Source organism: Contarinia nasturtii, unplaced genomic scaffold, assembly GCF_009176525.2.
Source record: "Contarinia nasturtii isolate CC-2019 unplaced genomic scaffold, AAFC_CNas_1.1 Cnas_scaffold_1371, whole genome shotgun sequence".
NCBI classification, from domain to species: domain Eukaryota; kingdom Metazoa; phylum Arthropoda; class Insecta; order Diptera; family Cecidomyiidae; genus Contarinia; species Contarinia nasturtii.
Genome location: NW_022198708.1, coordinates 3,003,588 through 3,065,755, shown reverse-complemented (window position 1 = coordinate 3,065,755; position 62,168 = coordinate 3,003,588). Strand labels below are relative to the sequence as shown.

The 62,168-nt window shown below is 33.5% G+C and overlaps 3 protein-coding genes across 6 annotated transcripts; 1 reads left to right on the top strand and 2 right to left on the bottom strand.

Moving 5' to 3' along the window:
• Window positions 1–3,973: 3,973 nt before the first annotated feature.
• LOC116345604 (ankyrin repeat domain-containing protein 12) lies at window positions 3,974–17,129 on the top strand. Its single transcript, XM_031775061.1, is given in 22 exon segments — window positions 3,974–4,262; window positions 7,046–7,440; window positions 7,719–7,756; window positions 9,545–9,585; window positions 9,725–9,945; window positions 10,104–10,186; window positions 10,331–10,510; window positions 10,622–10,662; window positions 10,745–10,842; window positions 10,949–11,075; window positions 11,208–11,235; window positions 11,360–11,436; window positions 11,533–11,662; window positions 12,139–12,472; window positions 12,565–12,993; window positions 13,104–14,425; window positions 14,427–14,695; window positions 14,782–15,061; window positions 15,247–15,346; window positions 15,845–15,865; window positions 16,671–16,893; window positions 16,963–17,129. Coding segments are annotated over 21 exon segments (4,260 nt in total). The 5' UTR covers window positions 3,974–4,262; window positions 7,046–7,340; the 3' UTR covers window positions 17,081–17,129.
• A 1,133-nt stretch (window positions 17,130–18,262) lies between these two features.
• Window positions 18,263–42,208, bottom strand: LOC116345603 (synaptogenesis protein syg-2). The gene is made up of 19 exons (XM_031775060.1): window positions 40,474–42,208; window positions 26,650–26,873; window positions 25,662–26,238; window positions 25,402–25,534; window positions 24,693–24,848; window positions 24,616–24,623; window positions 24,471–24,524; window positions 23,557–23,874; window positions 23,300–23,398; window positions 22,819–22,895; window positions 22,378–22,513; window positions 21,970–22,118; window positions 21,587–21,725; window positions 21,307–21,455; window positions 21,003–21,150; window positions 20,605–20,869; window positions 20,388–20,497; window positions 20,039–20,243; window positions 18,263–19,602 (listed from the first exon to the last, which is right to left on the bottom strand). Exons 3-19 carry the CDS (start codon window positions 25,786–25,788, stop codon window positions 19,395–19,397), a joined length of 2,481 nt encoding a protein of 826 aa, XP_031630920.1. The 5' UTR covers window positions 25,789–26,238; window positions 26,650–26,873; window positions 40,474–42,208; the 3' UTR covers window positions 18,263–19,394.
• Window positions 42,209–48,746: 6,538 nt separating this feature from the next.
• Window positions 48,747–61,186, bottom strand: LOC116345750 (myb-like protein I). Of its 4 annotated transcripts, none has more exons than XM_031775402.1 (7): window positions 61,036–61,186; window positions 54,455–54,600; window positions 53,921–53,983; window positions 53,336–53,495; window positions 50,740–52,997; window positions 50,218–50,608; window positions 48,747–49,733 (listed from the first exon to the last, which is right to left on the bottom strand). In XM_031775402.1, exons 2-7 carry the CDS (start codon window positions 54,523–54,525, stop codon window positions 49,224–49,226), a joined length of 3,453 nt encoding a protein of 1,150 aa, XP_031631262.1. In that variant the 5' UTR covers window positions 54,526–54,600; window positions 61,036–61,186; the 3' UTR covers window positions 48,747–49,223. The 4 variants fall into 4 exon arrangements, with proteins under 4 accessions (XP_031631262.1, XP_031631265.1, XP_031631264.1 ...); XM_031775405.1 differs by lacking the exon at window positions 61,036–61,186 and adding an exon at window positions 60,839–60,934; XM_031775404.1 differs by lacking the exon at window positions 61,036–61,186 and adding an exon at window positions 55,946–56,033.
• Between the last annotated feature and the right edge of the window lie 982 nt (window positions 61,187–62,168).

The window sequence follows — 62,168 nt, the reverse complement described above, 5'->3', positions numbered from 1 at the left end:
GGTAGCGAAAATTTTGGTGAAAAATCTGGCGTAACTTCTGATTGATGGCCCGGGCCGGCCCGAATCAAAATGAAATGTTCTACAAAGTGTTTTATCATGTCGAGACGGACTCGAGAAACACGATAGGAGCAAAAAAAATTTGGTTGTTGTGTCGCAATTTTGAATAAAATCAAGTAGAAAAGTTTCAATGTACATGACCCCCTCCCCTCACCCCCTTCATTTTGACCGACCTATAAATCGGTCTATCTTGTAGAGGAAGATCCCCAGAACACATTGCAACCATAAAAGGATAAATATTCAAACTTACTCTTAATTTTATTTTGACCGATTTGGACACATATTCATTTTTGAGGAAAATCGACCCCCCCTCCACCCCCTGGGAAAAAATTCAAAAATCCGGCTGAGCCAAAATTCTTAGTTTTTCACCCTTAAAATATCCCCCAAAAGAGTTTTTCGAAATTACCACTCTATAAAAGTGAGCCACTTATATGAAACACCCTGTAGATGTGCCAAATCCGATATGTTAATACATTTTGTATTATGATAATATTTATTAGGATGCTATTAACTATTAACAACCAATCATACTACGCATATTAACATAAGTAGTAGTATTAGGATCGATGTTAATAGCGAGTAGTAGTATGTTTATTATCTATTAAGATGCCAAAGTTAATACGCGCCATTTGCAATTTTTCGTAAACAAACAATATTTTGACCGATTCAATTTTTATTACATTTTTTTCTTATTTGTAATTTTTATTGATTTTTTTAATTTTTTATGAATTTTATTGGAATTTATTATTTATTAGAAAATTATTTTCGATTTTTTAAGAAGAAATTTATTTTGTTTTTGTTCGGTAAACAACGATTTATACAAACTGTGGTTCGTACGTCACAGCTATGCTTAACATACAGAATTGACAAAATGCACCTTACGTCAAACGTAAAAAAGAGCGCGTTCAATACTTCATGTCATTAGAGAACCACTTGAAAAGAATAAAATCAATATACTATTATTATTTATTCATTTTTTCTTCTTAAAAAAAAACGAAAATAATTTTCTAATAAATAATAAATTCCAATAAAATTCATAAAAAATTAAAATATTCAATAAAAATTACAAATAAGAGAAAAATGTGATAAAAATTGAATCGGTCAAAATATTGTTTGTTTACGAAAAATTGCAAATGGCGCGTATTAACTTCGGCATCTTAATAGATAATAAACATACTACTACTCGCTATTAACATCGATCCTAATACTACTACTCATGTTAATATGCGTAGTATGATTGGTTGTTAATAGTTAATAAAGGATTTTTCGTATTTAGTAATAAGATATGTTAATATTTCTGTGTTAATAGGACATCTATACCTCTTTGTACCAAGCGTTCACAAATGTCAGCAATGATATGCGCATCAAATGATTCTTGCATTGCTAATGCCTTCGTTTTGCGTTTGGAGCACTTCGTGTGCTGACGAAGATACGAAGCACTATAGTGATGTGCTGTATCAATGCTGGCATTTGTGAACGCTTGCTTTGTACGTATGACTCACGATGCCTTCTTTAAGGAATCCACACATGACTGTCTGTATTAATGATTCAAAGTCCACTGCCTTTCATGCATTGTTCGTCCGTCCATCCAACATGTACGTCTGTATTTATTTTTTATATTCGAATCGCTGTCTACTCATCTATATCCATATCCATGAATTGTCCGTCCGTCCAACATATCAGTCCGTTTGAATTGTCCGTCCATCAAAAAAGTGTGGACGGACCAAAAATGTTGGACGTACGGACGGACATTTCGTCCGTTCGGGGACGTTTGAACGCCAGCCGAATTTTTATACTGAAAGAATACGAAATTCGTTTTGTTAAAAACAAGCGTCGAAATATCCTTATGTGTAAGGCCATCTGGTTGTAGTTCAGTGAAAAGCTACAAATGGATAAAATGAACTTTTCCAGCTTTTATAAAAGCATCGACAATACTGGAAAATAGCACAACTGAAAGTTCACTCAGTGTTGTAAGAAATGAGCTTAAATTGAAGCGAATTATCTTCCAAGCTTATATGTCTACTTGAAAAGCATTTCATATATGAAAAGTTCGTTAAATTTTCGCTTCATTGAAGAAAAAAAAACAGAATTCTAAAACGAAAACTTTTAGCTTTAGAGCTAAATATTTTGCACTTAAATGAAATGAATTTCTATGAATAAATTTTTAATTCCAAGTCAGACAGTATCATTGACACATAAAATTAAATCAACGAAAGTGCACTACACATCAAATGAATAAATTAAACGATTAATGCACCTTAATTAAGACATTACTGGCAACATGGAGTTCAAATTCAAAATTGACGTTTTTAAGACCGAAGACGAAAAATAAAAATAAAATATACGAAATGAATTGGTTGAGCGCCATAAATTATATACCAACTGTCCTTCGGCATGGACATTTGTAAATGTGAACTAGATTTCTTGCTGCGCCGTGCTCCGATTAGACTGGCGTGTATTTTATCAAAAGAAAAAAGGTAAAGAACATTTTTACCACTTGGACCTTGAGGAGTGAAATGTGTTTGCGCAATTGTTTAGGAATTGGTAAGAATTAGGAATTTGAAGCCACTCTAGCATTGGAATTCAATTCATTTCAATTTCAAAAGTATGCGGATAGGAAGTTTTCAAGTACGCATACATAATGAGGATTGAATCACTTTCACAAAAGGTAAATGGTGATACACAAGAAAGAAACTGATTGATTGCACATCTTGATCCATTGTTTGTTACCATTTTGATTTTCCTTCAACTTTTTATACCTCTGTCTTCTTCTTCTTCTGTAAAACAATCTTTTGGTATATGCATGATTTCGTGCTCGGACAGTATAATACAAATACATTGACTCGTTTATTTTCCATCAAACCTTGAGCGTGCTGGACGCTGTTTATAAATGAGGTTAGCCATTTTTTACATCGAAATCGCGTCAGTCTACTTTTGGATTTTTATGCAAGATTCTGATTTCAATAACAAATGACTATGAATTTTTGGCTGCATTGAATGTGAACAAAGAATGAAAATACGTATGTTGTTACTTTAGTAATTAAGGGTAACACCTGAAATGTCGTAGGCACTGATACTCGCAACGATTGAAGAAACGGCTATGAGATCACATGCGTCCACAAATAATTCACATTTAAACCGCTCAATTGAAACAATCTTATCGTGCAGAGAACACGAGAGAGAGAGAGAGAGAAATAGAAGGAAACCGAAAAAAGTGTGAGAAACGGCGTCTTCGTTGATAAAAAGTCGCACTTCTACTCACTTATTTTGTGATTGTATTACATGTGACGTAGCATATTTCGATTTGAATGGCAGCAATGGTATGTCCAGCCATACCCGAAGATTAACCGCTAAAGTCATTGGTCGCAATGCTTTGTTTGTGTGGTCGCGCACCGCTGTTTGCCTTTCGTTCATACACCTATCGTACATTCAATTAATTCCCTTACACGTTTCACACACAATTCATATATGTGTACACATTTTTGTGGCGCAGTCTCACTTCAAATACATTACTAACATGAATGATGATGAAACAAATGAGAACAGTAACGGCTGCAACAAATTGGAACTAAGTGAATTATTTTCGGTTCTTTTTTTCGATCGCCCGTGTATATTTTCCATATATTGTCTTCGCCTTCAAACACTGATTTCCCAGCAGTCATTCTTGGTTATGTGAATGTAAACATTTTTTTTTACATCCCTCTCGCTCTCTTACTTGCTTATTTTTTTATTTCCTCAGGTGCTTTTTGTTGAATTCAAAGCATGAACGCTCTCTCTTTCTCCGGCGGCCTGGTGCCCCAAGTCGAAATTAACGTCACGTATTAAAATATGATTAGAACAAACACTTGATTGTCAGTCAGTTTTCCTCGTGCAAAGGTGCAAGTTGGGAGTATTATTCTGGGGAAAACACGTAAATTTATAACATATTGAAACCTTAAGGTGTTAATTAACAAGAAAAGAAAAACGTGTCAACCGCACGTGATTTGGTTTTTATCATCTGCATATTTCTAAGTTTTCCCGTTTCTCGAACTTTGTTGAAATTTTCAATTTTTGATTCAAAGTTATGCATTGCGTTGTGGTGTTATTGTGATAAATCGAAAAACAACGTATTTTCTTGACTTTCGCCAGTGATCGCATGAGATGGTTTTTGTTTACCAAACATTGTCAATACGAGTGCGTGGATAAAAAATAAAACGGAATAAAAGGTGAACTGGTTTTATTATATTGTTGATTTATTGTTTTTAAGTTAAATGTCACATTTACAATTTTCAAACATTCGAACATAATAGTTTCACATATATAAATTATAAAAATAATCTCGCAGCAAAATTAAATTCACATAGTTTATATATGGAACCGCAAAGCGGTTGAATGTATCGTAAACGATCGAATCGAAGCAGTTTTCACATTAAACAGAAGAAATACGCAAATGTGCATGCATTTTACGAAAAGAAAGTATGGCACCAAAGTGTTTTCCAATCGGAATGGTACATCCGACCAAAACTCTAATTGGTTGTTTCTTTTATCGAAAATTCGTTAGACCAATGGCAGTTCTGCGATTGGAAAATTATGCCATCGTTTTGCAAGTCATTTCAATATTATACTGATTAGAGGTTGATTTTAATGAGACTCTTAAAAGAACTACATTACATGCGAGTTTACATTCAGTTCGCAAGAATAAAAATAATTAGAATTTTTTTTAGTAAAAACATTAAAATCGTTATACATGTCTCTACCAATTTCTAATATATTATATTCGTATGTATGGCATGTTTTTTTTCTCTACGCTGTTTGTTTAACTAGCTTCAGAATCAAAGTTTTAATAAAGAATACATGCATAGTCATGGCATTTTAGCAGCCACAAAAATAAAAAAATAAAATCGCCAATTACACAATTACAAAGCACCGAAAAAAACACACATATAAACTTTGAAATTTTATGTGTGCAGTTATGCATATTATCGTAAAACTTGCTTGCTGTGTGGTTGTTATCAAAGTTTCTTAATCAAAAATTTAGGCCGCATACTGTCTACTGTATTGTTATTCGATTGGCAAGCATAATGGAAATTCAATCGCATAATATCGATATTGTAAATTATGAAGAGAAAATTAGTTCACGCCACGGTTATATCGAATGAAATCGAAAGGTGTATGCATTGTGCAAACATATATGCTAAGTTCGATTTTACGCAGACACTCACGCAATTATTTGTTATCTATTTGCATGTCTTGCACACACATTGATTTATATTCGCCAAAAATCGAATGCACATTTTTCTCTCCCGTCCCAAGACAATACTAATACAACTTCAATATTTTTACTTATGTTAACAGCTTCTGAACAGGGGTTAGAGGGAGAACTGCCCCTGAAGAACGGAGTGCGAAATTACCCCGTTACAATTTTTTTTATAAATTATGTCGATTTAAAAGAGTTTTCGTACAAAAAATGGATCTAGATTTTGGAATTGCCAACCAACTCCCCTTGGATCTCTAACTTCAGAAGCTTATGTATTCGGTTGATTTGACACACAAGTGTGAAACTTCGGCAAGAAAAAATTGTTAGGAAAACTCATTGTTTTTTTCATGTTTTATTAAAAAACGAATGCAAATTTTATCGGTCGACAAATGACCAATTTATTTTGAGTTCAATGTGCAGACAAATACATTTTTTTCCACCTTAATTGAACTTTCTTACACGCAAAAGAATTGGCACACAGCTACTTATGAGTACAACCGGGCCGGTTTTAATTAATAAAATAACTCATGCACAAATAAACGGCAGCCGACAAGTTTCTTTTTCACTCAACGGGGTGGTATGCAAATCGTTTTCACAAATCCAATCAATTACATGTAATTGTGGAAAGGTCTACTATATTCATCGATCTAAAAATTGTTTCGACTTTCTACAGTGAATAAGAAAATCATGCCATACAATCTATTTATTGAAATCACATTTCGGCTCGTTAGAGATGGTTCTTTATGAATACTTTTCTTTGAGTAAAAAAAAACGTTCGAACAAAAAGCCCTATTCAAATCCATTCTTAAGGAGCATCAAATGTGTAAAGTGGATTTACCCTGATTTTTAATCCAGCTGTGTGAAAATACCTGAAAATGGAGTAACGCAACGGCAGGAAGTCTCATCGTATATAAACCAATTTTACTTTTATTGACTTTTCTAGTTTTTTTTTCCTTTCCTCTTTTATATGTAACTAAACTAGAATGCTTGACCATGTGCTACATTCTGACCGAGCACATAATTGCTATTTTATTTGTAGTTTCGACATGTGCCTTTTTTCATGCAAAATCCTGACAAAAACCCAACAATCGCACCGGGTCAACCGTTTCTCACGCAAAATTACTTTCTATTTATACCCATAAACATATGATTTCGAGCAAACGATATTATGGAAAAAAGCGTGCGCGTACACACAAATCTCTCGAGTGGTACTATTGAAAATAAAAAATAAAAAACGACGAGTATTTTTCGGAGATGCTTGCAGTTTTATTTTCTACCATCATTACGTATGTAAAAAATTTCACAGAAAATAACGTAAAAAAAAACAACAAATTTCTATTTCTGGCAAGACACATACCATTTCCATTCATAGCATAATGAACTAATTTGTTTCATGGTCACCACTAGTTTGTGATTTGTGGCAAACATAGTGGTCGAATTTATTGCTTATTCTGGTCATAAATTCCAAATTTTCTTTTAAACCTGTTCATATTTCTAAAATTCACACAAACACACATCCTGAATACGGTAAACCTTTTCTTCTATTTCATTTGAAAATCGAATTTAGATTGTAGCAGAAATTTTATGATTTTTATACAAATATGTGTGACTCAAAACATCTTTACATTTACAAGATCAATATTCTCTAGACTCCATTCTTTCGAAACACTATGATAAAATTGTAATTTTTAGTCAGTCTGCCTTATAAAAACAATGAAGTAAAATATTAAATGTTTTTTTCTTTTTTCACAGGAAATGTGAGATAGCTCGAGATTCTTACTCACTCTGTGTAAATATTCAGAAATTTGGAGCGTACGAAATGTGTTGATATTTCAATTTGAAAATTATTGAGATAGTTTTCTCTATTGGCACTTATGAATAGAAAAGTCGTTATCGGAATTGGGACATTGTTAGCACGATTGAATTTTTAAACGAGAAAAAGTGGTGAACGAAAGCAGCACCAAAAAAGAGAAGTTTTTGTGAATAATATCGTCATACACGCACATAATAGTTCCATAAAAGTGTTTTCCTGTTTATAAACGAAAAAATGGATTTAACCGATAAAAATTTTAGTCCAAAAAAATTGCCCGACCGTAAAAAACGTTTGGCCAAAGGATGCACTACGTTGATGTATTCATGTCAGCAAGGTGAATTACTTTTCTTGTTTCATTCCATTTTCATATTTCTTTTAGCTAAACATGTAACACACATTTCATTTTCAAGCGTTATTAATTTCGTCTAATCAACAACAGCGACGACGTTGATATGAAACCAAAACAAAAACAAAACAAAACAAAAAATTGCCGAGTCCTGTTGTTTGTCTATAGTTACCATGCGATAATGTTTAACCTTTCTCTATTTTTCATATGGATTTTAATCTATTGTCCAAATCTTTGTATAACGTCATCGGGCTCACTAATTCAAGGTAAATCAGATGATATCGTGACCGAGCTGCGGATCAAGGTAAGCAAAAACGAACAACAAACCTGCTCTATACCAATTGAGTTGTTAAAAAAATACATATAAATACACTACATTTTATGTACGAATTTATATATTTTTGTTTTTTCCATTCATTCTCGTCATAATTCCATGTAAATTCTTCTCTTTTTTTCCCATTCTCGTTTTTATACAACAAATAATATGACAATATTACCTTGACGGATTTCTTACGGTCACATAACTAGCAGTCTATGACTGGTAATTGTTGGTGCCGAACACACGAAACAAAAAGAGAAAAAAAAACGCAAAATATTGACTGGTCGGTTGATTCACGAATTGCAAAACTTCCATCCACTATATCGTGTTTTAGTTGACAGTGAATCCGATTGAAAGCGATTCGATTAAAACGGTCTGCTTTCAAGGTCGATATAAACATTTTCCATTTCGGCCATTTCCGCCATTTTCGATAATATGGGACGCTACTACAAACCCCAAACTAAAGTTCCTTGACCAAATAGTATTACCATACAAAAAAAAAATCCATTCATTTTATTATCAACGATTGAAAACAATAGAACACAAGAAGGGCCACTCCAAAAGTGAAACAAGAAACATGACGGACTAATTATCGCATTTATTATCATTTCGTGTTAAGTGTTTTCTTTCCCTTACAAAAAGTATGAGAGAGCAATTGATGATTGTTTGTTCGTTCAATGAACAACATTCAAAGAATAATGACCTCTTTTTTTAAATTGAATTAAATCTAAGGTAAAAAATAAAATCTTCGAAACAATAAATGATTTGTTGAACAAGAAAAGGCATCACACTTAAGTCCACTTCATACTTTAAACGAGAAAAAAAAAGATGAAACTCAAATTCAATTTATTTGTTTCAAAAATGAGATGGAAACATCTCCACATCAACAATTGTAAAAAATAACTGAAAAGAGACGGTCGAAAAGAAAGCAACGTTCATCACATTTTCACCAAATTCAAATACGTTTTTTTGTTTATTTTTACAATGAATGGCATTCAGTAGCGTAGCAACGAATGTATACCATTTATCAGTTGTGTGTTGTAGCAACACTACTCCTCTATGCGCCTCAATATAAGTATGCATTTTGTTTGAGAATTCCACTTTCAAATTTATGTTTTTATTCTTGTCAAAACTTTGTGCTTCATGTTACGTTGTAGATAGAGACCAATTTAGATGGTGATGTGCATCTTGTGTTCGAAATGGATTTTCTGTTGTCTTCGTAAATTGTACCGTTGACACCGTAAAATCAGGGAATGGAACATTCAAGAAATCCATTTTTGCTACACTCTGTTGCTACTAATGGGACATTTTTCGAATGCAACATTTCAAGCCTCCCATCAAATCGAATAAGAAGATTTATTTGTTTATTTGTTTTGAAAATACAACATAAATAAGATACAAGCAAACCATCCAAATGGAGGAAGGTTAACAACACATTGAAACCACAATGATTCACAATGGCAACTAATTAATCGATTTGTATGCGTTGTTTGACGTCTATCGATAGCGACGCTTTATAGTTCATATCAAACTCTCTTTCACAAACATACACAGCACAAACACACAACACACACGCTCGAATACATTTCAATTTTCACCATACACCATATATATCATTGATTTAAATCGATTCAATTCGATTATTTTCAATAAATTTGCAATTGATTGAAGAACTATTTATCGCATATTCAAAACAAAATTGTTTTAGTTTGTTAATCAAATATTTCATGTTTCCTATTCAATTAACATTATTCCGTTTGACAATATTTGTAGCCAAAGTCAACGTTATATCAACGTGACAGAAGTAACAAAAGGTATTTATTGACTTTATCATTTCGATTAAAATTCGTTTAACTCAATTGTACTTACAGTTCAGCTTCATAAATATATATCATGTGTATGTTTGATTCTAATTGAAAATGATTCTAATTGTAAATAATAATTAAATTGCAGTGCTCTTCACTATTGTTGCGGACAATTAGATCTCGTGGCGGCCGCAAGTATAACAACAGCGGCTCCAGATTTATTGGAGTCGGCTGATGAAGATGGCCTTACGCCATTGCATCTGGCGGTTATACAAGGGAACACAGCATTGGTAAATTTATTGATAGCGAACAAAGCAAATGTAAATGCTGTCGATAACGAAGGACATTCAGTTGTTCATTGGGCAAGTGGTAAGTGATTTTTTTTTAAAATAATTTATGGTAATAATAGCATATTATAGATTTTAAAATGTGCAAATATTTGTAATCGTTATCGTTTTGCATAAGTGAATCGAATGTGGTTTTTGTTTATTAATTTCGGCGACCAATGAATTATATTAAAATTTCAGTGTGCGGTGAAGTTGAAGCGTTGCGTGCATTGTTGGCAGCTGGAGCCGATATATCTATAACAGATTTGAATGGCGGATCGCCGGTAGAGTACAGTATAATATACACCACCAACCAAACAAAAACAGATAGAAAAATTCGATTTACAATAAATTTTTAAATAATGTCTCTTTTCATTTCCGTTCATTCCACCCTTTTTTTTGTTATTTTCGTTGTACATTATATACAGCTACATTATGCAGCACAAATGAGCAATGGTTCCGGTTACCAATCACAATCGGCCAACTTAGCATTAGACATTTTGGAAATATTTTTGCAACAACCAAATGTACAAGTTGATGTATGTGACCGAGATGGACGTCAACCTCTATTATGGGCTGCTTCAGCTGGTGCTGTCAAAGCTGTTTTGGTATGCTATTCACAACTAAAACAAAACCAACAACGAAAAAAAAAAATGATGTAATTTTGCTCTTTTTTTGCCCCATCTCTGATTGTATAAATGCGCCCAAATAATGCACAGATGCTGGTCAAAGCTGGTGCACGAGTCGAAAGCGCTGATAAGTATGCGAATGCAATTATTTAAACTTTTGTTGATCATTTTAATAAAATTCGAAAATAAATTAATAATTTTAATCGAAAATAGGGATGGACTGACCGCTATACACTGTGCCGCATCAAGAGGACACACCGAATGCATTAATGTTTTGACTAATTTATGCGGTGCACCGGTCGATTTAATTGGTAAATTATTAAACTTTATTGCAAATAATCGAACGTAATCATATTAAGTATACAAAGAAATTGATTTAAAATTGTTCGTTTTTTTTGTATTCTACCCGAATACCAGATACCAACGGTTGTACTGCCCTTCATTATTCTGTTACACTTGGGCATGCTGATGCGACGTATATGCTATTGGATTTAGGTGCTGACCCAAATCGACAGGATCGTAAAGGACGAACACCAGCCCATTGGTATGAATCATTTTAATTTTGTATTTCAAAAGAAATGATGTAATTTGGTTTTCCGTTTTTGTCTTCATTTTTGCTTTCCATGTGCATTTTATTTAAATTGTGTATTCCCATCTGCCATGGACAAACCCAAAGTGGGTGCGCCAAAGGCCAATTTGAAACCGTAAGTAAATTGAAAATGTACACAAATTAAAATTTTGATTTGAGAAAATGGACAGATGATAATATACATTGAACAATTGAACATTCAAATGGAAATTGTTTTCATTTTTTTTTTTAACAAACAGGTAAAATTGCTGCGCGATCGAAAGGCCAACCTGTGGCTACGTAACGCCAAAGGCGATTTACCATTGCATGAAGCGAGGTTTGTATTTTTGATACAGTTTTATTTACAAATATTATTTTAGATAATCATTCGAACATTATTTGTGAACATTTATCCCATGGTATTTGTTTTTAGCAATTCTGGTCGACGTGAACTAGTTCTTTGGTTATTGGATCAACGACCAAAACATGTAAACACAACAAGCAACGATGGTCGCACCATTTTACATATAGCAGCTAGCAATGATTATGCTGATATGTGCAAAGTACGTATAGAAAATATCGATGTCTCTCTTTTTTTTGTCTTCGTTGTGTTCTATTTCTTTCGCCTCTATCTCTCTTTTGTTTTACATCACATCTGGCACGTACTAGTATTCATACTGTGAACGAAACACATGTGCAACAACCAACAAAACCGAATGATCCATCTTTTTCGGTTTTTGAGCACAGCAGTTATCCTTTTGCATTCAAATATCGTATATCATTCGAAATATACATCTTAACATATGTAGAAATTCAACAGAGAACAGATATATGAGCTATGACTTTTGTTGTGGTTGTTATTGTTGTTGTTGTTTTCTTTTTTGTATGTGTGTTCTTCCTTCATTTTCGGTTTTCTTTTTGTGAATGATGATTTTTATTGCTTTGCCATTTCTCATTTGATGTTATGTTTAAATAATGTGAATATGTGAATTAAAACAGATACATTTATTTATTTGTGTGTTGGTTTTGTTTTACATAGATGTTAATCGACTTTGGCGCCGACATCAACAGCATCTATCGACTTCCAGGAAATGTCGTTCAAACTCCACTTGACTGTGCGCTGAACAAAGGTCATCGATCGACGGCTAAATTTTTACAACTTCATGGTGGTCTACCAGCGAATAAATTACGTTTATCGGGACGTAATCCAAACGCATTGAATGATCAGGAATTGGTTAAACCATTGCCATTAACATTTAGTGGAGATAAAAAGCAACGTTCATCGAATGCAAATGAACAAGCGAAAAAAACGCGTAACGTTTGGCTGTACGTTGACCATTCTGATACGGATGAAGATGGGGATATGAATGCGGGTATTATACAATATTTTTGTCGGCTATTTCACAATCACACAATTTTATGATTATGATTATTTGCTTTTATTTGAATTTTATTCCCCAACTAGATGCTGATGAAATGAAGCGTGAAGAAAAATATACGGAAGATGCAATGCCGGGAAAATCTCGTTCTCGAAAACCATGCGGTTGTCATTACCATTATCATCATCATTATAGGCACCGTTGTCGCTTTCGAAGCAACAGCTGCGAACGAATAGAAATCTTGCAGCGTGACAGTGGCCCAGACAATAACATTTGCCGGTCGAAAAGTAATGTGGAAATTTGTTTATATCATAAAAAGAAACCGAGAGGTCGACGTGATGCAACATCTACGGAAAATTCATCGAGCGAAGTGGAGAGCAGCGAACACTGCCATCGAAATTATCGACGCAAACGTGATAGTCATCGATCAAAGGAAAAATCAAAAGTTGCCTCTGGCAAAGAATCGGATGGAAAAGAAAAAATCACAACATTAACACAATTGAGCCCAGAGAAACGTATGCCATTTCACTTTATTCCAAAATTGCTTCCATATATTCAATGGTTCTAAAATGAAATTCGATTTTTTTTTGTCTTTTTATTCGATTTTTTTTTTCAACATTATTAGAAGAAATTGGAAAAAAGGATCATCGTCAACAAGCGTCAAAAGATGAAAAGAAAGTGGAAACTGAAAAGAAGGCAAAGTTCACATCGAATATTAATGTACAGCAACCAAGTGAATCATCTGCAAAAGTGAAATCTCCGGATAAAACTACGATGGTCGATAGTGCAAAAGCAGGAAGCGTTCCAGTTGAAGAATCAACAAAAAAATCGATAATTACTGTGGCTGATGTTCACACTCCATCTGAATCGCAAAATTCAACAAAGATACACTCTGAAACTTCTGCCAAGGCAGAGACTAAAGAAGATACCCAACAAAAGGTTGAAACTAAAAAATCGAACGATTCCGCAAAAGAAACGGTTCAGCCATCGGCCGATGCTCAAACATTGTCGTCTGTCGATAAAAAGACATCTGATGAAAAGAAGTCCAATGATTTAAACGCAATAAAATCGACTGAACAAAGCTCATTACAAGAGTCGAAGCCAATCCAATCGGGTGTTGTGGCATCGGAAAAAGAAACTACGGATGGTAAGGAGATTAAACAATCAAAAACTATAAAAGAAGGGAGCCAAGAAAAACAAGACGAAGCAAAACAATCAGAAAAAGCAGATGGTGGTGGCCAAAACAACGTTCAAACTACCATCACTGTCGATGAACCGGCCATTGTTTCCGAAACTACTGAAGCCACTGCCATTGATGTCAAACCAGCACCCAGTACAACAATCGATGAAACCAAAGAAACAAAACCAGCGGAAAAAGCGACAGAGAATAAATTAAATCAGAGTGCTGATGCAAAAACAAGTGTTCAAATTGATGAAAAAAATCGTGCTGATAAAAAAGCCGATGCAGCGTCTGATGATAAAACATCAAATGTTGATGCTTCCAAAAGTTTTCAAGTTCTTCCAAGCGAAAAACAACAAAGTGATAATTTAAATCAGGAAATAGACGATACAGGTAATAATTTGGGACCGCCAAAACCACCCACAGAAACGATTCGCAAAACAAGTTTTACCGTACTCAAAAGTGACCAATCAATCGATGATTTATTGGCCGGATTGGATGAAAATGAAAGCAAAGAGTTGAAAAACGGTGATTCAAATGAAAAGATATTAAGTCGCCCGAAAAGTTTTAAAGTTTTAAAATCACGTGATGCAAGCGGTGAAGATATTATTTTGCATCAAAGCAGCGATCAGGAAACGGGCGGCAATGAAAATTATGAAGAATTTCTAAATCGTAATTTAGCATATGGTGGCAAATATTCGGACAGTGAACTTGTTAAAAGTGATGGCCAATTCAATGGTCGCCGAAAGAAATATAAAAAAAAGGGCAAAAAGTGTTAAGCAATTAACCATTGTTGATGGATTGAGTAAAGATCAAGATTCTGGTTTTGAACCAAGTCCAAGAACATTGCGTGCAACACAAAAAAATTTAACAACACGCGCCATTTATACAGCCAGTTTGCCGGAACGTCCAAGAGTTGGTGATATCATCGATGGCCGTTCATCTAGCTCACGCTTTGATCAAGCGAGAAAACTTGGTGATAAAAATGCATGTAATATGACAACCGTATCGCAAACATTACAACGTAATATCAGACGGTAACACACAAAATACTAAATCACTGCACACAATCTCAATCTCATTCAATCGTTATTTTAAATTGATATTTATCGCTTTGTTCTAGATATTACATGGAGCACAAAATATTCCAGCATTTGTTGGAGTTGAAAAGTTTGCAGATTCGATCGAGTAAAGTGAATGAATCGTTGCTAGTGAAACGAGCCGTTGATGATTACCATAAATCGACCATGGAAATTGGCAGTGAAACGGGTAGCACACTCAGACGTTATCCGTACAAAGAGTATACATTCAAGAATTTTGAAATTTTCCTGTACGAAGTATTGAAAAGCTTACAAAAGAGCGGATCCAATAATTTCCAAAACATTTCCGATGTTTACTTGGAGGTAAGAGAATATTTGCATGTGTAGGTGTGTGTGTGTGTGTGCACGTGCTGTTTGATACGTTTGACTTTTTGTTTACAACCCTGTCATCTATTATTATCAATTTTCTTCGGTGCGAGGGTGTTCTTTTCTCTTTTTTTTTTGCGGCTGACATAATCAAATTGTTTGATTTGCTTCAATATTTATAGGCCGAACGAAGACTCAGCCCAGATTACACGCGTTGCAAAAAGGCGATGTACTGTACCAGCAAAACTCATCGTTGTCTTCATGCGGCTCATGCATATACAGGTACCGTGTAGTATAAAACCACATACGAACAACATAATACTCCCAACTAAACCAACTGACTGAATAAATCTACCGTAATTCCTTCGAATCACCATCTAATCTGGTTAAAATACCACATGAACTATTTAAACCTTCTGCTCATAAAACTACAAATTCTTATTGTTTTACGCTTGAGATTTTGTGAGCGAATGTTTGAATTTGAGTGGCTTAAATTTGAATATGTTGTGTTCGCGCCTCAATTCTTATTAATCACACTCATCAACCGGGATATATTATTTTCAATATACTTGTTTTTAACATCGTTCTTATTTCTATCATCTTTTCCCCCCCATTTTGCTACTACGACTTCTGCTTCAAATGACGATGACGACGACGGCTATGACTACGGTGCATTCGGTTCATCGCTGGCGTTTGGATTTAATTTGTTTTTCGTGTTGGCGTGTAATGTTCCTTAATGGTTTACTGTTATTTGGGCTCGCGGCACACACACCGAAAAAGGCATTCCATGTGCGGCGTATAGTAAGTATGATGCACACATGTTATTCGTTTGAAATGCATTTCATATATATTAAAGTTGCTTCAAATATATGGTATTTGCGCGGCTGAAATGAAGCGCGCTATGAATTTTATGAAAATAAAATGTGCATACAAAGACAGAAGTTGTTGGATAAAAAGATGCCAAATTGAATCAGCAATTCAAAAAGTTGTGCGTCATTTTTTTTTGTTCGTTCATTTCTCGGTGTCTTCTTTGTGTTTTTCTGATGGGTGGCAATGATGCTCTACATATTCTGTCGGCAATGAAATACAGATCAAAAACCGCATATGTGTCATTGTTAAACAAAAACCATAAACCCACAAACTGAATTTTTCGAAATTTGAGCTTGTGTTTACTTTTTTGCCAAACATTCTTTTCTCTTTCCTCATTCAATTTGTGTGTACGTTCTTTTTTTGCATGTTTAAAACATTCTGGGCCATTTTAACAAACTATAGTTTTTATAGTTGTACATTTGTTTGTGCATTGGGCCATAAGTGTAACATTTTTTTTTTGCTCTTCTCTCGGCTTGAGTTTTTTTTTTTTCGCCTTTGTTTACTTTGCGTCAAAGTGAGCATCTAAAATTCATTTGATGCATGCAAGATTTTATGGCTGAGAAAGATGTTTCAATTATGATAATTAAATGATGGCACATATGGAGCGAGTTTTTGTTTTTGTTTTTGTTCGCTTTCATTTTCATTTCACATATATAATGTGTGATGATGGCACCAGTGTTTATAACTCATTTTATTAATTATTTATTTTATTGTATTTCTCATGAAATGTTCACAGTACCAATGATGAATCATCATACGATGCCAAAATATGGTTTTGGTAAGACGAGCATGGGAAGCTTTTATTTGCCGAAGATTTGTACAAAAGGCGGCGGAATTGGTGGCGCTGGTAAATGTGGCAGCGGAAATAATTCGCACAACACCGTTTCACTCGAATTATCACATGGTAACAACAAACAATTGATCACATTGCCAGCTGAAAAATTAGATAATAATAAACGGTAGTATGCTCGTATCCTTTTTATTTTATCCACATAATAGAAATATGATTTCTTTTTGATCAATTTTAGGTACTATGTCACATTTACGCTGAAAGAAAACGAACAATCAAAGTGTGGTGGTGGCAATGGCGTCGTCGGTAGCACAAATATAACTGCCACATCAGCAACGGTCGATGCAAAAAAATAAAAGAAGCAAAAAAAAAAACCAAAATTAAACCGACCAATTTGACAAAAATGAGAAAAATGAAACAATGTTTAAGGCACTATACATCAGATATTTTTAACACCAAACACACAGACACACGCACACATACATACACAATTCACTGAGCAAAAGACAAAAAAAAAGATCAGAAAAAAACACTTAGGAAATAAATTAAAACAAATGTAGAATTCTGGTTGTCTATTATCAAAAGAGGAAACAACAAAAAAAATGATGAGTCAATTTGACCGAAATTTGCTCGAATAATTGAAACGTTTGAAAGCATACATGAATACATAAAAACAAGAGCACATTTTATTGATGAACAATTTCATGAGCAAAAACGAATTATGTTACTTATTAAATTCCATACATACATATATTTATTCACAAACATTATGTTGGAGTAATAAAAAAAAAAGTTTAACCAAAACAAAAAAAAAAAACACATATTACATTTTTCAATTTGTATCTATTTCATGTCTAATTAAATGATCACCATTGAAACCAACAGTAATATGAAAATTAGAACCGAAATATAGTCACCATATGTGAAGCAATTATGAAAAGACCCATATTTATATGTATTTCTACATTCCTTGCATTATTGCTGTTAACACGCGCATTCAGACGATATGAAATATAGATGGCATTTTTGTGTGTGTGGCTCAAGTGGCGCATATTCGACACACAAACAATTCTCTAGACACCAAAGAACCAATATCGAAAAGTACGTTTATCTTCGATGAAAAGCCCCATCCGAAAATAATAAGAATTCACAACAACATTCAAAGGGCTGAAAATCCTGGAAAATCTTGTCGCTCAATAATTTTTATGGCGACAAAAGACAAATCATGTGGGACCACTTGACTGTTCAATTCCATTTGGTTTGCTCAGGGAAAACAAACAAATACACACAAGACTTTTGCAATATTTTACTACTTCTCATTTATTGACTCTTTTATTATTATTTTTGTTTTGTTTTTGGCTTCTCTAGATGTTTCCTTGATACAAAATAAATTCTATCATTCTGGAGTTTTGTTTTGTTTTTCTTCTTAAAAAAAAAAAAAAAAAATTCGATCATGGTGATCAGCTGCATGTTGTGAATGAGGAAAAATAATAGATATCAAAGAATAAGAAGATCAAAGTGAATAAAAATGCAAGTTGTTAAGTATTAGCGCCCGATTGGCTTTGGTTTTGTTTGCAATAGCGTCTAAAGACGGAAAAATTATACATTAATATTAAATTTCAAACAATAAAAAAAAGATTTGAATTTAATGATGATACTTTTATCGGTAATTTGTAATGCGTTTTACTTGTTATTTTTGTTTCAGTTTTATTCTTCTATTTGGAAAAAAAGAACGTCCAAGAAAACGATTCAATTCGTTTCATTTGTCAGTTGAGCATAAAAACAGTGTTATAAGATAGATTTTATTTTGTACATACGATTTTTGTTTTGCTCGCAGCATATAAACTTTCCTTTCCTTCTTATTTTTCTTAATATTTTGTTTAATTTATCTCTCTTTTACATAATATCTTAGACAGTATCTTGAATTCATCGTCTCACTTTTTTAACTACAATATATTTATAGAGTGTTTGTGTTCATTTTCATACAACGTTCATTTACTTTGGTAAAATGGTTTTCCCGTTTCGTAATGTCCAGTCCAATTTAGCATAATAATAAAATTTGAAAGGTTGAATAAAATTAATGGTTTGTTGGGTACTCTCTTTTTTTCATTCTTCGCCCATTTTTTTTCTCTCCGTAAAATTATGTACATTTTTGTTGTTATTTATTTCTTTGTTAAAAGTTTATCTATTTTCGCAATTTTAGCCGTACAATTTTTTTATATATATATATATTTTTTTGGATTGGTTTATTCAGAGACCGTCGATTAAATACAACAACATTTAGTTCAAAAGCACAAATACCGCACAATGAATAGCCTCTCTGCGTTTACTGTCTTTCTATATCTCTTGTTTAATTTCCATTTTCCCTTTTGTGTCAATCATTTTAAAATGCAAGGGAAAATGCATCCTGAAGAGACTATACCGACAGTAAATATATGCATTTTCTTTTTAAAAGAGAACGTTCATTTAGATTACAATCAGCTTTTTTTCCATATATATATATATATATATCATTCTTTCTTTCTTTGTTTGAAGACTAATTCGAATCAGTATCTCGTTACTTGATAATATTAATATAAATGGTTAAAATTATTCAACTGGTTTTGTTTGTTTGGTTTGTAGAAAATTTTGTTTATCTAATTATCATACCTAAAAATCGTTCGGAATTCGCTAAGAACACATATTGATGCTTGCACTAGACTGATACAATTCGACCATACCGTTGAAACTAGGCTGTGAATATTGTACAAAACCTTCAGATATGAAGTGACTGGTGCTTTGACCACCTATCGTTCGTGTACATCGTACATCTGCGCATCGGCCGTAATCGTCAATCCCATCTTCTTCTGCTGCATACATGGATGGCATTCGTGTTGGTCTAATCGATTTAAGAAAATGAAATGTAAAACACAAAACGATGCGATTATTGAAGAGAAGAAAATTCAACATGTGATTGAAAATGTTCAACAACATCATCAATAACATCATCAGCGTCAAGTAAGAATAAACAAACAAAACGGAAAGTGGGGGAGCATAAAATAAATGTAATTATGATTAAATCCCGACCGAAAATAAATGAATTGGAGAAAGATGCTGTTAATATGAATACGGGCTGTATTCAACAAATTGAACATTAAATTCGGCAATGAGGCGCACAATACAGCACCAGAAATAGTACACAAACACACGTTCCATACGTCTCCTTCCTTTCCACTTTTCGTTTATGCCCATTAAATTATATGTACTTGTACATGACCATTTTGATAGAATCCAATAGAATTGAATGTTTCAAATGATATACAACGCACACTTACTTCAATCGTTTCATCTGGTGTTCGGTTGATGTTGGTTTTGGATCGGTCACTTGTGTTGGTCGTGATCGTCGGCACAGCACAGCAAATAAAGCTACAATAACTGAAGATGCTGCTGCTCCGGCTCCAATAATAATCATTGTTGATTGTCTTTGTTTTTCCTGTTTTGAGATTTCCGTAGGTGGATCCTCCGATAAAATGGTCTCATCTTTTGTTTGGATGTGTGCGCGTTTTGTGTGGGCAATAGAATAATTCAAAATGTAAATTAGCCTTAGTTAACTAATGATTATAATAGTGATGGCCCATCACTGATGCCATATTGAAAATTGTGAAACGAATAAATGAAATTTACCATGCGGTCCAATGATGTCGTTAAACGTTTTTCCCTGCATTACGACAGGTGGATGACTTCGGCCCTTTGCATTTACAGCGTACACTAAAAATTGATATTCACGACCCGGTCTAATTTACACAAACACAAACAAAAATACAATCACCGAAAAACAAGTGTTTGTTAAATGAAATACGATAAAAAAATAAGAGTTTTCTTCAATTTGATGATTACTTACTCTAAATCATACAACTTAAATTCGGGAAGAGACTCCTTAATTCGACGCAAAGGTGCTGTTGTTGCTTGATCGTTCATTGTTGATATTTCATTGGTGTTCATGTTATTGTCAAAATCATTTCTACTAAAATCAGGACTCACGGGATTGCCACCAACCACCTCAAGCAGAAAATATTGCGGTAAACCACCGTCGTTACCACCCGTGCATACAACCTCGAATATTGTATCATTTCTGAGTTCACAGTATTTCGGTTGTTCGGGCAATTCTAAAATCGCACAAACAATGCATATATTATTAAATACATTTGCGTTACGTGTGTCTTATTTATATATATAGACATTTGTACAATACGCTAATACATAATATGGTTTTATTAAAATTGTTTTAAGGCCACTTACTGGCTGGTATTATATGAATTAAACATGGGATTTCTTGACGACCGACTGCATTGCTTGCCCAACATGCCAGTGTTAGCTCGGAATCAGTAGGTGCAAGATATGTCATCGTACTAACTAATCCATTTGACGTTATTCTCGAATTTAGTACCTATGATAATTTTTGTGTTTGTTTTCCATGACAAATATTAAATAAAAACATATGTTTAACATGACATCGGCATTAATTTTTCAAACCATAAAATGATAAATATGAAAATGAAATCTAATTAGAAAAAGAGACTGAAATAATGTTCATTTTACAAACCGGCGACACATTTCTCGTATTATTGTACGTCCAACTGAAGCGAATATTTTCAGCCGGATCTGCATCGACTTCACACCGTACATCAATCGAATGCATATTTATAGAGCCTACCGACGATTGTTCTGTGCCTGGTTTGCATCGCGGTGCATCTATATGAATTAGTAAAAGCAGTTACATATCCAGAGAAAAACAGAGAAAGAGGAGATGACAAGAAAAAAAAACGAATGATTTTGATTAAATAAAACAATTTAAATGCACTGCATAAATATTTTAAACTCACATTGCACACGCAAAGTTAGTGTTGAACTGTGATTTTCACCCAAATCATTTTTCGACGAACATGAATATTCACCGATGTTTTGTCGTTCGAGGTTTATGAGATGCAATGTTTCCGTATTTTCACCAGACATTCGCATACCCTAATACACAAATAAATCGACAGGAAATGCAGTTAAAATGTGTTTCGATTTCTAAATGCATTTTGATTTTATTTAACAATTTTTATTCGTTACTTATTAATGCAATCGTGCATTGATTTAGTTTTGACTGAAATTTGGATGTTTGTATCATGCAATATTTATGAAAATCAAATATTACAGCATTTTAACATGTCAATAATTCAATCAATTCGTCCAGAAAAAAAAAACAAATAATGAATATTACATTTTTAAACCATCCATAACTGTTCGAATCCACCGGCGGATTGGCGTCCGCACGACATTTCAGCGTCACATTTTCACGTTCCGGCCGAATAATTAAACGACTGGGAATCGGTTCTTCGTTAGCCAAGTGCACTGACACACTAGGCGCATCTAAATTAATCGAAACAAATAAAATTCAATTAGATGAATGATGGAGAATGACAGAAGCGCGTGAACGATGAAGCTATAAAAAATCATCTCAAGACTGCACTTAATTAATTACTATTCTTAGAATGGATGCGCATTCGAGCGCGTGAGGTTTTTCTTTTTTTATCAAATTACACTCATATTCATTGAATTGAATACGTTCCAATCTTTGCACAATTCATTGACCACTTGTTCATAATTCTGATGTTTCAAAATAACTTACAGGCCACTTTAATGATTCTCTTATCTTCGATTATGTCGCTGGGAAACCATGGATTCGATGCACGACACACCAATTCAGCATCATTATTTTCCGGCACAACTGCCAGCGGAACGATGCTCACTGTTTTATTTCCACCCTGAACACACATTAAGACACATGGATTAATACATTTTTTTTTGTAGATATATTCTTAAAAAATGGAACTTGATGTAATTATTTTATGAATAATATGATTGTTTAACAACGAATTAAAACTTTGTTTTCCAATCATTACCAATCAGAACATAAAATGCAAGACCGATTAAATGAACCGCGAAAAGGAACGATTCAAATTGATTTTGGATAAGAGAAATGAATACTTCAAAAACAAAAATTTAATCGAATTTATATGGATCGGTTGTGGTTTTAATGATAATATTAACAGTAATTATGTACACTAACCTCATCACTGCTATCAGTATGGGCTGTAATTTCGGCATTTATTACTGGTATTCCATCCAAAAACCACGATATTTTCGCTGCTCAAGTGTTTATTGTTTACACAAACACAGAGAAAAAGATAAAAAAAAGCGTGAACGCATAAGACACCAATTTCAAAAGAAAAACAAAGAGTTTTATTCAACACACATACACACCATACGCAATAATATAAAATTATTTTAAATTTTGCGTATAATTAGATTTGCGCTCTGTTCTTTTTTTTTGCTCAAATCGAATGTATATTGCGACTTGAAACATAGACATATAATTTAAACTTCAAAAACCTCAAACGTTGTGGTTTGTTCTCATTTTTCATGCATGTGATAGAAAGACTCGTATGTTTTTCAAATGAGACACAACGGTTGAGTGTTGTTTGGTGCGTGCATTGACTGCCAATCGCTTGCAATAGTGCGCATATTATTATTAATAGTTAAAAACAAACCTGGTGGTGCTGAGCCCCATGCTTCGCATCGTAGTGGCGATTTGACACCAACAGTTAATATTTCATTGGATGAGACTATTTTAACTTTAAGTGGTTTCACTGTGTATTCGAGCATAGAGAGGAAAATACACACATAAGAAAAATGTAAATAAATTATTCATTGTCGGCACTGATGGGTTGATTGTCTGAACGTTGTATTGGTTTGGGGATTAGATTCGCATATCGCGGGCATTCTGTATATACGGTTAAATACTTACGATGAAGTTGGACAGTGACTTCTTTTTCGACTGGATCAATTAATGTAGTTCCCTGAGCTCTACATGTTAATTTCGTTGCATAATAGTCCCTGGGTATGACTCGCATCAGTATATTGTTTATAACTGCGCCCGTTACAATTGATTGATGATTCAGACCAGGTATTTCGACATCTGATCGCCACCATGATACTTTCGGCGGTGGATTTCCGCCGCTCACTTGACACGATAGAAAAAATTCCTGACCCTCACGAAATGGTCCGGCTATTGTTGTTATTTCCTTACCATGCGTATCAAATATCCGCGGCTCATCGGGCGGAACTGTACACAAATTAAACCATTAATATAAATAGCAAATAAACGAACGAAAAGAGAGCGAGAGAGAGAGAGAGAAAATATGGACGAACACGTCGCGCTTGTCAATACGATTATTTTCTTTATCGTGACCGGGCACGAATATGAATATGAGTGGCGGTTGGGCAGAAAAAAAGCAAATTGGCCGAAAGGTGGGGAGAGAGTGAAAACAGAGAAAAGTTTTATATTTCATTTCTTTGCTAATAAAATTTATTTCGATCATAAGTTGAAAACTTGTTCATTGAAAGAAAATCAATCAGAATTCCATACAAAAGAAAAAGACAAGAAAGTTTTTTTTTTATCAAACCAATAAAATATGAAAGAAGAGAGAAAAATCAAACTGCATTCATATCATACTCAATCAATTCTTTCTGCCTCTGTATGTCTCCATTTATATTTGTCTCTCTTATTTTCACTCATTCAATTTTCATGAAGACTTGTGCGTATCGAAAATTGATATAAATCGCGTTCGCATAATTTATAAGTGAAAACGAGCATAAAAATCGATTTTTATTTTAATATAAAATTAAATAAATTATTTATTAGTTTGTCACAATACATACCAACTAGTGTGAGATTAATCCGTGAGTTTCGTGTCGCTGAATTGAAGAAATCCACTGCACATCACATCCAATGCATACAGGACAGTAATTAAGCATTCAATCAGTATGAAGAATAGACATGGAACCAACAAAAATTGATACTCACCTCGACACCTGGAGGACAATACCATTGAAATATTAGAATATTGTCTTAATATTTTCTTAATAATTAATTATACTCACCGGTACACACCGCCATCGGTATCTTGTACGTTTTTTATTTGAAGCCGTGCATTTTTACTGTTATTGTCATCGATGGCGAAAAAAAGGCGCTCACCCAAATCACTGGCAATTGCCGAATGTGTTCCAAATTTAACATTTCGTTCTCGTGAATCGATGCTGATCGCGTGTATTATTGTATGTATTTGTTTGTATGTGTGTTTGTCGCATGAATTCGAAATCGGATATCGGTGTCATTTGCATTCCACATCATATCGTTAAATTTGTTGAAAAATTTATTCGATTCCATCGGAAACGATGTGTTGGCAATAGCAATGGCATCGGTAACGGTAACAATTCAAGAGATAGAGAGAAAATAAGGCAATGATTGATTTATCGAGTCATTAATATAATTATCGTTACGTGAATCAAGAAGGTAATTGAAAAGAAAAGCGGAAAAATGGTTCAGAATCAAATAAAATGGATATATACGGGAAATAATAAATAACATGTTGTAAACACGAGTTAATTATACACATTCTAACAAGAGTGTGTTTTACACTCATTGATATATCGTAATACCCATCGGGATGAGATAACGGGAATGGTGACGAAGGGAGAGTGTGGATGATAGTACAAGAATCGTGATTTTGTTACACATTAACAAATGTGTTGAGAATGACACACGTCATAAACATAAAATGATATTTGTTGGTCATTCGACCAAATTTACCTATATAAGGGAATGCCAGTGGTATCCTTAAACCACAATATTAACTTTGGATAATCGCCTGGAACCGATGTCGTTATATCGCATGGTAAATCGACATCTTTTCCCTTAACTGCCCAAACAACACGAACTGGAACTGCGAATACAATTAGAACATTGAGACAATTCATGGTCATTCAATAATTAATACAATAAATACATATGATTGTAATAAATTGAATGAATTCATCGGTATGCATTCAAAGCACGATCAAAACACTTACTGTTCTTTTGAAAATCCAGAGCATGTTCATTACATCTTAATTCATGCAGGCCGCTTAGCACCATTAAAATAATAGCGTAGAAACAACTCGACGTGGTTTGCTTAAATGGTTTGAAATCGAAAACCATTTTTGTGTGTTTATGTGCGGTTGTGGGTTTTCCTCTTCTTCTTCGTCTTTTTTTTTTAAATATCTTCCGTGTCTGCTGGAAGCAGTTTGAATTACGTACGAATGTGATCGTTTGCTATTTAAACCGCATACCAATTCGATGAAAAGAAAAATTGTATCGAATGTTTCCAATTGATAGCTTCAGATATCTTTGGTCGATGTGTATATACAGTATAGTATACTAGATTCTATCTGTTTTTTCCATTTATTTCGCGAACACGCTCATTCACTGTCGCGCTTCTCTTACAACTTTCTCTTTCGATTTTGTGTGCAAGTATTATTGTTTCTTTTTTCTCGAGCTGTCGCTGTCTTCGCCGTCGCCGTCGTTCTCGTCGCACGAACACTACACACTCTGTCTTTTCCGCCCTCCTCTATCATCTGCAGCACCGGACTGGCAACTTCACATCGAAGGCTTTTAAGTGCAAGAATTTCAGAAAGTAATTGTATTTTCTTTCTTTTAAATTGTTTTAACTCCATATAAATGCAAAGGATTAAGAAAAATGCACAACACACAATATATTCTAAACGCTATCGCTTACAGGCATTTTAAAAATGAAAATAGAATACGTGTAAAATCAAGCTCTGTTATTATTGCATTTTTTTCATTCAATTGATACAAAAGAAAAACACAGCAATAACAAACAATCCGTTGAAGTCCGCTTTTGTACAATCGCTTACATGGTTAGGTCACTAACCAAAGCGGAATTATTTCAAATAGCTTGCTTTCTCACACTGCGCAAAATTTATAGTTGAAGGCAAAAAAATATATCTTTCCATACATACATATATAAGAAAAGTGAATTATATTCTGGATGCTACTTACATGATAAAATTTGCTGTAGATAAATTTTCAATATTTATTTCGTTTTTATGTTTTCTTTTATTTTTCTTTTTATTCACTTTTTCCACAATATGTTCTATGCTCGCAATCTCTTTCTCTTCTTTTATCTTATTTATTTGTCTTTTGTGAACAAATAATTTCGGAAAATTTCGTTGTTAGTTAAACAAATAGTTCGATTCAAATGTTGCGATTGACTGCGATGACTTCTGTTTGGGAGAAAAGATTAAAACACAATGAGCAAAAGTGGAATTCGATAAACATAACACAAACTAAATCATCAAAAAGTGAAGAATGACTGGACATAGACATGCAATGCCAGGTGAATAATCGAAATGAGTCATGTGACCATAAATACACCACATTTCAAATAAACGCAAAATAAAAACAATCGCATGTTCATTGCACATGCAGCAGTTTGTTCACAGCCGGTAAAAATTCTACGACGTCTGAAAATCGAATCAAACCAAACTAAAGCATGTGCCAAGCCCAAATACATTTATTATATTGCATTTGATTGACTAATCTGTGCGTTTTTTTTATGCTTTATCAAATTTTAACAAATTCAGTGTCGGTGCTGACGACGGTGACGGCAGTGGTGATGGAAACTATGGAAAACACGCAAAGTGAATCAGAAGCACTTATGATTCATATGGCATTTCGATTTCAAAAGAATTCCATTTTTTTTCGGTTCGAAATGGTTTTCTTTCAACTCTTATCAACGAAAACCCAAATATTGAAAGTAAAAATTGTGTTGGCAACCATTCAAGCAGTCTTTTTATTTCATTTTTTTCGGACCCTTATTTTTATAGCATTGCGGAAGTGAACGAAAATCAAATCGGAAACAAAAACTTTCATATTTGGAGTAATTGATTCTACGATGATGGTAATTGGATTGTTACGAAAAATTGTTTATTTTCACATTTTTTGTTCTCTTTCTCTATTTTTCAGCAAAAATGCGAGTAAAAATTTAATAACAAATCTGAAATGGATGCTCCTTAAACCTACTAAAACTCGTACAATGATTTAATCAACGTATTGAGCTTTCATGACAGCGATATACTTTTTTTTCATTTTCCGAACATTACATTATAATACGAAGGATACAGATTTTTGAATGATTCTTCGATACGGTATGTACGATTGTACGGTGATATTATCGTTTTCGTTTCGGTTATATATACTTTTATATCCGATGATTTCTGTTTTGAATGAATGAACGATGAACAACGTCCATACGTTCTTACGGTCAAATTTGTATTTCTCTAAATGTAGTGCGATTTTTTTTTCACAAAAAAAAAACGGAAAATAAAAAAATAAAAAATTTAAATGTGTAAAGCTGAAAATAGAAGCGCGTGCACTCTATATTGATTAATTTCCCGCAATGATGTACAATCTCCGCCTTTTGAAGCACGAGCTCCTTTTTTTCTGATTTGCTTTTTTTTATATATATATTTATGTGCAGAAAAACATCAAAGCATATAAAAAACACTGAGTAAACATCGGCTATGACTTAAAAGTGTGCGACTTTTGCTCATGATTATAATACAAAATAAGAAGAAAAATACAAGAAAAGAAAAAGGAGGAATGAGGCAAACAAGAGAAAGAAAACACAGAGATCGTCACGAGTTAACAGTTAATTTATATAATGTTTTTCAATATAATTTCCTACACTTGTTTTGTATAGCATAAGGCGTATTTTAATGCTATGTAAGTATATACATGCACGAATCCAGCGCCTTTTGATGAGCGTGCCGATTTGAAATTTGAGCTATAATTAAAATGTTTAATTGTTTGAAACCTAGTGAAAAGACCATTACAATCGATACTGTAACAGTAAACCAAATTGTTGAGAAAAAAAAAAACAAATTTTTTTGGCAGAAAAAAGAAATGGCATCATGTTTTGAAAATATGGTAAAATTGCAAGGAATTCTGATCAACACACTTTCTGAGCAAAACATATAATTGAAAATATTTCGGTGTGTTTTACTAGACAAAAATCATTTATCGAGAAAAAATTATCCGTAAATTAAACAGTGAGTACGGAATAATTATTGAATAGTCTTCCGATTGTCGGTGCGTTCTTCCGTTGCTTATGGCAATGCTTTAACAAATTAACATGCATTCTAGTTCTTCCGTGTTTGTCATTTAATACCAGTTCATGCATTCAACGTATATTCATTGTGCAAATATGCTAACATTCTCAGCAATCCATTCGAATGCGTAACATTTTTGAAATGCCGCATGCATATATGATTTTGCGGAAATGGATATCAAATATAAATATCAAATCCATTGGAGCAACTGGATTTTCCCATTCAACGATAAAATTCATTTAAATTCGGTCCAATATTGTTAGGCAAGGTTTGTAATTACGAGACCAATTGTATTGCGTAGCCCATTTGGTCATAACAAAAGGTGACAAAAACTATGAAGAAAACAACATTAATTGAATGAAACTCCAGCAAATAAAAGCTATGCTATCAGACGACGATGAAACACACGATGTAAATTAATAAAAAGAGAAGGTGCTTTGTAGGCATATAAAAATGATGCCCAAGTTGTGAAAAGTTAAACACAACGATAATAAATGAATGAAAAAAAAACTTGGCGAACAAAAAAAAGTGGTTGAAGCAAAATGCACAAGAGAATCGCATGCCACTGTAACTTATATTCAATTTACATGGCATTTTTTTCGTCTCTCGTCTCATTATACTATATTGTGGTGGTGCGGATGGTATTGTTTGCTTTGTGGTTTAATTGAAATATATTTGACCAGCTCCCATTTATTGTAAAGTTTGGTGTGCCGAGAAAGTGTTTGAGCGGATAATATCAGACAATAGCAACTTTTAAAGCGCTGTCAGTCGGTATACAGTTTTCTACATCATAGAATTTAGATATGAATTCATGAATATACATATAGAAAGAATATATATATATATTGTCTTTGGGCAGTAAAAAGGGAAACCAATTTTTCTTTCTCTTACATTTTATCTATATTACCATATTTTGCTGAACACAAAAAAAAATCTCTGTAATGATACCTTAGGCATATTGTGGGGCCCAGAGAAATTGTCGATTGTCTTATGAACATTGGCCACCTACACATACTGACCAAATAAAAAATCAACTATGTATGCGTAAGCATACGGATAACGCAACATTCAACAACGATACAGATTTCCTCTCTTTCACTTTATCATCCTACTCTTTCCATGCGAACATTTCAAATTGAAGATGGCTTAAGGCGCTGAGAAAGTGTGTACGTGCATACAAACCACATAATAAAACGACCACAGAATGCGAAAAAAAGGGGCGAGCATACGAACCACACTCTATGACACTCTCTATCATTTTACAATGGTTCATTGATAAGAGAAAAAGGGAATACACACCCAAATGAAAATGATGAAGAAAAGCCAACGTAAGTGCTGTGTCATTTTATCTGTGTATCATTTCCTTTGTGATGTGAAAAACATCGGAGCACGCCAGCTGAATGTATGGTCTTAGCATTTACATTTCTATAAGAAAAGTAAACATGGCAATGCAGTTATCATCGTGACGCCACAATTGGAAAGAGAAAAAAACAACAACATACACCAGGTTTAGTGATGCGTACATGGTCAGTTCCAAAAAATTGTTTTTCTCTTCGTTTGCTTCATTCATTTTATTCGATTAATTTGGTTTTTCTCTCTCTCTCCCTTGAAACAAGATTTCTACTTAAGCAATGAGCATTAACTTGGCTTTTCTCTTGAAGCTCTCTTTTCACTAACACAACGCAGTTGTGAATTGTTTCCATTTCAATTGCTTTGAATTTGAGTTGGGCATTTGCTTATTTTGCAGATGCTCTTTTTGTTTTCTTGAAAGCAATTTCTATCGCTGGCAAAACATTTCAATGGTCTCACTGTCTCCTGCATAATCAGATGAAAAATAAATAGAAACAAATCAAGCAGAGAAAGAGAGAGAGAGAGAGAGAGAGAGAAGTAAAGGGGTCGATGACGTGAGGATGTGTAGCAACGAATGTACATACACATTTCTGAACTGATGTACGCAAATGATCTTAAAACTTGGATATTATATTTTTTTAATATTTATGTCAAGCCCAGCAAAAAAAAAGTTCGAGCAAAAATTGTACTGTAATGGACGCATACGAATTGTGGGTCTTTTTCTCTCTCTCTCTCTGTGTGTGTTTTAATAATGCCTGTGGGTGATTTCTCCAGCACGTTTTTAATATATTTTCAACCAGTCTATCAGATGCAGCTTTAAATGATGCCAACCAAAAGAGAGCAAAGCGCACACAACCCCGAGCAAAACTCCACATGAGTGTGTGCAACAGAGAGAGAGAGAGAGGGGGAGAGAGAGAAAGTAAACATTTCAAGCAAATAGAAAAAGGTGAATAAAATTCACAAAAAGCGAAAAGATAAGAAGTTGTACATGGTGACACGAGGAGGTGTTACACACATATATATTGTACATTTTTCACTTTTTATAATTTGTTTACTAACAATTTCTATTTAATTTAAACAATGAAATGAGGGTTATGCTGAGCAACAAGGCGCAACATAAATGATATTCTCTCTACACAAATTAGACGACAGAGAAAAAAAACCCCATCGACATAAACACAAAACTTATCGGCATGAAAAAAAGACCATATGCCTGCAGTATATACAGTATGCGCATAAATATTGAGAAGAAGGTCCACCATCTTTTGGTTGTGCCATTGAAAATACGGTAATACACACCGTTAACAACCGAACATGTGGCCTTTGACCCATCCACTCGCATTTCACTTCATCCAACCATTATCCATTATATCCATAATTGGTATCTAATCAACTGATCACAATCACTTTCACTTTTCTCCTTCAGCATGTTATTCGTACACAAAAAAAAAAAACAATAAACATAGTAAGATGCATAAACATCGATTCGAAAATAGACTTAATCTGATGTTTCGTCTACACATTTTGTCAAAATGTTTTCGAACGTTGTATATGTAAATTATTTGCAAATAACTCAGAAGTTTGTTCTGATTGGAATTGAAAATCGGAAATGTCGGAGTGGATGATTAGCATGCGTCTCGAGCAGATAAACTTCTCGTCTCAATAAATACACAAGTTTTATATTGAAAATGTGATAATTAAAATGTGTATATTGCCGCAAAGTCAATCGTAATTTATGAACAATTTATTAATAGAGAAAAAAATGAATTAATAACGAGATGAATGAGATGGAAGAATTTAAATGAATATGAAGTATTGCTATACAATTTCAATCGTTTATATTTTCATGGTCAATTGTTGCTATGGTGGCGAATAATGCCGTAAGGAGCTATGACTGTCATTAAATTTATTGTCAAGTTCGTTCGAAAACTTTGTATTTATTTCAGCGTCATTTTCCATGGAACGTAATTTAAATAGAAGACAATAGGGGATTAAGTAGAAAATTTTAATTATGAACGCATTCGGAACGGTGATCAGAACAAGATGATAAAATGACAAAATGATGATGCGTAAATGAGCCGATTGCTAAGCCTTAATCGTAATTCTACGTCATTTTATTACTGTTAAAATTCGTATCGCATCGGGCACAATTTCTATTTTGGAAATGTTAAGTTTTTTTTGGTTGTATGTGTGTTTAACGATAGAAAACTCTGATGTTTATACTCTCCTGTTGTTATATTAAAATGCCGATATTTGTTTTGTTACGCTTATGCTTGTTTTAGTATAGATATAAGATTCATTCGGCTCCGGCTTCATACGATAGGAAACACGTCTCCAAAAATTTGATCGTCTTCTGAAGTATTATTCGGTAGGCACAATCAAATTCGTGTATAAACATGTTGGTGTATGTGCATGTGTGTTTGTGAAAATGTGTGTTCATGCGTTTTGGACATAGCACACGATATATTAAACGCATATAGCCAATGTGTTTGTGTAAAATGTGCGGGCATATGGCGCGCACTCATTCAATTTATTGTAATGTACTGTTATGTTATTTTAAAATATATGCACAGCCACATATATACCATAATCTGTGTAAGCTGTAAGGCGACAGTTCAGCACAGAAAATGATGAAATACAGAATATAAATAACGACACCGACAGGCGCTCATAAAGTTCGATGCCTTTCACACTCAATTCTCTTCGCTCTATCTCTCGCCCTCTCTCTCCCATTTTGCTCACTCATACATTTTATACAAAAATAGACCAAAATATTTCAACATCGAAGCCATTAAGGCTGATTGAACTACTTGATGTTGGTACTCTCACTCATTTAGCACAAATTCATATTCAAATAACCATAAATTCAAGGTTTAATTAAATCTTCGGATCCGTTTATTAATTTTTCGTCCAAAATATTAAGGTATTCGCATATCAAATGGTATGGTTCAATACAAATTAAATCTATTGCATAATATGAATGGTGTCTCGTTTAGTTCGATCAATAATAATAGAAAGCATGCCTACTTAACGTGAGAACAGACGACAGAACAAAAACAAAAACACATACACACACACAAAAATCACCTTATTTATGTTATATTCAATAGGAAAATTCATTTCAATTCTGCTTTTCAATCTGATTTCGAATTTAGACATTGTCGAAGAAATACATAAACACAAAAGCACCTTTCAACATGTCGAAAACAAAATCGTTTCATTGGCCCAACGAGCAATAACAATTTAAAAGTTTTAACTAGAAAATGTCATTTTAGTGCTTTTCAGTCTTTGTAAAACCCTCCGAACTTTATTCAACGATTTAAAATGAAGTGAAAAAAAAAACGAAATAGAAACAGAAAATAATCGACATTCCTTGGCAAATGCACTCCGAATCTTCTAGTAAAATGAATGAGAAAAACCAATGACGCTTTGAAAAATAATAATAATAATATAGAAATGTAGAATGAGATCCTTATAAGCATAAAAATGTCGTAGAAAATCATTTAAAATACATTTGGAGGATTTTGTGCTAATCGGATAGCATGTGAAATCAGTTCACTGTTGCTTTTCGTAGTCAGTTTTGTTGATGTTGTTTTGATTTTATGAATGTTCACAGATTTTGTAATACCTATTCGTAGGATGGAAAAGAAGCGTGACAAATGGGAAAATTCTTTTCCCATTGGCAACAAACAACATACAAACAAACACATTGCATGCACACTAGCCACGTATCATATAAAATGTATTTAAAAATATTTATATACATATGAGATACACGAACAGAATGTGAAATTTTTCATATACGTATTTGCTTTCTTGAATATGTGTCAACAATGATATGCTTAAAGTCATTCCATACATTTGAAATGAAGAGCAAGAGAAAAGACGAAGAATAAAGAGTCGAAAAAAAGTCTAACTAAAAGATCACAGCACGTCGCATTTATAATAATTTGGAATTTTTCTTTTGAGCTATTGAAAATGGAAATGATTTATAGAGCAAAAATTGTAAGCAATGGCGTAGATTCGGGTATTTTTCATCGAAAACGAAATAAGAGAAAAGTAAATAATACAATAAAGCGACAAGTTGAAGAGTGATGATTGATGGCCGGAACGAGATGCATAATAATTTCATCTCATGTGCATACGGATACAAACAAACAAACGAAACAACGAATATTTACAAAAGCAATATTTATGCGATACAAAATACGGAGATCTATCGATAGTGCATGGGTATTCAATCATATGCGATTTTTTTTTTCTTTTTTTAGCCATTTTCTACGAAACAGGGAATTGAATAAAATTAGCCATAATAAGAAACATGAAAATTGCATTTTGTAGAAGTTATTTTTCTTCTTTATCCGTCAGTATCTTTAATGAATGAACAAGAAGAAACAGAAAAAGTTGAATCCCGAAATGCAATTGAATCAAATGGCAAATATTGCAATGAGCATTGTGGCGAAATGATTGTGAAAAGCTCTGGCATGCTTATCACATCATCGCACACGCATGGGATGGTTTGTTGGCTGGCTGACTGGCTGGCTCACTGACTGCTGGATGGTATCGCATCATAGACATTCCCACTTTTTCTGGCTTTTTCAGCTATATTCAGATAGATATATTTTTGTGTCGTCTCATTTCTTTTCAGCGTTCATTGTCATTTGCGACAACTGCAAATAGCACATTCTTCTTTTTCATTTGCACCAAGTCTAGTGACAATATTTTTTTATTGTGTAAATCATGAATAAATGCCAAATGTGTGTTTGGAAAAATCCATCTCAAAATCGTAAACGTTTGATAAGAATACCAACTGTATTTGTCTGTGTGTACGCTGATAATCTATCCAATCGTCATATAGAAGAACGTGAACATTTTTTTTATTATAATGACAAAGTAAGATAAAAAAAAGAAGCATTGTTCTCTGCAATGGAAAATATAGACGCAAGAAAAAAAAACGTGAAAAGAATAATTCAACACTCATACAAATACGTCAATACGTTTCTCTACGACAACATTTACACAAAAGTAAATGAGAACAGAAGTTGGGATGCAACTTTTTTTTAATATCGCCAAAAAAAAAAACACATACACACAACATACAAATAACATTTGACGATGAAATAGTGTATCGATGATATTATGTTGTGTGTCACACTCTTGCGTGCCTCGCCTGTCTGTAGTTTTCCTTTGGAAACTAGATTTGAACATAGTGAAATAACTCCAAATTCGTGTGTTTACAATTTATAGCTGATGAAGTACAGTAGCATGTTTGAGGCATCAAATCTAGGTAAAACAACAACGAAACTAACATACAAACATCAACAAGAGACCTTATTCTTCTTTTTTTCGATTTTTATTTATAAAATTCTTTTTCAAAGACAAAGCACAATATTTACTATTCGCGCGTATACTGTGCACACATTGATTGTCGTTAGTAGCGTTGCGGCAGAAACAAAAAAAAAAAAAACAGAGGTCTTGGGAGATGGAGGGGAAGAGAGTAGAGAAGAAAAATAACGAACACCAAATAAGACAAAATTAAGAAAACGGCGAAACAGAGAAAAAAAATGAAGCAAAATTAAAAATATGTACATAAAACGTATTTCACTTTGATGATCTCGACGAAAATGCGCCATTATGCTCCACGCTATGCCCAAGATTCCAATGATTGTGTCGCATCCTCTCTGTGAAAAACATCTTATTTTGCTTAAATGATGTGCACGAAGTAAATGACTTTTTTTTTCTGCTACGCATGTGTTCATGCCAAAGCCACATGCAAACTCCAAAAATAAAAAAAAATGGTTAAGCATGAAAGAGTTGGTGGATGGAAAAAATATGGATGCGTGAAAAAGACAACACATATACACGCATGCACACAGTACACACGCAATAAAATATGAAAGATCTCTATCCCACATATTTTAAATATTTAATTAGTTTACTCAAAAAGCTCCAATGTGCAGATTATGTATGTGTATATAAAACTGATGTGTTTTTTTTTCTACATGCGCTATTATTTTTGCTGTTGTGGCAACATTTACTTAACTTTTTTGAACTAATTTCATTTTTGCGAGAAAAAAAATGGAATTTCAAACTACGAGTTTACGACTAAAAAACCTTGTTCATAAGAATAGAGAAGAAAGAGAAAAAGTGAGCAAACAAAAAAAACTAGCACAGGAAATCCGGACAAATCAAATAAAATCACTGCGGGTTGAAAGAGTTGGTATAATTGTTGCTTTTGGCTATGGAATTTCCAAGAAAATCTCGTACAACCCTGATTTTCTATGGGAATCCATACTCACTGTGGAGCTTGATACATTTGCGTTTGTGATGTTTTTTTTATTTGCGTTTATTTTGCACAGGCAAAACTCAGTCCGTGTATGCCGCGTTCCGTTGTGTGCGCATTTTATTATCGTTCTATTGAAATTCAATGATTTCGTATCATCTATAAATTTACAATCAAACTCAAACAAGAAATTGTAAAAATAAAACAAACTTTGTCTATACTTGATGTTGTCTTTCATTACCAAGTGATTGATAGCATATGTATTGTTGGTGCGATACAAAGTTATTGTTGAAAAGTCAAATTTTATGAATGTTAAATTAATTTTCGTTTTAACTTTTGAATTTTCATCGCTCGAAATGCCTGTGAGAGCTATTCGAAATCGGCCATGTATTTAAACTTTGCAAGCAAATAATCTCTGAAGAGCACAGAAATAATAAAAAAAAACAACAACTGTTCGACAAATTTAATGTACACAGCTTTAAATTGGAATTTGAAAGAAAAACGTACACACATATTTCAATGTAATGTGTTTACAGTTTACACATGTATTATCGTACAGAATTATGAAGAGAAGGAGAGAGAGAGCGAGCAAAAATAAAAATGAAAGAAGAAAAAGTGAAACTGAACAATTGATATATGTGACGATTTTTTTCGTTCTCAAGATGATTTTGCCTATTTCATTTCAAATTACAAACATAAAACCTTTGTTTGGCAAAGAATTCAACAGCTGGTGCTCGTTCTCGTTCCATTACAGAACTGAATTCTTCGAATATAACAACAACAACGTTGTTTTCTACTAGTTTTTTTTTTGTCTTATTGATTCGATCGTATAATGTCACAATGAGAGAGCTATGTTTGAAGCAGCACCATTTTTTTCATTAAGATCAGCTGCAAATCTACTAACGAAATCGAAAAACATTCTCGATTAGAGTTCAAACAAACGCAAATATTGGTTTACGTTTTTCGTCTATCCCATACTCACAGACTATTCTCATTTACAATTCTGTTGCAAAACATACCAATTCGTAGATTTCTTTTCTTCTAAAAAAGAAATGAAACCAAAAAAAGCGAAAAACTACGTAAATTGTGATTTGAAATGAGAGAAAGTTCTAATATGAAGTTTTTAATCACATTCCGTATGCTCGGTTTGTTTTTATGTTGTGAGTGGTTATTCCATGGAAAATTCTCTCAATCCCAATGTGGTCATTAACATATATTTATTCTCACAGTCAATGAGATGTTATTTCGAGCGAAATCATCAGCGACGAGCGTATCCGTTGGATATTTTTGGATGGGAAATTCCCATTAGGAATCAATATGTGATGTGATGTGAAAAGAATGGCGAGAGTGAACCGAAAGCAACAAGATCGTTACCATTACCGTCACCATCGCCCCTGTCGCCGGTGTTGTTGTTATCGTCGTCGTCATTGTCGTCATTGCCAAACCATTCTACAAAGTGCTTGTGCAATGTGAGAAGATGAATGACAGTATCTTTGGTCAATCCATTGCAGTCATGTCACTTTGCATTTATATAAAATATAATTACCAGCGAATGAACAGAACAGTTAAGTTAAGTGTGTTTATATGAAATAGTATGAGAAAGGATGACAGAGAGAAAGTGAAAAGAAAATAAAACGAGAAAACCGGAAAATGAATGAAATGACAATTATGAAAAGCGTTCGAATTTATTGACATGTTCATCCAATTATTGCAGCAATCGTGTTGTCGTACAACGTATGGTGCTGTTGGGCGATTTTATTTTCGTGTGCTTTGGACACAAAGCCATGAATCTTTTTCATCTCTTATTTTTACAGTTCTGTCCACCGTTTATCGGTTTAACTAATGCGTCCTATTCGCATTTTTGTCATCATTTTATAAATAGTGTTTTTAGTTTTCTCTAGTTTTCTTTTTCTTTTTCATTCTATCCTACTAAATTATTGCAGCACGTGCCCATATTTTTCCATTGATTACCCTCTGCTTCCTGTTGTAGCGTATTCGCATATACAATACACTTGTGTTTTCTCTGTCTTTCTCTCTTTCGCCTTCCTTCTGTTTTGTCTCTCACACTTCTGCAGATTCATTTTGACATCGCATCGCACTCAAATATGACAGCAAATCTTAAAAACGTAAATATATACATATAAAATGTACATATGTTTAGATTTATTATGTGCTACATCAGTGCGTGTTTATATGAGTGCATTAACGTACATGGATCACATAAATCAAATTGAAATACGAAAAGTGACTTGAATTTTTCTGTTGCTCTTCAAAAAAAAAAATCAAATCAGAATTAAGTGCAATGGAACACATTGGATAAAATTGGATTCAGCGCAGATAAAAGAAGATAAAAGAACATTATCAAATGCAAATATCGAGAACGGTCTACAATACATAAAATCCGTTGAACATATTTCATCGCAGGTAGCTGTAAATGTGAGGCGACGTTTAAAATGATTTCAAGTATCTGGGAAAAATCGGTGCCTCTTCATTTTGATCAAGCAGCCTGCCACAGTGTTTCAATCAATTCATTCTCTATCTACTGTTGGCCACCGTCGCTCAAATTGAGTTTTCTATTCGGTTTATATAATTAATTGACGCATTTTACATGCTTTTTATTCTGTTCACATGCCACAATCTTCTTGAGTTTTCTTCGCATTTCTTCATTTTGTGCACTTGTTCAACGATAATAATCATTTGTTCGTGCCTTCATATTTCTCCTAGTGATTGCTTATTTTTCACTTCGAATCTAATTCGTTGGGATGAGCGAAGGATTATTTTTATTTACATTATTCATTTGTCGTGAAAGGTCTCGTGCGTGTGACTCTTTCATTCTTCGTTTCTTTTTCACACTGTTCTCTCTATGTTACATTTCTCACTCTTTCGATGGTGTTGTTGTTTTTTTTTCTGCTCTGAAATTTATGGTTTTGTACACGGCTGTCGTTAATGTCGATATCGTTGATGGCCGTTTATGTTGATGATGCAGTTTGCGACATTACTGAATACACTAGAGATTCATTCAAATCACTCAATATAATTCACAAAATTCGACGCACTCTTTATGGTCCCTCTCATACACATACGCATAGTTGTTCGGAATTAAGCACTGTTTTTCATGCACGTAATTGGCAAAATTGCTTCGAATTCGTTATATGCTATAGCAAATCTAGTTTTGCGCGTGCGATGCGCAGTGCTCTTAAATAAATATTTTCCAATTTGGTGAGCAAAGAAGAAAGAGAAAAAAAAGGACAAAAGATGGTCTGTGCCTCCCTTTCTCTATGCCATGAAACAATCTCATTTTTTCGGTATCCGTTTGTTTCGTTCATCTTTGGCGTTGGGATCACAACGTCGTAGAAATTTATGTATATCGCTATTGACGCAAACGAGTGCTCATTATTTGACTTGAGTACATATTTATGCGTGTGCACTTTGCCAAATATAAAAAAAACTTTCTATATAAAGTCTATGTTATATTTTGTGAAAGATATTCGTATACAACTCTTTTCTTCTTATTATTATTATAGTCGATGTTTTTCCGTTTTTTGACAATTCAAATGAAATTCAATGTGCTTTCTATTCCTCTTTGTGCTTCTTCAAGAGAAGAAAACCCATAAGACATTGTTCCTTCAACTTTAGAAGAAGAAGAAGAAGAAGCAGAAGAAAAGGAAGAAAGAGCAGAACTAATAACCGTTTCCATAGCGTCAACGCATAAAATTATTGTGAAACAAATTAAGATTAGGCGTCGCAGATAAAAAAAAAACATACACACACACACCGAAGACATTTTCATTGGCGTAAACATCATTCATTCTTTTCCACGATGTGTCTGCCTTTTGAATCTTTAATTCATCGCGTTTCGACAATATGACTTTCTTGTGGCATGACTATATGGGTTTTCACCACAAACCAGGGCATATTTTCAATGATTTTCAAAATTATTCAGTCGACGTATAGATATAAATGTACAATAATAATAATAATGATGATGATGATAATAACTAAATGAAGGGTGGTCGGAAAATAGTGGATAAGAACAATGACAAAATGATTATTCAAAACACAATTCTCATATACACATACTTGGTGTAGTTGGGGATTTTTTTTAATCGTGCTAGATGAGATGACAGCATCGATGTCATAGAGCATATTTTCCGAATCGTTGTTGACGAGCACAAGCTGCTTGACAGAAAACATTGCATACACACTTTACTCGAATCTTTTTCTCGTGTCTTGTCGTTCCGCACTGTTCCGCACTTGTTTATTTCTTCTTCTTCTACTTTCTCACTCTCTTTTCTTTTCTTTTTTTTTTTGCACACAATAAATAGTATAAATTCCAACCGAAACCGTTTGTTATGCTGTATGTAGCGTTTTTCACGTTTTTATTTTGCTTTTGTACTAGTAACAATCATGGTAAACACTGAACCAGAACACATATACACATCCACTAAACGAAGAACTAAACAATTTACTTCAGAACCATTTCAATTTTTACTTTCTTCGTCCTTTTTATTTGCTCTCTCGCTCCCGCTCACAAAACGCACAGCGTATAATTATGTACACACCGCGTCGTGCTTGTTGTAGCACAACCAAACATACACTCAAATCTACATAAATTTTGATGAGCTGGTAGATTTTCTTCTGTCGTTTTTCTGCTTCTTCTCTTCGGTTTCTTTTTTTTTTTTTTGCACAAAAATTCCCTTTTTCCCAATGCCCTTTTTTCAACTGAATTTTCCTTCTTCTACTGGTTTTTTTCGCTTCTTGATTTTCCTATTTAGTTATTTTTGTTGTTGTTCTATTCTTAATTTTCACAATGCGTCGTCGTGTATAGCAATGGTAATTTTGTTTGCAATGATGATAACTGTAACTGTTGTATTTTGTGAATGCGGTTTTTTTGGGTTTGGTTTTTATTTATAATTTTTTTCTTCTCTTAAGACAAAAAACAAAATAGATGAGTTTCACTTATTCATCATTCGTTGTCGGCTTGTTTTATTCTTCTTCATCGTCATCACCATCATCAACATAAATGGTATGTTTGTTTTTGGTAAAATTTGATCTTATTTTCATCGTTTTGTTTTATTTTATGATGGTACACTCCAGGGACACCTCAACAATAAAATCAAATTATGAATCATGCACACACAATTTGAAACGGCACACGGGATGCGAAGCCAATTGTGGACAATGTAAATATGAGACGATAAATCTTTTTTTTTTTGCAAAAATATTCAATTGTGAAATTAAATCGTTTTTTAGTGTCGAAAAACCGCATCAAAGTAAAGAAAATCACAATGTGTTCGTTTTTCTGATTTTTCTACTTTCATCACTATCACGATAAATCAAATTGTTTCGACTTTTTTTTTGTAAACCTAACACCCCTTTCTCTTTCTCTCGCTCTCTTGATTTTTTTTTATTGTTATACAAAATGCTATGCTTTACACTTTTGTTATCCAATAAAATAATATCGATGCTTCAGTTCAGTTCACCTGTCCACCTGACACAATCTTGGTTACGGTATACCAGTCCGATAGGGTTCAGTGTTGCCGCAATAAAACGATAACTTGCAAAAAACACATACTCAATTGCATCCGATATGCAATACAACGAATAACTGTGTATTCCAACAGTCAAGAATATATAGTTTTTTATTCATTCAGTTATTTGTTTTCAATTCACTACTACCATAGTTTAAGGAAAATAACTCGCTTTTTCTCTTTCTCTTTCTGTCCCTGTCTCTTTCATCGCGCGAGATCGTGTACGAGAAAAAAAAACAACACACCAAGAATGCATACAATGTACAATTCCACGTCGTTCGCAACCGACAAACAGGGGCAAACTAAATGTTCCGACGAGAGCTCAGATGAGCGATAGGCACATGAAGCAAAGGAAATGGATTCAACGTCCAAAAATAACAACAAAACGAAGAAGATGAAGTACAGCGGGAATGGAACGAAGAAGAGGAATAAAAAATCGCATATACACAAGCGATTTCTGTTTTCGCTTCATATACAACGACTGTGTATGTGCATGTATATAAGTGCCCATTGTGCTTTACGCAGCTACGATAAAATTACAGGCTGTGTGCATGAACTGTGTACGATCGAACGGAGCGAACGAGCGCATGTAGTTGTGTGTATCTGTATGTGTACAAATATTCTAGGGCACATGTTTGTGTGTGTTCGTTCAGAATGTATTCAGAATTCACGCGCAGCACATTCACACAAACAAGCACAAAAAATACAGTTAAGTTAGAACAAATTCAGCAATAGCAGCAGCAGCAGCCGCAAATCGTCAGTAGCACATTAATAGCTTTGAATGGTACCATGCCATCGCAGCAACAACAGCATTGGGAGAAAAATGGACATTTTCGTACAAAAAATTCATGGGTACCCGTCGAGAAAATATTTATTGCAATAAAATTAATACACCAAACGGACGACAAGCACCAGTTCAGATATCGAGATCCGAGATCTCACATAATTTTTCATACATTTACAGAATCACGAAGCGCGCTTTTTTCTTAAATATTATAATTCTTCTTCTTCTTCGCTGTGTTATGTATTGTGGGGTGCGTTGGAGAAGCGATACTAGTGCAAAAAAAGCGAATGCGCTCTTACCAATTTGTACATGGGATCACCGAAACTTATGCGTGTTAGTAGCATCCGAATCGACTAAGGTTAAAGTCGCCCAACGGCCACATCGAACGACTCAGTAAAATTTGTACTGGTCGAATGTTAATTCGGTATGTGCATCAATAAAAGGGAAATACAGCAACAACCACAAGAATAGCAACACAAATCGCAACTCGCACATCCATTTTCTCCTTTACATTTTTAAGAACTGATTCATTTTCTTTTTAACTTTTATGCACGACGCACAAAGAAACAGCAACTGCTTTAAAAATCATTCATTCGACAAAATTGTGAGATGAGCGGGCGAAACGTTGCTGGTTTACTACAGCATAAGCATATAAAATACGAATGGAGCGACAAAATCATGATTATGATATTTCCACGGAGAGAATTGTGTCTGGGGAGCGTGTGTGTTTGTGTGTGCGTGGTATGTCTATGTCTCTCTATGTACTGTATTTGAGTTCATGTCTGTTTGTAAAATATTACAAGCATCCCTAAAATCATATTTATCTGCTGCTATATCTTGATTTTCGAATTGAAATCATTCAGATAAATACCCATTCCATAAACTTTGAACTGGCGACACCACATACACACATTTCGTCTTCAAATTTCTAATTTCTTCACTCACAAAACTATCTAAATTAGTTAATTAAGATAATTTTTCGTTTGGTCCAGACACCGCCAACGCAACCGCCGCCATCGTCATCATTTACTGATTTTTCCATAAAAACATGCTGCGTCAAGCATGTTCATTGTTCACACAGTATACAGCTGTCGGCCAAGCTTACTCTTGTTATTCATTGCTTTTGTTTTATATGAAAATAAACGATAAATTATTTAAATTAACGCACATAATTAAAATGAAAAAGAAGATAACGAAATCAGTGCGTATGTGAGAGACAGAGGGATCGACAAAAGTCTATCTAACACCTTATATGGAAACATAGTTTTTTTTTTTGCTTAAGCTCAACAAAAAGTCAACAAATACGCACGCACATATAATTGCGAATGTTTCGACTTATGTACTATGTCATCGAAAATTTGAAAGCATACTCTCTCCCTTTTCCGTTTATGTATTCGTGAGCATGTATATATATATAAATATATGTAATGAAAAGAAGCTTTTTTCCCGTTCATCTTCAAAGGATGTTGGATATTGGGTGTTATGTTGTGCTATTGCTGCGTCGTTGTGCGACTCAATTTCGTTTCGATTTTCGATACAAATTCCCCGTTACAAACACTTTCTCCCATTTTTCCGTTCTGCTAAAAGTACTCGATGAAAGTGTTGTATTCATTTGGATATTAAAGGGCTTTATAGATATTAATAATGCCCATAAAATTGGACGCTTCGTAGAGAGGCCGTGCCAGACATTCGAAACGAGAGACTGTGAAAGTGTGCACACAGTTCAATTGTTACGTGCATATATTCCATTTTTATTAATTATTTTCGATTCGCATCGATTGCCAAGTATCAACACGAACTATGAATCAGATGATTCAATCGAAAATGAGGAAATCTAATGAAAGAAATAAAAAAAATAAAAAAAATAAACAAAACTGAACGACTATGGTTATTTCGAATGTTCACTTGTTTATTTCGGTTTTCGGAGGGGTGTGCGATTTGATATTTATTAAGTGTGCATGTACGCAAGCACAATTTTCTCAGTCATATTAAATCATTAAATTGACGATGAATACAGTCCCATCGAATAAGCAAATTTTTTATTTTTCGAAAGTTCGGCAAACGTTTTAATGTGTAACGGCTGTGCAGTATGTTATGTGTTGTGTCAATTGTGTATGCAAAATTGAAATGGTTGATCATACACATTGCATATAGACATTTTCCTCCATTGGAACCGATTAATTTTGTGCACGTCAGCGTCGTCGCAGTTCAATAGATTTCATTCAGAAGAAAGAGAGAGCGAGAGGATAATAATAATTCGAGTGCGCATTAAAAATGATTCATTTTCAGTGGATGGTAAATATTGCGCTCAAGAAAAAAATGTGCGCGTTGAATCGTAATTCGGTTTTGATGTTGCACCTATGTGTGATGTATAATTCAACTTTATTTGAGATAAACTCAACGTTCGCCTCACCAGTTCTAGATAAATACAAGGGGATTTTCGGCATAAGCACGAATTCGAAAGGCATCAACATTGCGGATTAGGCTGATTCTGTTAAATTTAACCGAAAGTCATTGGTGTATACTTTGCAAATGTTTGACATTTCACGTATATATACCGACCGAATAAAAATGAAACAAACAAATAAAATTTCGTCGAAATTGGTATACCTTCCATACCGCTATATAAACAGTAATCGCCATTCAATATCGACAAAGATACGAGCTTCAAACTGGCAAGCTGCTTTTTAGACATTCCAATTGCAATGTTTTTTAGTGTACTGTTGCCGTACTTTGGGTTGGTTGTGTTTTTAAAGCATCATCCCGTGTGCTATGGACGTTGAGAAATACCGTACGGTTTTTTTTCCCTTGCCTTCTTTATATGTCCGTGTATGAGTGTGAGCGCTCTCGTCAAAAAAAGTACCATGTATTTCAAACCATCCGTGTTTAATTTGAGTTGTTGTAGCTACATGGAACTCAACGTTGTTGTTCATATATCTATCGAAAGTACTTTGAAAATTTTCTTGAAATCAGTTTCAATGTACCCTACCGCACACAGTATCGAAAACAAATGTCCAAAGTGTATGTTGATGTACTTCACACAAATACACTGCTACCTACCAACACACAAACCCACATATATATACACAAATACTGTTGATTGCCACAATAAATAGTTTGGTCGCTGTACCGAGACCAACACTGGAGTCCGAAAATGATGGAAATTGTGTGTTTGAGTTTGTGTGCGTGCATGCTTTCCATCTTGTTTGAAAAGCATTTCAAACATTTTTCCATTCAGCTTTAAAGCGCCATCCAATCCATCGGAGGAGAATGAGAGAAAATCCATCTCTCAGGAAAACATCGTCGTTGTTGTGTTTATTCGTCGAACGTAAACACATTATATTTTCCATATTATTTATGGTTGAGGACAACTTCGATGCATATATGTATGTATTATTCACAATATTTTGCCATTGGAACTATGTGAGATGCGTATTCAAATTGCTATTCGAAATATTAATATTTTTTTCTTTGAATTTCTTTGTATGTATGCTGTTTTGATTTCTTTTATCGCTTAAAATGTTTATGTGATTTTCAGCTTTGTCAACAGAAAAATATATTACCATTGTAATTTATAATTTCAAATAAAAACGAGAATGAATTGACACACAGTGAATTTGAATAAAGTTTTTTTTCTTTATCTAAATTATTTATTGAAATTTTTTCAATTCTTTATTATTATCAAAGGTATCATTTTGAATATTTGACTTTTATAACAGATAATAATGAAAAAAAAATAAGAACATGAAATGTCGAAGATTTTCGGCAGAATAAAAGAAATGTTGAGCCAAAGATCAACGGTTTAATGTCTTAAATGAAGTGCAAAAAGCCGAATCCATCAATAAACTGTGCTTGATAGATTTTAATATAAGGTCATAAAAAAAGTATCCACTCGATGCATATATGCCGTATTGAGATGAAAGAAAGCGAGAATTAACCCACTTTTGCACAGATTTGGCAGAACTGATTGGGTGGTAAGAGAGTTTCATCGATTAACTTCAATTTCATTTGCATTGAAACGATATCAATTAATCATCGAAGGGTTCATCAAGCATATGCAGCATTGTTTATTAAATTTGTCGCTTCATTTTGCATGTGAATCTCAAAAAATTGCTTTCTCAACGTATTATTTGCTAAATTGTAAGTGTACAATACTAACATTCTCTATTTCTCTCGAGCTTTGTCATCAATCTGTACACATTACAGATTGTCTTATTATCAAAAAAGTAATTGTATACTTGAGTTCACCTAAAGGTGTCTTGAACTCCGCCATATGTATGTTTATAAGCTCATTCATTCCCAATATTGCCTTTTCTATGTCGTGTGTTGGGGATACATTCGTTTTTTTACACTAAACCTCACCATCTCTCTACTCTTCCTCTCTCTATCTCGCTCTCTCTCTACCATACCGGTGATGGAAGATTGTGTGTGTATTGATATGTTTGCACTTATGTATTCATTAGGCTATGTGTACGAATATGAGAGATAATCAATGTTTGATTTGTTGACACCATGCAGATTTCTTTTGTTCAATGTGCTCTTTATGCTTCATTCAATGTTGTCTACGTCAGTATCTCTTCTTCAAGAGATTCTTATGCTTGGGCAAATATTGTTTGATTTGATGTTATTCTATTGCTATTGTCGTTTGTCTACCATTTTATTTTTCGACCATTATCGAAAACAACAGTTCAACAATTTTATTTCCTCTGCAATCATTATGGTACATTGATGACGATGATGATGATGAAATGATACTGAATATGCCACATGTATACGCTGCATTGCTACTGTTTTGGCCTATGTCATTGCATAGAATATGGTTTTTATTTAAATTTTTCTCTTTTACTCTGTTTTTTCTTCTTCTTCTTCTGTCATTTCGTACTTTTATATTCGGTCTTCTTTTTTGTTATCATCTCTCGTTTGCTTTTTCGTAGTGTCTTGTCTCTTCCGTTCATCTATTCTACCTATAGAATTAAGTTGTTGTGTACACTGTACATGTTTTTCATGTTTTCTGACGTGTACAAAGTGTGTGAGCATTCGGTTCACATTTGGTTGGCTCGCATTTATGTAAAAATTATATACTTACATAAATATATTTTTTCTGCTTTTTGTTTGTTATTTTTGTTGTTGTTGTGGTTATATATGTGTTTTTTTTTAGTATTCATTTCATTTTAGGGCTGTTTATTGCAGTTGGGACGAATGATTTGGATTCATACGTATGCGAATACTCTTGTATATACCCATTCATGCTCTGTCTCTTTTACACGCACAATAGTAAAACTCTTATAATAAGTGTGCTTTCAGCAGAGTTTGATTTACAAGCATGTAAATTTAATTTTTATTTATTGTCGATGCTTTGTTTGACATTCATATAACCACATCTTTTGGCTATCACCTCAACGTCTTCAATTTCCATATTCGGCATAATTTTTTTTTCTCTTCATTTCACGCCATTCAAAATGTGCACATTCAGTTCTTTTTTTTTTATCTGTTACTCTCTCCCCCTCTCCTTCTTACAACTCAGATGAATAATGGTGTTATGTAAATGAAAAGACGAACAAGTAATGAAAAAAAAAAAAAAAAACGAGGAAAATATGAAGCGGAAAAGCTCACAACACAGCATATGAAGAGCATGCATTGTACATAAAGCTTATCTCAACAGCAACAACAATATCGACATAATCGGCTGTGATAAAAAAAAATCACGTAAATTATTAATTTGGCAAAGAAGAAAAAATTATTATTGATGAAATTACTTTGGTGTTTGTGAGCAGCTCTTCAATTGTAATATATCGGTAATGATGGCGATGAAATGGAATTGTTCTATATATCCATGTATGAGGGTGTTTGGCCAAGAATGAATTTGGTATTCATATAAAATTCGGAGATAAAATTGTGTCTATTATATAATTCTCGCGCGTATTTATATCAATCATAAACATGACCATTTATAAGAAAATAGTCAAATCATAATAATAAAGATAAGAAATAAAATTGACGTTAGTGCGACCAGAGAGTCATTTATTTTGAGGCAAGTAAACGGTATACATTTTTGTAGAGGACATTTCCAAAACTGATATAGAATGGAAAAAAGGAAGAATGAAACATAAGTCAAAAAAAGACATTCTATTGCAATTAATATTGTTCGTGGTTTAACATTTACAATTTTGACCTATTAGACGTAAGAAGTCTAATGCGACCATGCAAAAATGATATAAATGTATAATATGTGCGCATGACATTCCTATATGGTAAGCCAAGAGAAATGGAAAACACACACAGAGAATGAGAAAACCGACAACATAACACGACAGAGCTATTCATTCGATTTATTATATGGTGCATGTGCATTTTCATCAATATCATCAATGAAAAGAGCTAATTTTATTGCTTTAACATTAAACATTTTAACCAATTCAATTTAATAGAAACTTTGTAAGACATTTTTGCATATTGAGAATGTTGCGGTCACATATTTTGGCTATTAAAATAGATTGAGTATAAATATAAATTCTTTAATTCACTTCGGAATTTGTGGAAAAATCAAAATCACTGTCTTGTTGGATTTTATTGCTTAAATTGTTCTGGTAGCCTGGTTGACTGCCACTGTCATCGGTGTCACTTTGCAAATAGTTTGGAATTCGAATATCAGCAGCGGTGACGGTATCGACGGTAGTTGGTTCATTGTTTGCTGAATATTCAATCGATTGTTGTTGTTGTTGTTGTTGCTGCTGTTGTAGTAGTGATTCTTGATTATTTTGTTCAATGCCAACCGAACTTGAAGTGGGCATCTCATGTGAATTATCAAAATTGACATTTGTCGAGTAGGCTTGATTTTGATCGACACCATCGTATTCGGATGTATAATAATTTTCTCCTGGTGAAACCGTATAGTATTCATCATCGTGTTTTGGATGTGCTTGTAACGTTGATTCCATTTGATATTCCTGATAACCATCAGCAGGTAAGCGGCTCATTGAACTTCCATCGTTTCCAATCACATCATTTGCATAGTATTGTAGATCCTATGGCGACAAATGCAAACATACAAACATTCAAAATATGCTCTCATGTGAAAAGGATAGAGAATATAAAAAAAAACCATTGAAGCAAAAAAGCAAAGACGAAAAAAACGAATATCGAAATAACAGAGTCGGTAGCATTTTAACGTTATTCTTACCTATTTAAGGATATAAAGCATATCATTACAATACATTTTTTGATATAAATAAGAATCAGAAATGTGCGAATTCAACGAATTGAAAGCGATTTCTTGTGTCGAAAGTTTAGCAAACGTAATCTCAACCCGACCCCCATAAAAAAAACCTCAATATGCTATCAATGCGGTTGATGATAACTGTTATTACAATTTTTTCTATATTTAAACGTATTCGTTCTATTTTTTCCCATTAAGTGTGCGTTTGCATTCAGTCGCCGTGCTTAATGTCGAAACACTTTGCATGTTATTTTCCAAAAACTCTGTCTTTAGTTATGTTAAAAATTGTTTACCTCTTGCTGTTGTTGTTCCTGCTGTTGATGTGGTGGTGGTGGGGGTTGTTGTTGTTGTTGTTGTTGTTGTTGAGCTTCATATTGTTCGTACTGATTCATTTGTTCTGGATAATAGTATTCTTCATTGCCGTACAAATTTCGGTTGGCATCCGTTTCAGCTTGATATTGATTGCCATCGTATTGATAGTGAACATCATTTGGTTCAATGCTTTGCTGAATATTTGCTTGCGGTGAATATTCGTTTTGAAATTGTTGCGATTCTTCTGTGTTGCCTGTGTAATATACATCATTGCTTGCTTCAACATTTATTGAATTCGGGGTCTCATAGAATTGTGCTTGTTCGTCTTTCTTATAGTTGTTATGAGGATCATCGGCCCATGTTACGGTTTTGCTAATGATATCAAACATTGAATAAAATAAAAAAAAAATCATGTCAGCATTCAAATAACCTTACATTGCTTCCAAAAATCAATTCAAAATTGTTGAAATTAATTTTTAAGTATAATTTTTATGAGAAAATACCTGTGCGTTCCGGGAGCACGAATTTTATCGGTTCCATCATCGAATTGTTTCAATTGCACTTCATTCATCGGTGGTTCGACCACATCGTTCAAATGAAGATTTTCAAATGCATTTTCGACAAAAGTTTGGTCATTTGTTTCGTACGTGGAATATGGTGCATTATTATCGTCCGCATAATATGGACTGATATCACTCTGATTCACATCACCACTATCAATATGGCCATACTCATTGTCATGCATAGTCTCAACAGGAGATGCTGCCATATTCGATGATGATATTTGCGGTTCATTATAGCCAACAACAACATCGTCATTTTCTGAAACATCTTCTATTTTAACCGTTGATATTGCAGCTGTTCGATCACTATCGTCCACTGAGTTTCGTTTATTTTCTTGACCACTACCAACAGCCAAACTATTTGTATTGAACGATGTTGTTTCAAAATTATTTCGATTATTATCAGGTGTTACATTCACTGGATCGTCACGATAATCGATGTTTGGTGAAGATTGCAGATAAAATGGTTCAATGTTTGTAATATTTTTTTGTAAATCAAGTAAATTAGCTGCTACACTATATCGACGACGTACATTTGCTGCATTTGATTTTTTTTCCAATTCTCTATCATCGTCGGCTGGAACATCGATGCTGGACCGTCGTTTATCACAAACTCGTGTGGGTTTTTCCTGGTTGTCACTTGAAATGGAAAAGAGCGTTCGTTCGGCCAATTGAGTTGTCGTTTGTGTGGGAGCAATAGTGTTGGTAGTGGTTTTATTAATCGATGGATTTTGATAGTATTTATCATCTTTGGTGCTAACGTAATCATACTGTTTTTCATCATTTGGCATTTTATTCGATTTCGATGTTATAACAGATTGCGTAATATCGTTCGATGAAAAATTATTACTTATATTTGTTGACGGCAAACGTGCCAAAGATGATAAATTATCAACATCTGCCAAACAAGAAGTGTTCATCGATTTTCTTGGGTCGATTGATTCAACACGTGGCAAGATGGTGTAATCATCAAGCTTCTTTTCAAATGAATACTCATCATTAACAGTATTACTTTTCCAGGGTATGTTTATCGTGTCGGTTGTTCGTTTTTCATCAAAATTTCTATCAATGGCACCGCTTTCGCTTGGATTGATTTCATCCGTGCGCCCATTTCTTGTGTTTGTATCATAAATTGATAGTTCATGCGTTCGATTTCGCAATTGTTGATTGTATGAAGACGCATAATTTGGTATTACTTCATTCAGTTGATGTGGCAAGGTCAATAAATTGGCGCCAATACTCGAATTTAATGGTTGTGCTGCTTTTTGACAGACACCCGAATCATCAACGAATGAAAACTGATTTTTGGCGCTTGAATAATACGAATTATGTGGTTGATTTGCATATTCAATGGAAGAATAAGATTGACTGTTTGTAAATTTTTGTGGAATTTCATCAAACTGTTGCGATTGCCGTGCATCGTTTGCAAATTTAGTTAGCGAAAAATCATGTGCCATTTCATGTTGTGGCATTGCAGACGCATAGTTTGATCGTGATGCAATCGTACTGTCCAAATATTTGCTACGATTTAATCCGTCGCATATTGAATGCGAATTGATTGAATCATTTATACTTGAATTCAAAAGATAGCCAATGTGTTCGTTTCTCGATGGATTATTATTACTTGGCAACTCTTTAACATGGAGTGTCTGTTTGTTATCAAATATGGTTTGAGTCGGTGCCGTTGTCATTTGTTGTTGCTGTTGCTGTTGATGTTGCTGTTGCTGTTGATGGATGAGTGGTTGATTTTCAAAATTTCGAACATGAGGTAGATTACCACTCGACAAATGGAACAGTTCGCTGAATAATGGTGCATTTGTATCATTTTGGAAAATTGGCATTAAAGGTAAAATTGGATATGGTATTTCCTTTACAACGTTTGCTATTGGTTGCGTTAGATTCGATGGTTGTATTGTTGACGTTGTTGTCGCCGCTAATGTACTCATTGATTTATCATCATCATTGGATTTGTGATAAACTGGCTCTTGCACATCAGCAAAATATGTCGGTCTATTGCATATCAATGGTCGCGAGTTGTCACCACTCGTACAATTGATAATACGATCATGGTGATATTCATATGACGGTGCTGGTAAACAACGCGTAACATTCGAGTACAACACATTTGGATACATTAAATGTTGATGGAAATACGCATTTCGTCGCCAATTATTTATAACGATTCGCTCTTGTTGCGTCTGAAAATATAAAATAAATTTATAAAGCTATTTAATGCTTGCCACTTTAAATAAATGATTGATTCTTCCATTCAGGAGCCTTGAAAATGCCATTTTTCCCCTAATACGTGCAAAATTCAATGGAAATTTTCAACAACAAAAAAAAAAACTCCATATAGTATAAAGCAATGAGAATGTGATGCCAAAGTTGAAATAAACTTTTACAAGTATTTTCAGAACTGTTCATTAAATAAAGAGAACTGTTTGAGGAATATAAAAGAAGTAGGGCAATAAGGATTGAGAAAAAAATAAGAACAAGAAATATGGAGAGAGGAAGAAAAAAAATGTTGGAGTCTTACCTTCAACCTTTTTAACCGTTCTGTGTTTGTTGCCATAACAGCTGCCTTGGATTGAACCTCCTCCAGCATTTGCATTAGTTCTTCGTTGCGATTCAATCGTTTACGCTCATGCTCTAACAATGTATCATATCGTGATTTATGAATAGATGCCGACTTTTCGCTACAATATCGAATTATGAGAAGAAAATTGAAAAAAATTACCATCATTTTGATAGTGTAAGCGCAAACATTGATTAAAATTATGTGGCGAGCTCAAGTTATGTTGCGTTTGAACGCCATTTTCTGCCCCATCTCTTTCTTTTTTTGTTGTGTTGTTGTTGCTCTATATATAAAAATGTTTAATGTGGGGCACACAGGTTCAATAAGGGAAAATTTATGTTGTGGATTGTTGCTAATATTAGGTAATATGCATCGAATAATTTGAGTCATCGTCATGGTACATAATAACATGCATACTGTGCTATGTATTTGACGAAGTTTCAATTCTATTGAATGTTTCTATTCGCAACTATCAATTCATTTTACGGCCAGTAATAAATTTTATACTGTAATAGAATAAAAAAAAAGAGAAAAAAACCACCTTACCATTCATTGCGCTCTTTCATCAATCTTTGAAATTTAATTTCCAATTCCTTTCGAGCATTCTCACTGTAATTACACAAAATCTATTAAAATCGAGTACATTTTCTTCAAAAGTTTTCGGTGTGATTGATTAAAAGGAGATTCAATGCATATTGTTCGTAAAACCCATGATGTACATTTGAAAATTTAATGTTGTGAGTGTGCAAGCATGAAATTGTGATCGAATCGATTGTACGGTATTCGTAGTGAGTATGCCTGTGTGTCTATGTGCGTGGTTTCAATGTAATGCAATTCGACTATAATGAGACATGAGACCTCTCTCAAAGAAACTTATCGTTTCTTTTTCGCATTTAAATTTTATGCATCTCTCGCAACGAATCCAAGTGAATAAGATCAGTAACTGGATGAAAAACCCATTCAAACACTTAGAATGTTGCACATTTGCATACCAAAATAAGCAAAGCGGATTTTGGTTAATTGTTTATGGTAGAAAATTGATCATTACATGGAAACATATTGTTGCAAGTGAATGCTTACCTCTTTTTCACTTTGTTTTGCAGACGCTCCAACTTTTGCTTGTACCGTTGATAGTCGGTGCTGTGCAACATTATTTCTAATTTCTAGTTGTCGTTGGCTTTACTTTCGATTCGTGTCACTCTTCTGTACTCTCGTCTAATTACAATCTGCATCCCATTGAATTGAATAAACAAAATACATATTATTTGATAATAGTTAAAATTCAAAGGCAAATTAGTAACTGCATATATTTTCATTTGTAATTTTACTAAATTGTCCTTCTATTGGTTGCGTACCGTATTTTGATGAAGTGAAAATGGCTCATTTTAAAAAAAAGTCAAACCAAACGAAAATGCAATTAAAATGTTATTGATTTACATTTCTTCCAAATGAGTGATAGCATAAATACCATTTGACATTTTTAAATAAAATTCATATCAATGATATTTGGTAAATACCATTTTTGTATATGTTTAGTGATTGATAATTTAAATTTGGTTACATGTGCAACTCATTTTATTTGAGTAAATAATCAATATTCAATGAAGTTTGAAACGCAATTTTTTTTCATTCCCTTTTTACTGTAATCTAAATGGATTAAATTTGAAAATTCTTCATATTATTTTAATTAGCCCCTGTTTTTTTGATGTTGATGTGGAGGGAGTTGGGTAAAATTGGTTAAACAACAAATACTATGTAAACAAGTGCACTTTTTGCCATCAAGTATTATATATTCATTTAAACTAAGATTAAACTAAATCGTAATTTCACTTCATGATGCATACAAAACAGCTCTATGTTTGCTATTTTTCAGCAACAGATGCCCTGCTTGACGTGTGGCATAAGGTTTGTACATGAATTTCTTTCAAAAATTTATTACATTTCTCTCTATCTCTTTCTGTTGCTCTTCATCTTATCCCCCTGAAGAGATATTACTCGCTCGCATATAAAAAAAATTCATTTCAAACTTCAGTTTTGCATACATAAACAATACTCCCATGCCAATTGTGATGCATATATTTTATCTGTGCCATGAACATTGTTGAAATTAAATTTCATTGTACTCTTGGATAAAATGTCATATTCAAGTAGTAAATCGGCTCGAGGTTGTGTAAAAAAGAAAAAAGAAACACGAATAACTTTAATAAGTAATTGAATTTGATGCGCAGCAAAGCGGTTTTAAAATGGATCACATCGAGAATTTCAGTTATTTAATTTTTACAATACACAACGCACTCAATTTCTCCCCATATTTTTTTTGTTCCTTCGCCATCATCACTGCTAAATGAAAATGGACAAAAAAAATCGGAGATAAATTATTTCAATGGTACCCGGTGAGAATAGTCGACTCATTTCTGCTAATTGAAGCCAAAATGAGGACAAAATGACATTGTAAGTGAAATCCCGTTTTTTTTATTCAATTTCAAAATTGAACAACTTTTTTTTTAATCTTTAGCACTGATAAAAAGTAATAATAATATTGTCACATAAAATCAGAAAAAAGAACCGTACACAAACCAATGACAATTAATCATATCTTGAACAAAAACACACAATATAAAACTATACATTTGCACGAGTGCGGCTTTCTTCAATGACTGCACAACGTGAAATACACGAAACAATATATTGTTCTATCCTCAAACACTAAATAACTACCACAATATTTACCGTTTGTTATACTATAAACCTGCGAACGATTTCTTTCCAACAGTTTTAACGAACATTTTTTATTCATTCAGTTTTATGTTTCGCTTACGTGTGTGTACGTGTTGTAGTTTTTCAAAAAAAAAAATGTATCATAAAATATACTCGGTTACAAATTGTAACTTACAATAAGTGTTCATATATTGGTGAATATGATACACATGTTTCTTGCATACGTTTCCAGTGTGCTGTTTGCATGTACAATATTGTTTTTTTTTCGTCGGTCGGAAAAACATGCGATACAATTATTATGAATCAAACAAACAAACTTCACTGGAAAGTGAAAACGGGAATAAGTACATGCCGTCTGACACCTTGCGATTAATATGTATATGGGAGTGGATGAAACGAACAGAATACAGAAAACAATAACACTTAAACCAGTCTATATTTAAAGAGTGAAATCGAAAGGAGTAAAGTGTTGGTATAGCGAATTCGAATGTCAAAAACATGTGTATACAAATTTTTCCGTTTGAAAATGCCCTATAGGGAATATACATGCACTTCAAGGCGATTGTCATTCACATTGAAACAATATACTTGACATTTATAAAGCGTTTTTGTAATTTTTTTTAATTTTATTTTAGAAAATCATTTATTCATTTTCTCATTTCAACTCAGCCACAATTAAAACGATGCCATTTATGATGGTTTTGCAATAGCACATTTTGTATTTACGATTGGGGTGTCAAAGACTATCAATGCTATCAATGTCTGCATGTGTGTGACACTTTTTAAATTGTGCGTGTGAAAAGGACAGGCAAATGAAAGATTGAAATAGGGAGAAAGAGAGCTAAAAACGATTGTTTATAATATTGTGAAATATGTGATTATCCTGGTTGCAATCGTGTTTGTTCGTTTTCAAATTTGTATGTACCGTGAGCGGTAATCACACATGCACTTCACACGTGTAGAAACAATTCAATGTGCATCATTCATACCAAAAGCCCATTCAATTTAATAATTTCATTTTGTTCGGCATGTTCCTTTTCCTTCTTCTATTGTTTTTCTCTCAATAACTTTATCTTCATTTTCAAGTTTTGTTGTTGTTTTATCTACCAGTGTTTTGGCTCAGCCAGTATTTTGTCTTTGGTTCGAATATCTGATGACGACAGTTTAAGTTTGTCCCCGATGTTGCTTTGAAACACATTGAATTCGTGAATAGAATCGAATATATTGCGAACGTTTCCACATTTAATTATCCTGCTATACATATATAATGCATACATGCATAGATAGATATATATTGGTTCAAACAAACAAACAAAACGAAATGTTTGTTTTGGTAAGGTTTATGTGAACAGGAAGCCGGGGCTACAAAATGCCACTCGTTTCGGACGTTTGGATGAGTCAATAGAGAGAATAGTGTGTCTTTGTTGCGTATGCAACGGTGAGCACATTTACGAAAGAATTCAAACCAATCGAAATGACCAGGTGTACGTTTTCTGTTGAACGTTGTGGGCCAGTCGACATTCAAAAGAAACCATGTGGTGTTCAAACTGAACAACGTTACGTTTTAATTGTCTTTTATTAGGATGTGTTTTGTGTATTATGCTTTTGTGTGGATGTGTGACGATAGCCGAATATTTTTCTTCTTTTCTGGATTTAATGTATCCATCGAATTTGTTCAATGGACCAGGACAATTGTTATGCGGTTGAGTCATGATTTGAAAACGGGCATGTAATCTATATAGAACATTTCTAGTATATACATTCGTGTGGAATTATTGCTGTAAATATTGAAATTCCATTGCCTTATATTCTACGTATGGTAAAAGTAGCATCAACCAAAAATCATAGCCATAACATATATTTTTTTAAGAGGGGGTTTTCATCTTATTCCTCTTGTTTTTCTTGTGTGTGAGTATAAATCGTTGGTCGGTTAATCGATAAATGGTTCAACAAATATGGCACAATTTTCAAAATGAAACGCACAATACGTCATTCCACCGAGAATCAGTTGAACATTTCTTTATTTCAAATGTTTTCCCAAATGAATTTACAATTTATTTATTTTGTGCATGGCATCGATTCGGTCAAATGTATATTTATTTGTTTGTTTGCGTATATCATAGCATATAACGGGATCTCGTGAGCTAAACAAATGGCATAATGTGCGGTGCACAATGCATTCAATGCATCATATCGGAGGTCATCAAGTGGACAATTCCCCGAATGTTACTCAATGTGTCTGTCTAGAGAGAGAGTGTGTTTGTGTATATATGCTGTGTTGCACTCTGTGTGTGTGTGTTCAAAATGACTCATTGCATGCTTTCTGGCAAATAAGTTATGCCCCGAAAATAAAATATCATGCAAGTCACAATACAGATTTTCCACATATTTGTGCCTAAATACACATGACGTTGAAATGAAAAATCTGTAGTCATGACTTAGAGCCTACAATCAAATTTGATTTTGAAATACACTTTCTATCCCATTCGGCCAATGATGTATATAAACAGGCTAAACTCTCTCGCTACGCTCATGCACAAATGTGTTATGGGCTAAATAATTCGCTTAGCCACATTGGATTTCACTATCGTACCACTGACTTAATGGTACTGACCATTTTCAAAAACCGTTTCCGTACTGATTGATGCCATTCGATGCGATCATAGCAAGACCATATACACTCCTTAACCATATTAACAACATACATAAAAGCATATTTTGATTATATGGGTAAAGTAACCGATTTTGACGATAATCTTTAAATACGCATCGGTCGATAATAAAAAAAAAGGTACCCAGTGCCTACTATACTATACTATATATGGCTATTATTTGACTTCCTTGCACGCTTGTTGTGTGTATGGTGCGCAAATGGTATGCATTATATTAGGCCGATTCGATACTGCGAACGAAAAACCGAATAAAAAGAGCAATCGACTAAACGAGATGGGGTGAAAATCAAATGCAATAAATTTATTTATTTATTTAAACGATTGAGAAAATGTTAATCACAGCTGTGTAGCAAATAAATATTGCATGTATGTGTGCTATAGCCAAAACATATGACCATCGATGTTTTTATAGTTATTTCGATGCCGATTTTGTGTGCAAAAGTGAGCATGAGCGCACTATATTGAAAATCATTGTTACTATGTGCACAAAACAACATTTGCAGCAACAACAGTAACAAAAGAAAATTCGTCGATTTTTCAATTTTTATTATTTTGGCAAAAGTATGCAGAAGGCGCCGCCAGCATACACACACTATATTCACGAAAAATGTCCGCTTTCAGCCTCGAAATCCTAATCAATTGGAAATACGACACACTTTATTGATGTTTGTGCATTGTTTATTTGCTGGCAATGACGCCAAATTTTGAGATTTTTTTAGTTTTTAGTTTGTGTGACTGAAATACCTTTGCCAATTTATTTACACATTGTTGTAATGTTATCTGTAGATATAGAGAATTCTGAAAATAGTGTGTGTATTTTATTTCATTTTTCGTTGTCATTTTTCATTGAAGTAAAAATGTGTAAACAATGCCAGAAATCGATTAGTCATTCGGAAATCGATCACCACACATTCAACCGAATTCATTGGTTTAGATTTCGCAATCAGAATACATCAAAGGTAAAGACTAGCGTTGAAAAATTGAGTACAGTGTGATCGATTATGGACCATTTGTTTCAGTTATTTTTCTTTGGAATTCATTTTTTAGTTGATTTTCAAGTATTTTCCTTTTTCCAGAAATATACTTTATTTATCTATATTCAATATCATTTCTCACCTTTTCACTTCATTTAAATTATTTCTCACAGCTATGTCCCTGTGTTATATTTATCAAATTATTTCGTGAGAAATGTGATATTTCATCATTTAGAATAGGAAAGGCAAGAGGAAAAGAATGTCGTAGAAGAGAACGAAACAAAAATATAATCTTTTATTCGATTCTCCTTTGAGATTTGTGTTGCATAACATCTCAACAACATGCTTCTTAGATGGTGATAAAACGGTTATCAACACACAGATCTTAATGAACAGCTGAAAAGTGTTCGGATAAATGAGGAAAGAATGCGGGTAAAATGAATGTTTGGGATGCAGTCAAAACAGAAACAGAAAAAAATGCAAACGACTTTTCAACTTGAATGTGTTTTTTGTGCGCTCTCGACACTGTCGAGTCAACAGCAACGATTTTACATTTTTGTAGTAGGAATGGCCGTTTCAATTCAACACCACTTCAACGTACACAAAAAAGTGTTGTTAGCCGTCCGCTGTGAGTATGCTATTATTAAATGCAAATGTTCGTTGGAATTGTGTGTATGCCATTCGCTGATAACTACAAATTATTCATTAAATTCGTTTTGAACATTTGTGATTTGAAACCATCCCTATAAAAAAACACGTTTATGAATAATAATATTTTCGCCATCGATTTTACACAAATGAAAAACTTTCTATTTCGGGTTTGTTCGATGAGGTTAAGTTTTGTTCTGTACTATGTATTACTTGATTATGCATGCAATGCAATGGTTGTTAGGTTTTACGAGAGATTTTTTTTATTCCTTTTTTTATTTTCTTTAGTTAAAAAAAAAACAACAAAATTATACATTTTCGTCATCGTCGTCGTTTTTCAGCGGTATACCATCGCAACAAACGAAAAATATCGAAAATATTTTTCTTCATTCACAACTTTTTATTTTATTTTCACCTTTACTATATACTATAGCCGAGATTGTGTCAGTTACCATTTTCTTTCTTATTCCTTCGCCTTTTTTAGTAAATATTTGATTTACATTTATTATATATATATACGTATATAGATGTATGTGTTAGTGTATCTTGGGAAAATTTTGCCAAATTTATGCACTTCTTTTAAGTCAATTCTGTCTCTGCTACACTCTTTATACATCGATATTTTATTTTTCGTACTAAATTTTCTTACATATTTGAAACGTCTTTTTATTCTCTTGTTCCGTCTGTGGATATTATTTTGTACATTTCGAAGATGCTTCGTATCACTGTGTTGTAAAACTTGTTGAACAAATAATTTCTCTTAAATAATATAAGCAATGAGGAAAATTTACGCGTACACGAGCGACGCTGTTCACCGAATTAAAGCACAATTTGTACTGAACAGTACATGCAGATATCAAAATCAACAAAAACAGAAAAAAACAAATGTTTTATACCAAAACAAAAATATCAAAACGCACGAACATGGATCAGACGAAAGTGATTGAGTTGAGCATGAAACACATGAAATAGTAACAGGCAACCAAAGACATTTTGTTAAATCAAAACTAACTAACTTTACGGTTACGTAGAAATGAAAATATCAAAAGATTATATGATTTCGGGAGGGAAAATCCTGAAAATTGATAAAATATAATGTGAAAAAAGGAAAAGATATATTAAAGTGTTAAATGGAAACGATTTTGATTTAGCGTATATTTTTTTTGTTACAGTTTAACCACTTGAAATTGATTTTCGACATTTGATCGGTTTATGGATAAATCCATAAATTGAAAATTTGTCAAAGTGGATTTTCATGTTATATCACTGCAATTGTCGGTATGTTTTTTTTGTATACCATTTTCAAGATGAGCCAAAACAAAATCCAAAGTTGACTGAAACGAAAATTTCGAATCATGCATAAATATTGAAAAACAGAAAAACGAATGAATGCTTTGCCCTCAACAATCAATGGGTACAAAACAGCTACAACACGAATAAACGAGTATTTATTGTAACACTTATGCTTTCAAGTATCAATATTCGGGACGTTTCGTGCGATCGTGTAATATAAAACTGGTACCAATGGTTGTTCGTTTATTTTTCCTTGACGATTATTATCGCCGAATTATCAATTCCATCGTCTTCATCGGATTTTTCGCTCGTTATGTGTACGCTTCCATTATGGTTTAGCAAAAGCGTCATTTTTCGCGTGTTTATCGTCGAATGAATGAAAAGAGAGAAAAAAATCGCTTCTCGTTTTTTTATTGCTTTTGTTGGAATTCGATTTCAAAAATAAACCATGACTTATACGTTATTGTTTTTGTTTTGTTCGGATCTTAT

Coding starts and splice junctions, on each gene's coding strand:
- LOC116345750 (XM_031775402.1), bottom strand. CDS start 54,525: ATGTTGCACAGCACCGACTATCAACGGTACAAGCAAAAGTTGGAGCGT. Junction 50,609..50,739: donor CGTGCTCCCGGAACGCACAG/GTATTTTCTCAT, acceptor TGATATCATTAG/CAAAACCGTAACATGGGCCG. Junction 49,734..50,217: donor AGGAACAACAACAGCAAGAG/GTAAACAATTTT, acceptor TTGTCGCCATAG/GATCTACAATACTATGCAAA.
- LOC116345603 (XM_031775060.1), bottom strand. CDS start 25,788: ATGGTTTTCGATTTCAAACCATTTAAGCAAACCACGTCGAGTTGTTTC. Junction 23,399..23,556: donor AGTCACTGTCCAACTTCATC/GTAAGTATTTAA, acceptor TCGAATACACAG/TGAAACCACTTAAAGTTAAA. Junction 20,244..20,387: donor CGACATCATTGGACCGCATG/GTAAATTTCATT, acceptor TCCAAACAAAAG/ATGAGACCATTTTATCGGAG.